The sequence below is a fragment of the Mytilus trossulus genome, unplaced genomic scaffold (genome assembly GCF_036588685.1).
Source record: "Mytilus trossulus isolate FHL-02 unplaced genomic scaffold, PNRI_Mtr1.1.1.hap1 h1tg000050l__unscaffolded, whole genome shotgun sequence".
NCBI classification, from domain to species: Eukaryota; Metazoa; Mollusca; class Bivalvia; order Mytilida; family Mytilidae; genus Mytilus; species Mytilus trossulus.
Genome location: NW_026963292.1, coordinates 2,408,262 through 2,480,350, shown reverse-complemented (window position 1 = coordinate 2,480,350; position 72,089 = coordinate 2,408,262). Strand labels below are relative to the sequence as shown.

The 72,089-nt window shown below is 31.8% G+C and overlaps 2 protein-coding genes and 1 long non-coding RNA gene across 3 annotated transcripts in view; all 3 read left to right on the top strand.

Moving 5' to 3' along the window:
- LOC134699345 (von Willebrand factor D and EGF domain-containing protein-like) overlaps positions 1-252 on the top strand; it is an 11,373-nt gene extending 11,121 nt beyond the window's left edge. The window contains exon 8 of the mRNA XM_063560954.1: positions 19-252. Within this exon, the coding sequence (XP_063417024.1) occupies positions 19-252 (234 nt within the window). The remainder of the gene's footprint in view (positions 1-18) is intronic.
- Positions 253-42,160: 41,908 nt separating this feature from the next.
- Positions 42,161-53,814, top strand: LOC134699225 (uncharacterized). Its single transcript, XM_063560835.1, has 11 exons — positions 42,161-42,318; positions 43,626-43,708; positions 45,196-45,332; positions 46,533-46,608; positions 47,386-47,522; positions 47,786-48,028; positions 48,447-49,052; positions 49,716-49,886; positions 51,268-51,401; positions 51,768-51,919; positions 53,607-53,814. Exons 1-11 carry the CDS (start codon positions 42,211-42,213, stop codon positions 53,692-53,694), a joined length of 1,935 nt encoding a protein of 644 aa, XP_063416905.1. The 5' UTR covers positions 42,161-42,210; the 3' UTR covers positions 53,695-53,814.
- An 11,231-nt stretch (positions 53,815-65,045) lies between these two features.
- Positions 65,046-70,525, top strand: LOC134699286 (uncharacterized). Its single transcript, XR_010103545.1, has 3 exons — positions 65,046-65,282; positions 68,776-68,864; positions 69,424-70,525. It is a non-coding gene; the product is annotated as an uncharacterized LOC134699286 (long non-coding RNA).
- Positions 70,526-72,089: the final 1,564 nt, after the last annotated feature.

Here is a 72,089-nt window from a genome sequence, read left to right as displayed (position 1 = left end):
TATTAATCTGTTATTTAGATCACTTTACCAATCGGAACAGAACTCAAAATCTCAATATCGAGGTGGTCGGGATTTATCGGTACTGTAACAGTAAAACCTTCAATTTATGACATAAATGAAGCAAAAGGGCTGTGTGGTGTTCCGAGTATCACTAAAGATCCTTCAGATGATTATACTCATCGCCATAATGGACCAGTTAGCAATGATCAGGAATTCGCTAAATCATGGAGGTTATATATTTTAAAAAATTAAAAGAAACCTCAAAAACCATGACGAATCAATCTTTCATGTCAAAGGAATAGTTTATTTCACATTTTAAAGCAGAAAAATTCCTGTTTACTGTTGTTTGTTTGTCTTTATATTTAGCCATGGCGTTGTAAGTTCATTTTTGACTTGTGAGTTTGTATTTCATTCCGGTATCATTCACAACTTTTTTTATGAGTATACATGCATAAAACGTAACAGGAAAAATGCCCTCAGTAAGTTCACCATTTTGTACTTTATGAAGCTCTTTCATTTTCGGATTTTACGTTTGTGTCTATCTTTCTAATGAATTAATGAAATTTAAAGTATTGTGTTTTGTCAGTGTATATTTCATAAATAAGTTTCTACTTTATGTTCCAGTTCAGAAGTGCTAGTTTAAAGCTTTTGTCTTTTAAGTCTTAAATAGTTTTAGTAATTCAATGAACTCGGATACTCTTGAAATCATTATTTGCATCGGTGATCTTATATTCTTAAGAGGAAGAAAAATGTAGTGGTCTTTTTCTTTTCGATTTAATCCCAACAGAAGAAAGCATTTTATGACACAATGAAGTAACTGGAACATGTTAAAATGTTGATAGAAGTTAATCTACAGTATATAAAAATGTATAAAGACTTTATATAAATAACAGTTTGTATTACTTATAGAATAACATCATCCATGACGAATGAACAACTGTTTGTTGATGAGCCTGATTTTATCAACAATCCAGCAAATATAAATAACACTACAACATTCTGTACATGTGAGGACCAGGCCGGTAGTACGGAATCACTTAATGATTTCAACACCATACAATGCAACTTGACGGAAAGCACCGAGTTTTGTTCTAGTTCGCAACAGTCCGGAAATCAGATCAACTCGTATTCTACTTCCTGTATCATCTCTAAACGTAAAAGGCGTTCTTTAGATCACTCTAGTGTAGTTCGGCGAAGCACAGCAGATGCTGATGACAGTGATGATGTAACTGAGTCTCAACCTCTTGTTTTTGATGAAGACATCAACAGTACAGATGTGGTAATGCGAAATAATGCTACCGTTTTTTTTGTTTTTTTTTAGCTTATATTCAAACGGACGAATTTGGCTTATCATCAACATGTTGCGTCTTTGGAAGTCATAAGATAACATAGAGTATAGAGAATATCTTCTCTTGTAGCTTGTTAGTTATTTGCACATTTATTGTTGATTATTTGTTGTAAACTAGAGATGAACAATTAACAACGCTGGCTCTTGATGTAAAACCGTACCTGGTATATCCCTTATGATACTTTTATAACAATTTGTTGACCCCAAATAGTGGTAAAATATTATGAATAGATAAGAGGAAATGTGGTATAAGTGCCAATGAGACAACACTCCATCCAAGTCACAATTTGTAAAGGCATTCCATTAACGATCAAATTACGGTCTTCAACACGGAGTAACACCAAACAGCATTAAGGAATATACACCTATGATTTCACAGCTTACATGGCTCCACGATATTGATCTAATCTTGTAAATTATAAGATGAGAAAACACAACAACACACGTAAATTTGAATTTGATATATAAAGGAGATGGGTTTGTTGTTATTTGTTGAACCATGCATACGAATTTAGTATACTTTCATTTGGAAATTAAAAAATATTTACCTTATTATTCCATCACAGTCAACCGAAAATTATGTAAATCTTTGGACCCAATATAATAAACTGTTATCACAGAGATATGTCTCGCTTTTTTGTAATTTCGATAATAATGCAAATGTTGAAATTAAAATAGCAACCCTAGAACATGTAAGTTTTGCAAATATTCAAAGTCAATGAACAATGACTGAAGGCTAAACAAACTCAATAGAAATGAGATGTGCCAATGCTTATACAACTGCATACCAAATATCATTATATCATTGACTTATCATAAGTAGTTCCCTTTAAACACTAACTAATACATTTAAACTAACCAAAATTTCAAAGTCAATAAATAATGACTGAGGGGGCGGGGTCAAATAATCTCCATGGTAATGAGATGTGCCAATGCTAATATCATACCAGATATCATTGACCTTCCACTAGTGGTTCCCCATAAACCGACCTAATAACTTACTTATACATGAAAACAAAGCAAAAGTTTCAAGGTCAATAGACCATGACTGAGGGGGCGGGGCCAAATAATCTCCATAGAATGAGATATGCCAATGCTTATACAACTGCATACCAATAATCATAAATTTACCACTAGTGGTTCCCCATAAACTGACCTAATCACAAACTAATAAATGAAAACTAAGCAAAAATTTCAAAGTCAATAGACCATGACTGAGGGGGCGGGGCCAAATAATCTTCATGGAAATGAGATATGCCAATGCTCATACAACTGCATACCAATTATCATTAATCTCCCACTAGTGGTTCCCCATAAACTGACCTAATCACAAACTAATACACGAAAACTAAGCAAACGTTTTAAGACAATAGACCATAACTGAGGGGGCGAGGCCAAATAATCTCCATGGTAATGAGATATGCCAATACTTATACAACTACATACCAAATATCTTTGACTTACCACTAGTGGTTCACCATAAACTAGACCTAATCACAAGCTAATACATTGTTGACGCCGCCGTCGTCGTCGTCGTCGTCGCAGCCGACGCCGGAAACAGCATACATATGTCTCCGTCAAGCGAGACAAAAATGACACGAATAAGGATATTTGGTATGATTGCCATATAGACAACAATTCACCAAATATTAAATGAAGTGAATGTTAGCATTATAGATGTGTATGGATATTGACAGGTTCGACAGGTAAAGTTTACTGCATCTCTTCTATGTTTAGTTGCGCCATCACGTAATAGTTGACCGTTATAAAAATGTGTGAAATTTGTATTCTCTGAATTATAAAAAATATTAGATGAAATTGTTTAACCCCAAGGTTTTGGTACAATCCATAATGTTCAATTAGTTTGTTATGTATTGATTTATGCTTTTATTTATTCCGTTGATGTCTTTCTTTTTATTTTTACTATGGTCTTGACAATTCCTTGTCGAGTAAATATATGTAATTGCTGTTCCCTGGTATCTTTGAATTTGTTTAACACTGCGAAATGAGATTATTTACAACATATAATGGTGTATAATGTTGTTTATGATAGTGTTTGGGGTTAACACCTTCATGATCTTTGTTAAATCAACTTTTATACTTGTTTTCTGCTCTTTAATTTGTTTTCATAAAATAAATATTAGCTTACGCGAAACAGTGTGTATGATTGATTTAGGAAGGTTGTATGTTGTAATGGTTTACGTGCAGGTTGAACTCTTATACACGGATTAACAACTGTTATATATTATTGGTTACAACTGTCTACTTCAGCAGAAGAAACAGGTAATGACATTTATGGTTTAACTTCTTTTTTTGTAGATTTCTCAAACCTTTAGAAACGGATGGACTGCAGATATAGCTTACCAGACATGCCAAGAAGCATTGACTGCAGCAATTCCGTCTGACCTGTACAGCGATGTTGTGGAGGTGAATGTTGAAAATTTCATACAGTCATGTGTTTCAGATATTGAGGTAGGTTTTATGACATACTTACTTCAAATTAACGTGCAAGTAATTTAAAAACTTTCATAGACCACATAAACCACACAGCAGCAGATGAAAACCGCTTAAATCGAATTTCAACCTAACATTAATGTTTTTGGAATATAACCTCACAATAATTGTATATACATTTGACAGTGCCTTTGTCGACAACGCCTAATTACCAGAAATACACAACAATCTTGTTCGAAGAATGATGTGTTTTGATTAAAGTAAAAAAACGTATCATTAAATTATTGTGTAACGAGTCTTTTTGGTTTAAATACTTTGGAGAGAATTAAAAAAGATGGAAAAGAACTTAAGTATGATTATTGCCTGAATATACATGCAAAATGTTTGGATACAATATTTGTTTCCATCGAAAGTTTAACAGACGCCATCACAAGATTAGTATTCCGAAATTCGGAAGGGTCAATCAGTGTCCGGTTTGAAAATTACCCCTCTCTCTCTCTCTCATATGTTTCTTAACAGTGCAAATATCGTATTTGAACTGCAAACTATTACAAAAGAAAAACAAACTGTTTCATTGGCATAAGCTTTATGTATACATATTAACCGGTCACCTTTTACTGCCTCCTTTTGATGACAGGGTTCATATTGATTGCCCAGTGTTTACATTTCTATGTAATGTGTTTCTAACTAATTTTTGCGTTTATTATTTTCCTTCTTTGTCTTTTTTACTTGTACTTATGAGCTTTCATAGTCTCCTTAATAACATCCATCCTTTTTATGGACAAATGATTATGCACCATTTCAATATATTTGAACGAGAAGCTAAATTAGTCGAATTTAACTTAATGTTTACCAAATGTCAAACATGTTGTGTTTTTTTTAACCGGTCTCTTCCAAAATAGAAAGATGCAACTTGTTTTTAATTCTTACTGCTATTATTATCATGAATAATATTTAAAATTTAATAAGGTTAAATTGTAACATGGGAGAGAGTAGTGTGGAATATTTTGGATAATGAATGTTTTAAAACATTCTATAGTTTAAGCTAAAATTGTAACAAACCCTCAATAGAAAATTGATTTCATTGTATATTTAGTCAATAATTCACGACTATGGCGAGTTGTATATCAATATATTATAGGTTACTGGGGACAAGTCATTTTTGACGGATACTATTAACGCCATGGCAACGAATATCATGACGGAAATCTCCAGAAATGAATCACTTTTCATTATGAACACAACTGATGGATCACAGACAATTCTTGAGCAAATTACAAGCAAATTGTGTATTAACAATTGTACTAATAACGGAATCTGTGTTTCAGGTATATATGTTTCAAATTTGAATAATTACATTAGATGCATGTTTCATTATAATACGTTATTCTCTGATTAACTACACTGCAATGTCGCGTTATTCCTTAATCAACATCATTACACAATAAACCTTGTCATTCAGGATGACACGCGGTCCCACAAAAAAGTGCACAGGTAAATTAAATAAAAACTTGATATAAATCGTGTTTTTATGATCCTAGCTATAAAATGTAATTTTAAGTATTGAATGCTTCTTTTTGTAACTTCATAGGGTTGTAAAAGCGTTGACCGTGCAAACATTTTTAGAATGAAGCGCTTCTGCGCTTCATAAAAAATGTACTTCGGTGAACGCTGTTACACCCCAATGAAGTTACAAAAAGAAGCATTTAATTCTTAATTAAAATCTGTAAATGTTTAACAAAACATTTTGTGTTCTGCTTTTTATTTTTTTGATAAAATTAAATCAGAAGAGTTTCCCATTTCACAATTATACGGTGATAAATTTTGTTTTTAAATGTTTCGTTTATCCAACTACTCTTCTACTAAAACATGAAATTAAAATAGTGAGTTGTTACCATCAGATTTCAGATACATTATGAGAAGGAACATTATAATTCATGGTATTTAATGATCAACGTTTTTTTTTTTTTATATTTCGTAATCAACTAGTCCAATCATAAATGTTCGTCTTTCGTGTGTTGTGTTGATTAAGTCTTTATTAAGTTTAAAATTTCTTTAGGTCAGTGTGAGTGTTCAAATCAATATATTGGTGATGACTGTTCCAAAGACACTTCAACACCACCTGTTAACATAAGTCTGCCATCTGAAGGTTTATGTACTACAACAACACGTTCATGCAAAAAGACCAATATATATGGCGATTTTTTGTCAATGGAAGTTTGGTATAAGATCCGATATTTTAAGGTAATTTGTCGGGTTATATGTATTACAATTAAAAAAAAGAAGCTGGTTGCCAATAATACAACTCTCCATAAAAACAAATGACACAAAAAATATCCGCTACAGGTCACCGTACGGCATTCAACTCTAAACATTCAAAGCTAATACAACATAGTCAGCATGTACACTAATTTAGAGCCATTATGTTCTTAATATTCAAATATTTCAACAGAACCTCCAAGTCCTTTATTTATGGAGAGTCGATTTATACGTTTTGACGTCGAATATACTTAGATGCAATCCCTTCCGATAAGCCATAATTTGAATGCAAAATGGTAATCGTAATTGATATGATATCAAATAAACAGTTCCTGTAAATTTATATGAACAATGATTTATTTTAGTTTTAAAAATAAGTTCAGAATAATGCTCTGAATTTCATAGCTTATACCATTCAAGTAATTACTGAATTGAAGAAAGACAATGAAAGTGTTGACCCGTTCATGCTTTGGCAATTAACAAGTATTCAACGAAGAATTTGTTCCATTTTCATTTAACAGCATTTGCTCTTAAGCTTGTTAAATAAACGTGAATCTACCTTTTTATTAAGCATAGCAACTGTTTTGATTCGAACGCCTCTGATGGGTCTGATGAAATGAAACGCACACCTAGCTACTTAACTTATAATCTTGGTATCTTTGATATATTCTATATAATTATGTGGCAATAATATATGTTATATATTCAATTTTAGGTACTTGATAATTCTAAATTACACTCGTCAAATTGGGAAATTTACAAGGCTCAGTACAGAAATATGTTTATGGTGACAGTCAACCTTGGTGTATCAAGAAAAACTCGTTCGACCTCGGTACCTACGATGGCAGAAGGGTATGAGATCACACTGTCGAACGACGGAACCAATTTCGGGGAAGAAGTTAGCATCCTTATTTATGACGATGGATGTTTTTCGTGCAATAGCTCGATGACATGCGTTTCGTTGGTAACTATGCAACTTTTCTAATATGTAAACAATTATAAATGTCACATATTTATGTAAAAAAAACTCAAAATAAATATTTAACAAATAATGAAGACATTATAATACCAAAATTTGCAACGCAATAATGTTCGTGGATTAAAATGAATAATCGCTATAACATACTGATCAAATGTGTTTATATTTACAGGACTCTTTTTCGTTTTCTTGATTCATACATTTAATATTAATTCCATATTGTTTAATTCATAAAAAAGGCGACATGATCAATTGAATTCTTTTTTGAAGCTTCAGCTATTTTCAAAGTAATTCATCTTGATAAGTAAATCTCGAATTCAGTTTCCCATAAACGAATTATGAAGTTGTCAGTACACTTTTATAAAAAAGGCATGCAAAAAATCAAGCGAATCATTCTGTCATGTACGTTACTTTTTGAGATATATTTAAATATATACATATATATCTAAGAAATTGTAATTCAACTACAGCAGTTTGCATATATGCATCTATATATAAACTACTTGTAACATGAATACTGTAGTGTATATGAACTTTTAATATTTATTGAATATGTATTTCAGGAAGCCTGTGAATCATCAAAAGAGACTCAAGAAAATAATGAAGGTAACATACAGGTTTAAGTTTCAAAGACTAGTAATAGATACTGAAACACTGTTAAAGAAGATGTGAGTCACATTCCAACGAGCTAACAACCAAACAAGGAACACTTAGAACATTTAAACTTGCAGTCGACATCTGTAATACATAGATGTATTTGCAACATTTCAAAGTGTTGATTTACCAAAATAATTCACTCAATGTAACTTTCAGGGTTTATAAAAAAAACTGCCATAAACACCGAAGGGGATCAAAAATAAAAAAAATGTAACTAAACATCTCTATTAACTATTGATTCTTAATCATATCAATAGCTTTTATTCGTATATTTTATCCTTTTAGATAGTAACACGACCATTATAGCAGTAGCATCATCGTGTGGTGTGATTGGTGTGGTTGTTTGTGTTTTAGCTTTACTATTCTACTTAAAGCATAAACACACTGAAGAAAAGTAAGTAATTTTTTTCTCATATTGATATATTTATCTGACATACAATTTGTCCTATGCACTGACAATTCGTACGTATTTGGGTAATTTTTTAATACGCTTTATTCTTTAAACAAATAAGCGGATATGTAACGATTGTTAATGAGACCAAATAGCGGAAATAAAAGTAATATTAGATTAGATAATCATACCCCTTAAGGACATACGATACAGTTAAAGGGGAGGTAATGACGTTGCTAACGTTATTTGTTATTTACGCGACGCCAAACTATGGCTTATCGGGAATAAATTCAGTTTTCGAGTGATATTTACCATTCAAACTTATTTAAATTTAAAACGAGTTCATGGCCCCCTCTTTTTTTTAAATGCAATTTGGTTTGATTACGTTAAAAGATTATGTGTGCCAATTTTCATGAAAACGTCAATAGTGCAATTTTTTTCAATTTGATAATTATACAGCAAAAAATTATGATTTTTTCTACATTCGTGAACATTAGTAAATATGATTTATTTGAAAAATCAAATTGCACACATTTAAATGTCATTTATTTAAAACGGAATTTACGAATAGTTTAACAAAAAACAGCTTGTGTATATCTTTGAAAACAAAAAAGTTATGAACTTGTGTCGAAAGGAAAAATACGTCCACAATTCTAAATTTTGAACGAATGTTTAAAATTTCGACCTCATTTTACTCAAAAAGTACCATATGAAGGTACATATTTTATTACATATTTGATTTAATCAGGCAAAACATAGGCAATATGCAAATGTCAGCAAAATTTCAATATGGGATCAAAACTGTATCGTATGCCCTAAAGATATGGAACAAAACCCACAATGTATAGTCTAACTCTTCATCATCAATAAATCTGAGATAAAAGAAAAGTACTACAACATAATCATGATGTCAAAATATTAAACGACAAACAGATGTAATAGGCAGTCATCAAAGACACAAACAAAACAACAGATATAATCTAAAAAAAAAATATCACATGGTCTGCAAAAAAAAAACCAATGTGTTTATAGTATAGTTGTGTTAAAAGGTTAAAAACCCACTACTGTAGCTTTGGTTCAGTACTTTAAAAGATCCTGTCAGTATGTTATTGTTCTTTATCATATGTTTAGTACAAAATACAGCAATTTTGAATATCTAATAAAGGTTCTTTTTTCCGGTCTGTATCACCTACCCTGTATCGCATACCCCGTATCGCATGGCTAAACCCGTATCGCATACGCCGTATCGCATAGCAAAACCCGTATCGCATACCTGGTATGACGTCACAATTCGAATGACGTCAACGTTTCACCTATGGCGTTCAGTTACTGTATTTCCTGGCAAATAAATGAAAATCATAATAGAATTGAGAATGGTAATGGGGAATGTGCCATAGAGCAGACCACCAATGGGTCTTTGGTAGCTTATAATTTCAGACGATTTAAAACAAAAAATGGATATCCCATAAATCTGATTCTATTAAAATATACGATAAACAGAATAAAACATGGCAAAATCCGTGTCGCATGCTGTATCACCACTCGACCAATATCAGCCCTAGGGACCTTCGGCCCTCGGGACTGATATTGGTTTCTCGTGGTGATACAGCATGCGATACGGATTTTGCCATGTATTATTCTATATATAATATGTCATTATGTTATATTTCTATTATAAATTAGAACATACGTTGAACCACAAACGTCAAAATTATTCAATTGCGTAGTGGAATGAACCATTTGTGGATTCTTATAAATTCTATAGAATTTTGGACTATTTTAAATCTCGGTCTATTTCTGATATTAATTCTTACATACTTTTGATTTTTTTTTAACCCTGTATGTTAACATTGCCCATGTGAAACTTTAATATTGTTTGTATAAACATTGTATAAACATTGAACGACAAAAATACGTGACGTATAAATTTTCTGACGTCAGACACGCGAATCTATGAATGGGTTAAATTTTATATATGCTTTTGTGTTTTGTTAAATTGTTTCTTTTAAAATTGTAACACGATGATGACTGCTGTACCCATATTTTGACTATTATTTATCATATCTGTTTATTTCACGTATCATTGTAAAAATAACGGAATTTGATGAGACTGTCGTACAAAGTGAGAGGTTTGGCGCTATAAAACCAGGTTTAATCCCCCATTTTCTACATTTGAAAATGCCTGTACCAAGTCAGGAATATGATATATATTTGTTGTCCATTCGTTTTCGATGTGTTTTGTCATTCGATGTTGCCATGCATGTGTTTAGGACTTTCCGTTTTGAATTTCCTCTGAGTTCAGTATTTTTGTGATTTTACTTTTTGTTGTACATTGATATTTTCCTTACCGTTCGAAATAATTATTTTAACAGGTCAAAAGTTGGTGTATACTCTGGCTGTCAAAATGAAAGTGGCAAAAATGTGGACGATGGTATATTGTCCGATAGGACCAAACCAAATAGAGAAAATACCATAAGCGATCTTAATGTTTACTTTGAAGACAACAGAGAAACATCAATAAGCAATTTCGAGAATCAGCTACCACCACAAAACCATTTCCAGAACAATTGAGGGTTTTGCAACAACCAAAATAAGACTACAATTTGACTCAATGTCAATGACATGCTGATTTCTTTATGAATTCTTTTTCTTTACAAACGTTAACACACATATCTCGAATCATTTTTAAAACGAAATTTATATATATATATATAATCATGAATAAGTGGATTTCTTTTCACATTTCGTTTATTCGCGTTGTCTTTCATGCTAAATCTACATCTGGATCATCAATGCAAGATAATGTGATTTAAACTTTTGATAAACAAATCAGTATTTTATTCAGTATATAACAAGTTACCATATAATATACTAGACTAAAACCATTTTTCTTCTTCGGTTTTACACTGTAAACTTGTAAACTTTACCGCTTAATGATGCCCCCAATTAAAAAACCCGTTATTCCGTAATTGCAAACAGTTATGAGGAGCTTAATAAATTCTTCCTAGCTTGCCCATCCGAATTTTAAGTATTTCTTTACTCAATTTCTTCGTATAAATAAGACAGAACTTTTTTTTGGTGTAGTTGCTTGCAGTTACTGTTTTTCCTCTGTCAAACAATACTTAATAATATAATTCAATAACAATTTCGCATTTCCTTACGACAAAATCATTCAATACTCATAATACGTAATGAACTTAAACTCAATTATCCGTAATCATAAATAGGACAATTAAAGATAAACTAAAAGTTACTGTGTTCACATTTGATGAACTGACAGCTGAACAATTTTTGTATATAACATAACGGAACCCTTCCCTTAAGACCGCTTACTAATTTCACGTGCATATATAACCAATCTAATTAAATCTATAAAAACCATAACCCGTTTTTTCAGTTTCTCCAACCAATTTTAAATATGTCTAACTATATTTCATCTAACAGAAAATGCTAAAGTCAAACATAAAGAATTGTATTGCTGTTTTTCTATTGAATCTGTTGATACTGTTGTTTTTGTTGTTTCCTGTGTTTAATTAGTTTTATTTTCACTCTTATTAAATATTAATAAGTATTATAGTTTTCACTGTTATTATTATAAGTTAGATAAGTCATACAAATCTTATCTTAAATTTCATCAAAATTCTTTCTTAATTTTCGGAACACGTTATAGAAATTTAAATGTGATGTCACTTTGAGCGTTGCATTGACTATGGCTAATAGAGCTTTGATTTTGTAATGCATTCGTTTTTATTCTATAGCTAGTCACCACTTCAGTTTAATCATGTATATCTATTGTATAGTCATTTTATAAAATTTACTGTTTGCAAAACTATTTATTATTTTTGATAATACTGATGTTTTTGTCCCAGGCGGATAACACTGGCCTCTCAATTTTTTGGAACTTTTGGTCCTCGGCGATTGTCAACTTTGTAGTTGTTATGGCTTTCAAACTTTTTACATCTGAGCATGGTTGTATGTGGACGTAGCGCGCGTCTGGCGTATAAAAATATGTTTAACCTGTTACCTTTTGATGGCAATTATTCGTTTGTTTCTCTGTCCTATATTTTCTCCCATTTATCTGTTAATTTATTGTAACCCCAACGTGTAATGTTGTCATTTTAATGTTATAATTAACACTGCCATTAAAGCGGGAGGATTGGCATGCCACAAAACCAGGTTCAACCCACTATTTTTCATAAAATGCCCTGTACCAAGTCAGGAAAATGGCCATTGTTACATTATAGTTCGTTTCTGTGTGTGTTATATTTCGGTGTTCTCTGTTGTGTCGTAGTTCTCTTATATTTGATACGTTTCCCTCAGTTTTAGTCTGTAACCCGGATTTGTTTTTTCTCTATCGATTTATGAATTTTGAACAGCAGTATACTACTGTTGCCTTCATTTATATTCGAATGCACATATATCTGATTATTCTAATGCCCACCTTACCAAGGCTATGTCAATTATCCTCAATCCTTTTAATTACACGCAAATACTTACCTTGACCGCTGATCTGTCACATGAAATATTTAAACATTTTGATTTTACAACACATGCTGTAAAATGTACTACTCGTGAAAATGATAAAAAGAAATATAAACGGTTGTTTTGCATATATTTAAAATGTACGTTTAACTTCAATCGTAATTTAAATAGAGATGATTTGAAATAATTGTCTATAACATTTTTTTTTCAATTTAAACATCTGTTAAAAGTATATGAATATTATCATTTAAAATTGAGAATAGAAATGGGGAATGTGTCAAAGAGACAACAACCCGACCATAGAGAAGACAACAGCAGAAGGTTACCAACAGGTCTTCAATGCAGCGAGAAATTCCCGCACCCGGAGGCGTCCTTCAGCTGGCCCATAAACAAATATATTTACTAGTTCAGTGATAATGAACGCCATACTAATTTCAAAAATGCGAGTGGAATACCGTGTGTACTATGTGTATAAATGTAATTTGGTTCAGGGACAACATCATGTGAAACAAAACCTGTATAAAATAAAACAAATAAAAGTATGATATGTTTGTGAGTCCACTTTATACACCAAACTATTCCTACAAAAACGGGAAAAAAAATTGATTTTCCCGCTCGCAACCTCTATCAGAAGTACACTATTATATAGTTGTGTCATTAAATTGACCTGGCGCATTCAAATATGTTGTGGTCAACACAAAACAAAGGATACTCCAAGATATCTGCTATTTAAAAAACAAATATACAAATATAATTTTGACGAACGTTTTGTGTTTATTATTTGATTAAACGATGAACACAAAATGATAATGTTTTTAACATCGAGCCGATTTTTGCTCTTATCGCCACAATCTTTTTGCATTTGGAAGATAAAAGTTGCCTCGACAACGTCCAAACACAAATCACTTCAAGAACCACTACAGGAACCTGACTCAACCAATCATTCATGTAGAACTGTATAAACGTATTGGCTGATATGAAAAATTCCCCGCTCGCAACTTCTATCAGAAGTACAATAGTATATATGTGTGTCATTAAATTGACCTGACGCATTAAAATATGTTGTGGTCAACAGAAAACAAAGGATACTCCAAGATTTTTGCTTTTTAAAAAGCAAATAAACAAGTATCATTTTTTTCAAACGTTTTGTGTTTATTATTTGATTTAACGATTAGCACAAAATGAAAATGTTCCTAACGCCGAGACGGTTTGTGTTATTATGGCCGCAATATTTGTGCATCTGTAAAAAAAAAGTAGCCTCGACAACGTCCAAGAACAAATCACTTCAAGAACCAGTACTGGAAACCGACTCAACAAATCAGTCATGTATAAACATATTGTCTGATTTGAAAAAAATACAACAATTATTGCTCAATGTCAATTTATTAACGTTGCATAGCCAGACCAGTTTGTCAAGTCATAAATGGTCAATTACAAATCCTTGTGTCTGTAGTCATTTTGTTTCTGGCATCAATTGTCTAACAACGCCATTTTGACATGTTTTTCCTTGACTTCTAAATCCTTATAACCGGATTCAGATTTCCTTTGCTCTTGCTCAAACAAATGGAAATGCCACTTTTTTTTTATTGATTTACTTGTTGTTTGTTATTCAAACATACACGTATGCTGTAAGTTTCATTAAGAAAAAGAAAACAAAAATCAATTGTGTCTTTTGTTTGCTAGAAGTGTATTATTTCTATATGCCAAATTAGACTAATTTATATCGACAGTAACAAATATCAATAATGAAATGGAGGTAAGAAAGTACATAATTAACATGATTTTCAACAAAATTTAAGATAATTATTCACTCGTGCAATAGAAAGAGTAGTGAAATATAAAAAAAGAACAATCAATGTATTCGCCATCTTTCTTTTGTGTCACGCACATTACTCACTGTCAGATTTCTTAAGATTACATGCATTGATTCAAACTGTCGTCTCTTTTGTTTTTTTCTATTGAAACCAATTTTGATTTTATATTGAGTATTTTGATCTAAGTGACATTTAAAACTATACCATGCGTCATTAAATATATAAAGGTCATATTCGGACAATACGCGTTAAAGTTTTCATTTTGTATACACTGGTCCAACATTATAGTTTTTCTCGTGTGTTCATTGGTTTTAACTGCGTGTGCTTTAGAAATATATATACACGTATATGAAAACTAAAAGTAATTTAAAATTATGCAAAATATATCTCCCAGGTTAGACGATAGTATATAGCTTTCATTTCAACTCATTGTTTTTTTGATAGAGGACTAATGTCCACAAGAAAAATAATTTTAGCAAAATTTTGTAGAGGTTAAAAAAAAATATGATCGCCAACATGATTTGTTTTACCGTTTTGGATATCTGTTTCTAATTAATTGGAGACAGATTATTTCAAATTTAGTAATACAGATTTCCACGGTTTTATAAGTTTATATGATGCTATCTCGTATTCACACAATTATATCCAACCTTTTTGTTATTCATTAATAATTCATAATTAGTGCAGATAAGTAACGGTCATATTTATTGAAAAAATACACCCATAGGCAAACGACTTAGGATTTACATCTTGATATTAACATTATGTTAAATCATGTGTTGGTAAGTGATGGCCAGCTTCAGTATATGTCATCAAACTAATGGGCCATGCTCTGATATATTTGTCAGTAGATTGTATTCACATTCAGTATGATTTTAGCAGCACACAGAAAGGGTCAACGGTTTTGGCGGGTAATGATTGATCTTTAAGTTTTGTAAATATTTTAAATCAAACCAATGTATGGGGTCATATTTAAAAACAATACTTCTTTCATATATCCTATTCTATAATTTAAATGCCGTACATTTAATAACCAGTTTTGACTACGAATACAGACGAACTTCATATTGTTCATACAATCAGCACAATGCACATAAACATGAATTGTTTTGTTTATTCCTTTGGATTCATATTGAAAATTTACATAGTTTTAGCCGAAGGTAAGCTTAATTGAAGTTAAACGTCAAATCACAATAAATAAGTATATATACATTATAAATCTTATATGTTGTAAAAAGAAACTGCATACAAATCATTGTCCATTGTTGACACAGGTATTATTAAGATTCTGAGAGGACAACAAAAAACGAATAAGAAGAATAGCCACCAATCCTCTTATCCTGAACACGTGATTAGACTAATTAAAGAAAAGAGAATATCTGATACTTTCAAAACTATTGTATATACATATATTTAAAGCAATTCAAACCTTGCTATATCAGTAAAGATTGATTTAAAAACTAGAACACCTAATATGTACTGAATATATTGACAAGTCTTACTGCAATTATAACTGAACTGAAAAGTAGAATATAACATTTAAAATAATAAAAGTTATGAAGTTACACTACAATTGACACGGTCTCTATTCAAAGTTTGTCGAACCAAAATTATAATAAATTTATAGAGATATAAGTAGTATGTATGCTTCTTGCTATACAGTCAATTAAAATTAATATACACAAACGGGGCCTATAAATGTATGATATATACGTAATAAGCGGCACAAACCAAACATATTGGAATCCTACCATACAATTTTATAACTTTTTTACGTTAAAGATATAAATTTCCTTTTTTTACTATGTACACACACATAAATGACAGTCAGCTGCTTCAATATTCCATATATTTGTATGTTTTATCTAATACTTTGAAATTAGTTAAATTTTGATATGCATGAATAAGAGTAAAGAAAAAATATATGTTTTGTTTTTTCTCTTTTAAGTGAATTAAATAAGCGGATGTCATGATATAAGGTAACAGTCTTTGTAATATTAGAATAGTTAATCCCCCCTTTTCCCATAACAATAGCGACCTGGCATGAAAATGTTGAAATATATCGTTGAATAATTAAAAAAAAATACCTTCTTACGTCCTTTCTATAGTTTCTCCATTGTAGAGTAACAGTTGGAATATTGTATAATTTCGAAGGGAAACATATTGTTATTCATTTGAGATAATTTGAAATGACAATCACTGCCACAGACGACTTATTGGAGATTATGTACATTAGGGATCAGTAACCGGCTTCCAACTGTCAAAATGATATGTCGTACAACTATTCGAAACAATAATTCTAAGCCCACATCCCCCTACGCTACAACTACTTAGGTCAGAACTAATATAGTCAATAGTCAGATAGAAATCTCCAACACTTTATATGGTAGAACTCCGTACAATATAGAACTTCTTTGTTATAGCTTAGCACTGGACATATCAGTTGAACTTTCCCTGTAAGACATATTCTGAATACAGTTTTAATAGCAAAAATTGTTTGATGTCAGTTGCAGTTTTGTTAGTACATTTATCATGCAAGTTTATCTTTAGGAAAACAATTGTTTGTGCTAAGGAAATTTTTCAGGATGCTTATTACCAAGCAATACATATTTGCATTACACAACAGCCATAGCTTTTTCAGGTAGTTATGTTGTACCAGTGTAAACAATATCATGTTATGATTTATGTGTTGTTTGTAAATTTGCGTATACGCTGATATTTTCAACAGCATAGCAAACGTTAACGGAACACAATCATAAGAACAAAAATTCAAAACAGTTAACAGTATTTAAAAAGTTGAACTTAAAATTGAATAACCTTTTGAAGACCAGTGAGAATCTAAATTTCGAAAGGTGTTTACCAACTACAGTTTAACATGTTTAAATTTGTGAAAAAGACATGGATTTTTGGCAGAATTTATTCAGATGTCGTTGTGTTTTGTTTTTTTTGGCTGATTGTCACAAAAGAGCAATTCTAGGTCTGTTTTAATTCCCTTTCACACCTTTCTGTATATATTTTAGTTTTCGTTAAATTTTCTATATTCTCAAACATATCATATGAGTTAAATACGATATTAAAATGTAAGTAATCCATCGGCTGTTGACGCTTTCAAAAAAATCTATATTTGTAAATACCAACAAGGACAAAATTCTAATTTCTAACGTTTAATATACACCGATACTGAGACAAGTGAACCTTAAACTCAAACCGGTATACATTGTAACTTAGGTACAATTTTTTTTCTCCGGGTAAAAGGTCCTCTTAATCGATGATATATTCAAACATTCCTTTCGGTTGCTGCCACAATACTGCTTACTCCGTACTGTTTAATTCAAATTTAGTATCATAAACAGTGTTTGTTGTGTACACAAAGGAATGTAAACAAATTATGTCTTTACTTTGCACATGTTGTTCATAATACTTATATGTGTAACCAATTTCATTTTTCGTAATACTGTTTACCTTAATCGTGAACAGTCGAGACCTTAGTTTTTGAAGAAAAAATGATATGTTTGCAATGTCTGGAGATAAAGATATCTTCGTTTTTTTAAATTTTTCGTTAACCATATATTTGTATTTTATGTCAGCATCACATAACTATCAAACGAATCTTGATTAAACATTCCTAAAGTACAAAATGTCTGAATTTTTAGATATAAGACTTTTCGCAGCACAATCGGACAGATTAATCTTGATGGACGTAAATTGCACAAACTTTGAAGTGATTACAAAGGCATACGACATAAATGACATGCATACCATAACCCATGTTGCCTTCCACGAAACAAAGAACTACATTTACTTGTCGACTTGGTCTAATGGAAACATAACAAGGTTTGTAAGCAATTTTTTAACGAATGATGAAAAAAACCATACTTCTTGGTATCCAAAAAGAACGCGTTTGGATTGAAAGATCAATGACTCTTTTATTTTCAGCGTCACACATATCTGTTTTTGTTTATGCAGCATATTTTGAGCAAACTAATAGAAAATGTTACGCACCATCTGTGACTTTGCAGTTTTCACAAATTTCACTCGGACTTTTCCGTATTTTGTAAAGAATATTAATGGACATTAATCGAGTCTGATCTTAATCTGAAAATTTTTCGTCATTTGCTTTATTCATTTGTTAAATAGTAAACGTAAAAGTATATTAGTTTATATCCAATATGTAGTACTTGTAATTCTCCGTATTGTCTTACCACTGTTTTCGCCAAATTTGTTTTATGATGATTTTTGGTAAACATATTATTTCATCCTTATTTGGGGAAATATGATACTTTGGCTGTCTGTTATGCACGGGTGTTGCATAATAATTCCCCTATTTTAGACAGCAGTTCATTTAAACCATATATTGATTAAATCAGTACGAATAAATCTATAAATGGCCATCGAAAGCATGAATAGTAACCTCAAGATCTTATCAAGACGTTCAAATATGTTCTCTGAACAATTGGTTTTTAATTCACGTTTTGTTTTTTTTTGCAATAGAAGAGGGAAAGAAATGCATCATGACAATCAATAATAGTATTATATTTAAAGATAACTTTTACATTTAGCATTTCAAGTTCCAGACTATGATGACAGTCTGCATGTTTTGATTTCTTAAGTTTATGGAGCTATACGTTTGATCGGATAAGTAAAATACTTCATATTTGGGGTGTAGAGACAATCTTTATTTTGGTCAAATAGCTATAGGTTTCTATATTATTCTATGGGAGTTTCATAATGATAAGAACATCCTATCTTTATTAACTCTTTGAAAATGGTTACCTCTCTTTTAATTTTGCATGAAAATAACTAAATGAAGAATACACATTTTTGAAAGGTCAGCTACTTCAGTAATGAGATCGACATGTGTAAATATTGACAAGAGAGTGCTATTATTATCTTACTGATACGTTGTTTTGTCTATTGCATTCAGACTCAACTATCCATCGGTTGATAATGCCACAGAAGTTATTGTTCATCGAAATGCAGGCACTCAACCATCTGGTATTGCAGTTGATTCTATCAACGATTATCTATACTGGTCGAACCACACTGAGTTAGTGAGATCGAACCTTGAAGGATTAGAAATAACACTAATTCTTAATTTCACTACTGGTTCTTTGAGAACGTTAGAAATAGATTCGGAAATGGGGTAAATATCAGTTTATTTATAGATCGAATTCAAAAGTTGTTTATTTACCGCTTTCGAACTTTGAACCTATCGAATGGTATCCTTCCTGAGGTTTTTTTATAGCCTCCACTTTTATTTTTTAAATTTCGTATGTACATGTAGTTGTAAGTCTCTAGTGCAAGCTGATACCAGCCTTGTATTACCAATTGAGAGCAGTCGTTAAAATCGTTTTTGTGATAAATCAACCAATGACATAAAATACAATCTTTTGTGATTAATATTTTGTAACATTGATAAAACACAGCTTAAATGTACCGGCATTTCAATTCTATACGACATCTAATTTTATGAGATTTTTACCTAACATGACTGTTTGTTTTGTTCACATATCGTTGTATATATAATCTAATTTGGTGTTACTGTCATACAAGTGAGAGGTCTAGCTAGTTATAAAAGCAGGCTTAATTCACCGGTTTTTTTACAAACTGTAGACTGTACCAGTTAGGAATGTTACAGTCGTTATCCATTCGTTTGGTGTGTTTGAGTTTTATATATTGTCATTTGATTTGAGGAGTTTCTATAACATTTCATTATATTGACAACGACGTGTCATAAAACAAGACTTAATATTAGATAAAAATATCAAAAATAGGGGCACAGCAGTCATCACTGTTTTTTTTTTATCTAAATCTGTAAACATATTATAAATAGAAATGCTATCTAACTTAAAGTAATACGATACAAGACGGTATATTAACTCATTATACATATTATGGTAATAGAGCTTTAAATTGTGCTATAATTTTGTATCCTTTCAGGTTGATATTTTTCACTAATTACGATAAAAGGTCAATTGTGAGATGCACGGTTAATGGCTCGGACGTCCGGTCGGTATTTGTATTTGGATGGATACAAGACTTTGCTCTTGGTATGTTAATATACTAAAGTTTCTTTTAGCATAATAGGGTAATACTCGATTATTTATTTATAAGTATAATGTATTATGTAGAATATAGAGTGAACGTCAGTACAATTCCTAACATCAATGATATTTAGGGGGAAAATATCAAGATATACTATAGTTATGACCCTTTGTCACTGTTATCGTGTTTATCCCGATTGTGTGAGAGTCGCCGGCTTGTCAGCAATTATCAGTTAGAATGTTATGTTAAAATACAGGTATATTAATTTTAATAAAGTTACTTAGTTACTTTATTAAATCACTGTCTCTGTTTATAAGACCAGTTTTTTTCTAACAGTTTTGTTTCTGTCACAAATTTAAAACGAAACGGCATTTATCATCCGAATCAAACCTAGATAAATAATAAAAAAAAAACATATTACAGAAGAGGGGCGAAAGACACCAGAGGGACAGTCAAACTCATGGACCAAAAATAAACTTACAACGCCATGGTTATTAAATAAAGAGACAAACAGACAAATATTAGTACAAAAGACACAACATAGAAAACTCAAGACTAAGCAACACGAACTCCATCAAATACTGGATGTGATCTGAAGTGCTCCGGAAGGGTGAGCAGATCCTGCTACACAAGTGGCGTCCGTCGTGTTGTTCGTGTTCTTACAAACCCGGTAAAAAGTCTAATACGATAGGTTATATTCTTGGTGAAAAGGAAAGTTGATTGTAGTACCGACATAAGGATCATATCCGATGTTAAATCTCTTGGTTTAATAGTTTACAAGCCCGGAAATATCGTATCTATTGAGATAAAAAGGTAACCAACTCAACACTGTATTTAAATCTTGTGATAATGTGTTTAATGTTATTTATCATGATTTTGTTATGAGTAAATTATAACTATGTTAAATATTACACGTACGTACTTCCGCGGTACTGCAACCTGTCAGTACCTATATATATTGCACACGGTCATTTTTTTCTCCAACTGTTAATGACGTTTTTACACTTAATTCATCGGATGTAAAGACATTTTTATTTAAGTTTTAGAAACAAGATGTTTTTATCAGATTTGAAGAAACTGTAAGTATCTACGAGTACTCTCATATATCTACTGAGTATTTGGTTTGTTCTTAGAGTTGAGTGATGGACTTTTACCGAGTACTGTCTGTGTATGGTGTTTGTTTTTTTGTATCGGTTTGATTAAATAAACAATTTTTGAACTAATTTTTTATGTTATAGTTTGTTCTGATGGTGTGCTATCCCATGTTTGGAAAAGGTTGCGCGATTACAAATATGTTCAAACCGGTCTCATTCTGTGTGTTCTTTTTCTAAACCAGAAACCTCTAGTGAAGTGGTAGTGTCATGTCTGTCATTTTTTTCTTATTTTTGTATAGTAATCAATTTAGAAGCCGTTAGTTTTCTCGCTTGAATTATTTCCGATCTTTATTAGCTGACTATAAGGTATGTGTTGACTCCACTGTTGAAGGCTGTAAGGATGCCAAAATTATTTACATCCACTTAATTTGAATATGAATGTATAGTTGTCTCTTTAACAGCATACCATATCTCCTTATTGTTTTATACAGGTAATCAAGAATGGCAATGATGTTAAGCATGTTTTGCCAAATAGAAAGCGTTAAACGAAATCTATTTTTTTTCAAATACATTAATTTCTTTTAATTTTTCAGATAAGAAAGACCAAATGATATATTTCATTTCTGGTTACATGTATGACCAAATTGGATCATTAACCTACGATGGTAATGATTTGGAGATGAAAAATATAGATTTCGTGATGTTCATTACGAAATGACAATAGATCTTTCTGATATGACTATATTTTCACATCAGATTCGTTTTACGTGTTTCAAGTCACCAAGCTTAACAACTATTCTGTTCAAAGTATGTGGGATGCAGATTATTATACATCATATTTAAAAGTTTATGATGAAACTGGTAAGTTTCATAACAAATCAATCTATTTTTATTTGTAATTTGTTCAAGGCTTGCTTTCAACCTCTGGTTCCTTGAGGGGATTAAAACCCGGGAAGGGATTGTCTGTCTATTTTTTTTAATTGCGCGTCTGATTGCATGACGGAGCAGTTTTTATCCTTTCAGATAAGTGTCAAGTTTTTGGTTTATTTGGCTCCTGCTTCACATATTGTCTGGCCGAGTCATCAACTGCATCTATCATTTACCTAATCATGTACACTCTATTTATTAACTAGGGTTTGAACATTTGGTAACAATCTTACTTGGATGTTCATTGTTTTCCATTCAAAGTTATCAAGTATTTACATTATCACGGAACTATACTTGTATGAGGACTATAACATCGAAAAGTTAACAAAGTTCGTATAGGTTAAACACGTATTAAGATTTTTGTCTTATCGAGAATGAACAAGCCCTATTGGGTCATTATATTTATATTATGCCTGTTTATTCGAAATATCGTCTGTTTGTTTTTAAAATATTTTGTAGACGGAAACTATTTGAACCAGGTCGCGAATGTCATTGAACGCAGTTAACGTACATAATTCGGAAATATGCTTTATTTTTTGTTGTTTTCATAATTGTCTTTTTATTACATTCTGATAAAAAAAAAAGATGCATTGTGAAAAACTACTGTGCGTACAGTGATTGAAATTGTACTGATTCATAAAACTGTTATAATAAGATATTGTAAGTTGACTTACAAAAAAACGGTCGGCACGGGTTTAAATTGTCTGCAGAAAGACATGTGTATATCTAGTTTAAAGAATTATTTTTTTACACGGCAAAATCCCAATTTATATACTTCTGTCAAAATTAAGTAATACAAAAATTTATTTCTATATTGAATATGTATTGAGTTGCATTGTTTGCATCAGTATCATTTACTTGTGTGCCGGACAAAGTACAATTGTTATGATATTTCAGGGTTTGCATTTCCTATCACGAATTCTTAGAGGGCTGCTGCACACAAGGAAGCTATCAAATCTAAAGTTCCAAATGGTGAACATGTAATCATCCCTTTTAAAATTTGAAGCAATCATGAAGCTAGACGATCGGTTAAGAATGTCTGTTTCACAGGTGACGACGGACATGTTTCAATATTTGTTTTAGACTTTCGAAAATGCATTGAGAATCACTAACATGTTTCTTCAAATGTTATAAAACCATCTCCAACACTTTTGTATAAGAGCTGACGATGAACGATGCCTACCTTATATAATCATCAAACAACTGTCATGTTCTTGACTTGGTACATGCAATTTCTTATCTAAAACAAATGTGGATTAAACTTGGTTTGAAAGCTAGCTAAACCTTTGAAGCAGCTTTTACATGTTTTAGTCAAAAGTATAGGCAAGTTATTTTAATAACTTATTTTATGCAAACGACGAAAACCATTAATTCATTCTTTATGATTATTTTCATAATCCTTTGGGGAACCCCTGCATTACGCTCTTTTGACTGGATGCCCATTGGTTAGTTTCTTCACTATGTATCTTATTACACTTTCTTGCTTATCTACAGATCGATAGTTTTGTATACAAGATTTTTATTTTGGAATTTTATAAACTTTCCCACCCTCCTTCCCCTTTCAACACCTTAAGCTTTTTATTAAGATATTGGTTAGATATTCATATATTTTTTTGGTCGATTACAAATGTATTTTGGTAATAACGCCAGTTTATCAAGTTTGTTGGCTGCCACCTTTATTTTTGTATGCTAATGTAGCATGTATTACATTTATCATTTTATATCTGTATATGGCTTAGTTAACCCCTTCCTAGGCCAAGCTATTGTATTCTGTATTATTTTATTATCGTTTTATGTTTTGCATTCATTATTATCAGAGACATATAATACATTATATGTCTCTGTTATTATCTTGTTGGAAAATGTATATGTATATATTATATATTATTTATTTTTGTATGAGAAACATTTTTACTCTGAATAAGTAAAAATATTGAAAGAAAAAAAAAGAAAAAGTTCACGAATTTGAGTTTATTAGTGGATTGATTGATTTTTCTTCTTTTTTTTCTTTTTATTTTACTGTGATTTTTTTCTTATTTGTATTCATTAAGTACCAATTTTTGTGGTTTGAGGAAAACGTTAAGTTTTGTTGTTTGGCAAAGTTTGCATGCCTTCCTTTAACTTTAATAATTCGTTTAACATCTAAGTTCGTGGTTCCTCTGTACCCACGAAATCCACGAGATCTGGTATCCAACGTACGAATATTAATGAATCTAAAGTATAATGAAAACTCAATTTATCCTATTGAATCAACAGAGAAAAAATGTTTGCTATGTGTATTACGCAATGCCAATCATACATGTTATTATTTTATCAGAATAACTCCGACAATGGCTAACGAACATATGGTTGTGCATGAACCCGGTGTTATCAATGAGGAATTAAACTTTGACCCTGAAAAAAGCATTCCCTCAAACAAAAACATCTCAACTGCGAAGATGTTTTGCTCATGTGATGAGCAAGCCAGTAGTACAGAATCACTCGATGATTTCAACATCATACAATGTAACTTGACGGAAAGCACGGAATTTTGCTCAACATGCTCAAGTTCGCAACAATCTGGAAATCAAATCAACTCTTATTCTACTTCCTGTACCATCTATGAACGAAATAAGCGTTCTGTAGGTTACCGTAGGCTACTTCGCCGAAGTGCAGCTGATATTGAAGATAGTGATGATATTACTGATTATGAACCTCTTGTTTATGATGAAGACTTCAACAGTATAGATGTGGTATGTCTTGTTTCTTACTTTAAATTTGTAAACAAATTATCTGAAATTGTATATTAATATAATTGATTTAATAGTTTGAAGTTTTATATTTTGTTAGTTTCATAACGTATACACTAGTACTTACGTATATACATGTAGAAGTAAAGACTTCAAAAAATTCAAAAAACTAAATAGAGTTGTAATCGCGCCATTTAAAACAAGTGTTCCCTTTTCTTTAAACATATCAAACATGGACCTGAACCCTAAAATAACTTGATAGTTCTTATTAATTCGTGCATGTAGCATGTGTAGTGATTGTTATTACAAATGACAAGATCATTATACATATTACCTAATTTGGGCGCAATTATGTGACCCATTTCGTTGTCAATTGTGTGATTCCAACTTTTGGCAATATGGCAAAAATGCGTATTGTTAATTATCTATTTCTGTAACCAACATATTTTCAAACTGATTTTATGTTGAATCAATTAACGAAAGCTTATATTTACTGGCTTAACGTAAGAGGGAAAACCTGATATGGTGTACAAATTCATCACATTAAGTTCATTTAGACCCATTAGGCAAATGTACCTCAGAAAGCAATTTAAAAAGTGTACATTAAAATATTATCTTTTTATAATTGTTGGCATAAAGCAAAAAGGATGCTCCTATTTCGAAAAATTCGTATTTTTAACAAAATCAACATCGGAATCTGTATTTATACATATTATATAAAAAAATGTTAATGTCATCTTTATGATATTTACTTTTGCAGTCAATTATTGGCCATGAATAGACAAAACTTCTCCTCTAAACACAATTGTAGTAATGGTTGTATCTATCGTATAATAGAAAAATGTATATTGCGCAACGCGCAATATAAAAATGAAGATGTGGTATGATTGCCAATGAGACAACTATCCACAAAAGACCAAATGAGACAGAAATTAACAATTTTAGATTACCGTAAAAAATGATCAAAGCCCATACCGCAAAGTCAGCTATAAACGGCCCCGGAATGACCAATGTAAAACAATTCAAACGAGAAAACTAAAGGCCTAATTTATTAACGAAAAACAAATATGCAACACATCAGCGAACGTCAAACACCGAATACAGACTTCTGACTTGAGACTTGAGACAGGCACATACATACAGAATGTGGCGGGATTAAACATATTAGCGGGATCCCATTCCACCCCATAACCTGGGACTGTGGTGTACCAGTACAACATAAGATCGAAATTGAAAAAATCAGTTGAAAAAGGCTTAAATCATAAGATTGATACAAACAGAAATACTACACAGAGTGGACGTGGCCTGGTACTTGAATATCTCAACACTAAAAAGACACTAAGTACAGTCAGACCTGAGTGTTCCTGCATTTACCGGCAGCTTATTTAAAGGCATTAACAACTAATAAAAACATCATGCATCAAAGATTATGTTTGTTGCAATTTTGATTTATGTACAGTATTATCATGATTATGTGGAATTGATTATATGTTCTACATCTTATACATGTTGTAAATATATCTTCGTTTTGATGTTTTTCTTCTTCTGTTATATGTTTCAATTTGAAAAGGAAAAATGCAACGATAAGAAAACGTATAGTGTTATGCAGAATGGTGTATGGTCTCAAACACAATGGTATAAGACGGACGTTCCACTGATTAGGAACAGATACTTATATCGGTATGGGATGATTTTGTAAGGAACAATTAAAAGAAAAAAAGATGTAGCTACACTTGTCAATTTTGTAGATCACCAAGACATTTTGCAACGGATGGACTGCAGATCATGTCAAAAAGCGTTAACGACGGCAATTCCATCTGAGGTTTACAGCGATTTTGTTGAGATAGAGGTGGAGAATTTTATATAGTCATGCGTAACGGATATTGAGGTAGGGCAGGTGGCATATTTTCTGAAATTAATAAAAATTCATTAGAAATTCACAGGTCTTTTATATCACATAAACAAAATAAACGATAATTTGTCATCTAATAAACTATCAACTAGATACCAAAAAAACACGACAAATTATCTATTCTGTTGAAAATATAAATTACTGAAAGAAGTTTAAATGTGTCATAACTAGCTAGTACTCATAGATATGTAACATGATTTGTATTGCTAAAGATAAAGGATGGATATATAATACCCTGCCACGTATCTGTTTTTATCTTTTGTTCTTATTTTTTGCTGTAACACCACTTTCACCGGTTGATGGGGGGGGGGGGGGGGGGTTGTACGCAAGGAACCTGTAATACAGTGGTTGACGTTGTTTCATGCGTGTCTGTCATAGCTGTCATATTTGAACAATTGAAAACAGGAACCGAACGACTAGATTTATTCTAGAAATCATGAACAACGAACAAATAGGCGCATACCAACCAAGGGCAGTAACTGCACTACAGATTCATGGCTTTTTACAATCATACAAGACTAACAAAGGCCAGAGGGTCCTGACTTGGGAAATGCGAAAAAATACGGCGAGGTTACACATATGCATGTTTTGCGATATCTCAACCCTCCCCTTAGCAAATGTAGAAGAAAACACAGCAATACACACAGTAAAGCTCAGTTAAATAATATATATTCTATGTCTGTTAACTGTTAAAAAAAATATAACAATACTTTAGTATTTAAAGCAACCTTATCATGCTTATATTAACATTAAAATTGAATTAAAACAAATATTTCTAAATAAGAGAAAACATAACATTTGTTTTTAATAAGCGTATAAACGTAACAGAATGCCTTACATTATGTTCTGTTGTATGTTTGCTAATTAGTACATTCCCTCGAAGATAACTGCATGTTTTTCTATTTTCATTAAAAACATGTTTATGCTTTTCATTATAAACACAACTGATGGATCACAGACAATTCTTGAGCAAATTACAAGCAAACTGTGTATTAATAACTGTAGTAATAACGGCATATGTGTTTCAGGTACATTAGAAAAATAACCAATCCGTTGTTTAATGGAGTCTAACTGTATACTGAATACTACATTGTACTATATTCTTAAACTAAAGTATACTCTATTTCTGAGTAAGAACGATGGTACAGACAAGTCCACTTTCAGATGTATTTTTTATATGTCATTTGGTAAGGATTTTCTTATCCCATGAATAGATAACCTTAGCCGTATTTGACACAACTTGTAGGAATCTTGAGTCATCAATGCTCTTCAACTTTGTACTTGTTTGACATTCTAACTTTTTTGAACCGAGCGTCACTGATGAATCTTATGTAGACGAATCGCGTGTCTGTCGTATTGAATTATAAACCTCTTACCTAAGTTAACTATATGCACCACTGGGTCAATGCCAATGTTGATGGACATTCCGTCGCCAAGGGTATTACCAGCCTAGTAGTCAGCACTTTGGTGTTTACATTGATATCAATTATATGGTCAATTTTATAAATTTACTGTTTGCAAAAGTATTATTCGGAATACTAAGGATTTTCTTATCCCAAACATAGCTAACATGCGCTGTATTTGGCACAACTATTGGATTTTTGGGTCACCAATAATCTTCAACTGTGTACATATTGACTTTTTAACTATTTCAATCTGAGCGTCACTGATAATTCTCATGTAGAAGAAACGCGCGTCTGTCGTATTAAATTATAAGCCTAATACCTTTGATACCTATTCACATATGGGATGATCTAAAATGAGACGAATAAACAGATTTGGTGGTTTTAGAAGTTTGTCTTATATTCAAGTTGTGCAAGGCATAATTTAAAATACAGTTTGAATAATGTAAATGTACGTGTATCACAAATACCTGATGGATTATTACAGAATGTGTAAAACAAGTAACAAACTTTTTTTAATTTTGGAAATCACGGTTCGAATGTTTCGTCATCATATGATGCATTTTATGTCTATTAAATTCATGAAATGTGAGGTAAAATTTTAAAAAAAAATGTATCATGGACATCTTAACGATTCTTTCAAAATATTTTTAAAAAATCGAGATTTTGAAAATCACAATCTAAAAAAATGGTAATATCACCCAACCTTGTATATTCTGTTGTTGAACTTGCTTCATCTTTTATTTACTATAGGTGGTTGCGAATGTTCAAATGGATATATTGGAGATGATTGTTCTAAAGATATTGCAACGCCACCTGTTAACATAAGTTTGCCGGCTGATGGTTTATGTACCACATCAACTCGTGCATGCAGGAAGAGGAAGACTAACATCTATGGAGATTTTCTATCAACCAACATATGGTTCATGATCAGATATTTCAAGGTAAGAATAAACAGATTTTCACAAACAAAATGTACCGGTCGGGAAAAATATAAATTGTCTAGAAATTAGAGAAGCGTGTTGGTGTATCCTTGACAATGACACATATCTCCACAAAAGACCAAATGACACAGAAACAACCCCATATATGTCACTTTGAACAATGAAAAAGCTCGAACCTTATAGTAAGCTATGAGAGGACCCAAAATGACAAATGTAAAACTATAAAAACGAGAAATTACGTACAGACTAATGAACGATAAATAAATATTTAACACAGCAACTACCACTGTACATTACAGGCTTCATGCTTGGGATAGGCACATACAGAATGTGGTGGCATTAAACATGTGTGTGGGCGCTAATGTTACGTATATATAATGATTTTTATTTTTTGTTATTATTAATTTTTATTTTTAACATGTTTAATTAGATTTCACTGCTTTTGACCTCGCATCTGATACCTTTCCAGTACCAATCACGATGGCGGACTGCAATTTCAGCGATGTTTCTTTCCTATTTGACAAGTCACTAGTATGCAATTGAACGATAATTCACTCATCATTATTTCTTTTTTATTCATATCGTAGCTATCTTTGAACTGATTTGACCTTTAAATTGTTTTGTTTCGAGCAACACTGATGAGGTTGATGTAGACGGCATGCGCGTTTAGCATAGTAAATTATAAGCCTGGTATCGTTGATGAGTTTTAAGTAAGGATGCTATTGTAATAAATGTATATTCTTTAATTTAGGTAGTTGACAATTCTAAATCGTATTCATCGAATTGAGATATTAACAAGGCTGAGTACAGGAATATGTTTATGGTGACCGTGGAACTCAGTGTTGCAAGAAAAACTCGTTCAGCTTCTGGACTTTATATGGCAGAAGGTTATGAGATCACACTCTCGAACGACGGAACCAATTTTAGGGATGAAGTTACCATCCTAATTTATGACGACGGATGTTTTTCATGCAATAGATCTATGACTTGTGTTTCATTTTCATTGGTAACTATTTATTTTTTCTATTCATGTATGTGAAACCAAGACAGATGATGCATATTTATGGAAAAAATATAAATTTATTACTCAAAATAAATATCCAACAGATAATGATAGCATCATACCAGAATGTTCAACTCAATCATATTCAATGATTATAATATAATGTTTAATCTCTGTATAATAGTATTTACAATATGCTGTTATTCAGTTTAAAAACTCATTGTGTTCCTTCATGCCCATTTCTATTGATACTAAACCCCTAACGGGAGTGAAGGGTCATCATTTTTAACCCTGTCGGTATTTTTGCCTGTCCCAAGTCAGAAGCCTCTGGTCTAGCCTCTGGCCTAAGTTAGTCTTGTTACTATTTTCATTTGTAGGGTTTGGATTTAATATGGCGTCCTTTTTACTTAAATAGTACACATTTTAGTCTAGTGGCCGGCTGAAGCTCGCTCTCGTGTGCCGGATTTTATCGCTGGCATATATGTATATTAATGAAAATACATTTGTTGAAATGGGCCCCAACGAATGATTTCAAAACCTAGTGTGATGCATTATAAGCATTTGGTATGAATAATGCATTGTTTATGATAAAATTGCAGGAAGTATGTGAATCATCAATACAAAGTCAAGAAAAAGACAAAGGTAACCAATTTATTTGGTAAATAATGCATATAACTCGACTAAAAGTAGGTCTGGGTTACATGCCAATAAGACAGCAATCAAAAAGAATAGAATAAAAAAATACACGAACTCAAATCGGAAAGTCCCTTATCAAATGCTCATACACATCAAACGAATGAAAAACAACTGTCATATTCTTGATACAGGCATTTGTTAATGTAGAAATGGATTAAACCTTGTTTATAACTGGCTAAACATCTCACTAGTATCACAGTCACATTAAATTCTAGACCATTGGATACTGTGTGTGAACAAAACAAACAGACAGACATACATAATAGGTTAACATGTCAAAATTAAGGGTATAGCAGCCAACAATCTGTTATAATCTTACATGTCTTAATCTCTATAAAATCAGACAAATATGTCACTGAAGAAAATCAAAATGGCATATAAACAATGACAATGACACAAAAAAGTGACTGCTAAACAACACATTGGCGGGATGCATAAGTACAGAGCCACGTCAAACGACAGAAATACATAACATGGAATAATTTTTAACAGTCGACATTAAGGTCTGTATACAGTATGTTAAGCTTTTATTTCCCATAAAAATGCTTTCAATCATTTTATGAATTTTCCAGGGTTTATATAGAATTAATATAAAGACCGAAATGTATAAACTTTATAAAAGATATTACTAAACAACTATTACAATTTTAACTGATTATAGATTCTAAATATAAACCAATAACTTTCATCTGGTATACATTTTTTTCCTCCTTTAAGATAGTAACACGACCATTACAGCACTAGCTTCATCTTTTGGTGTGATTGGTGTGATTGCTATCCTATTCTACTTGAAGCACAAAAACAGTGATGAAAAGTAAGCAGGTTTTTAGATATTTTCTAATTAATAATTTGACCTTTGTACTGACTGTTCGTACGCTGTTAATGGTTGTTGTTATTACGCTGTACTCAAATGATAAGTAAGGAGATGTAGTATGCTTGCTAATGAGACCAAATAACAGATATAGGAAATTTTTGTCACCCTACCTCTATCAACAGTGAGAAAAAAAAATCGTATAGTCTGGTATTATGACTCATCGTCAAAACCCTATCCTTAATAATTATAAATCCTTTTAAAAAAAAGCTGATCATAATTTATGTCAACATATTAAACGACAAACAGATGTAACAGATAGCAACCAAGACAACCACTGTGTAACAGGCTTCTGACTTGGGACAAGCAAATTAAGAATGTGGTGAGGTTTAATATGGGTGCGTATAAAGGGACGAAAGATACCAGAGAGACAGTCAAACTCCTAGATCGAAAGCAAACTGACAACGCCATGGCCAACAAAGAAAACGACACAGACAAACAATTATAGTACACAAGACACAACATACTAGAAAACAAAAGACTAAGCAACACGAATCCAACCAAAAACTTGGGGTGATCTCTGGTGATTTGGAAGGATAAGCAGGTCCTACTCCACATGTGGCACCCGTCTTGTGATAAAGTACATTGTAACTGTCACGTATATCCTTGGGCACTGGTATAACATCATGCAGAAAAAAATTGTAAAATCTACGTTAAAATGGCTTACAAATGCACAACTGAAAACGGTCAGAAGCACCAAAACACAACTTACTAAATAAAAATACAAAATATACAAAGTACCGATATAAGAGTACATTGAAAGCGGGACAAAGCCTCTTTCGTTCACTTAGAACTGCTTATAATATTATTATTGTTGATGTCGTAAAAAAAGAAATTGTCGTACTTTTTTTTATGTTTACGTCATTATTGCCCCTCTTAATCATCACTATTTGGCATACTCTCTTTAACTAAAACGAATAGTTTGCCATTGGGTTTAAAGATTATTAAATATCTTCGGACCTGCATATTAAATCTAACATGTTTATAGTATGACGAAACAATCATTTTATTTTTGAAATTTATAAATTCTGTTCGAGTGTTGAATAGCAAATAATGAAAGTTGTTTCTTGATAGTTACATAACATTTTTCTGATCTTTTGTTTTCATCTTTTTTACAGGACAAAAGTTGGTGTTTACTGTGGCTGCAAACATGAAAGTGAAAAAAATGTTGACAATAATATGTTGTCAGATCGGACCAAAACATTTAGAGAATATTCAATTAGCGATCTTGACCTTCACATTGAAGACGGCGGAGACGCATCAGTTGGCAATTTCGAAAAACAACATCCTCCACAAACCCATTACAAGAACAATTTATAATTTTGCAGAAAACAAAATCAGCTTGTCTTAATGTAACCGACATCTTGATTTTCGTATGATTTATTTTTCTTTTGTGACTCTGAAACCAGCATCTAGATCTATACACGTTTTATATATATATACTCAATATATTTGTTTTCTCAATTCAAAATGTTATCGCTAAATATGATGCATGCCCTCAATTGTAAACTCGTAATTTTGTAATTCAAAAGAAATGTATAGAGCTTTATATTTTTTCATTGCTATTAGTGCATAACCGGTGCAATTTATAATTTTAAAGTGAAACAAATAGCATCATATAGTACGTTTGATGTATATCTGAACATCAAGTTTTCCTTCTCACTTGAAAAACTTGAAATATGTCAGGTACGTATGCAAATCTATCAATTCGTTGTTGTTGTTGTTTTTGTTTTGTGTATTTCTTGTGGAATTAAGTTAAATGTAACTATTAATGAACTATAATGCAAAGGTTCTTAGGCATTTTTTGGTTTGCTATTGTTTTGTTTTGTGTAACACTTCCGAACTACTTAAAACTACAACATGGTGTTTTCATTCTTGTGAACAGACAGTAAAGTTGGGTCTGTGATGCTATACATCAACGAGACATCAACGAGACATCAACGAGACATCAACGCAACAACCAAGCAAACAACATAATGATGAACGAGAATCAACATGCGATGAAAAGACTAATGACGAGGTTCCTGATTTGGGACATTAGCATGTAGCATGTTTGACTTAATTCTTAATCGAATTAAAGATTTTTATTATCAATCAGTAGGTACATAAAACAATACATTATATAACCTGAAATAAAATTTTAATACAAGACAAGCATTTTAACGAGTAAGATATTAGGATGATCAGGGGTCATTTATGTCAGACCCCAAAATTGTACATCCCAGAGCGTGTCTCACCTGCACCTTTTTTGTGTTTGACAACCAATGGCCTGTCATCTGTATGCACCACGTACAGATATGAGATTTGAAGTAGACATTTGTTTAAAGAATGAGATTTAGGTCTTTAGAAGGAGGTCTCTAATGTAAAACCCCGCTTTGTAATTAACACTGTAAATAACCATGATTGTAAATATTTGACGTTTGATATTTATTATTATATTATATCGGTTTAAGGTAGAATGTTATTATGATTAAGTTTTATGCTGCTTATTTATGTATTCGTGTATTCTATTCTAAGTTTCCATTTCATAGTATCATCAGTACTGTTAGTGCCAACATCGACATTGCGGGAGACCTATGATTTCACATTTTTCGTCCCTATATATATGTCTGTGTGTTCGTCAATGGTTTTTGCAAACGAAGAAACTTAACATAAAATTGCATTACCCGGAATATTTGGACAATGTCTTTTACAACGTTAACAAGAAAACGCTTTGAAATAAATAAAAAAAGTGCTGCCATTAAATAAAGGCTTTCCATTTTTACTCAGTCTGTTACACCACTGTTATGCGTTAGGGGATAGATAGTGACTTTAGTCAGTTTTAACCCTGCCTCGTTATGTATGTGACTGTCAAAAATTAAGTCAGAAGCCTGTAATTCAGTGGTTGTCGTTTGTAGCTGTATATGATATTTGTTTTTATTCATTCTATTTTAACATTAATCAGGCCATTTGTTTTCTTGTTATTTTGTTTTTAATTTTTCATTTCGTGGCCTTTACTAACTGACTATGCGGTATGGGTTTTACTCGTGTGTTGATCTATTATTACGTACATGGGGGGTATATACTTGCCTCCCCATGCCGTTAAAGTTATATTTGCTTAAGAGCAACAAAAACACATTTGTTTCCATAGCACGTTTATTTCAAAGAGACAGACAACATCAAATGACAAATATGCATCATCATCATACAAAGACCCACAACTCTCGTGACTTAACTACAAAACACATACGACAATACAATACATATATACATGTACATAACACTATATATATAGTTGTTAATGTCTGCGTCATTTGGTCTCTATTTGATCTAGTTGTGTCATATTGTCTCTAGTTGAGAGTTGTTTTATTGGCAATCATACCACATCTACTTATTTTTTTATATATTTACACCACAAAAATCGAACAGCCTTCAACGATGATCAAAACGCATATCGAATAGATAGCAATGAAAGGCCCCAACATGACAAAATATTAACCCATTCATATGAGAAAATCAAAGACAAATCAACACACGAAACAAAATGTAATATACAAAATCAAAAAACAAAGATAAACGATGAATTACAGAGATCTAGATGAATGTTTTGTCTGATATGTATGTGGTGGTTGTCCCTGCGATGTTTATCTCGTAAATCTTTTATTCGTACCATTTGTTTGAAACGTACTGGTAAGGATTGACCACATGTCAAAACATTACTTTGCTCGATATTTATGACACCAAACTAGTACACAGTAATTGGGTCCGTGTAACACTTATTAATTCAAAGTTTTAAAAAGTTTTGAAATTTTCGATTTTTGGAATTTTGATCAAAGTTTTAAAATATCAAAATTTCAAATTGTGTTAAAGTTTTGAAATTTTGAAATTTTAACCAAATTATTAAAATATCAAAATTCTAAATATCGTTTATAAATTTGATATTTTAAAAACTTGATCAAAATACTAAACCTAATGTGCAATTTTGATTATTTCACTTTTTGAAAGTTTAATTTTTTTTAAATGTTTGCTTAAAATATCAAAAATATAAAGGGGCGACAAGAGGGGTACCTGACAGTACTAGTGTAATCACTGATGTAAACACGGCTCTGATAAGAACTTAGTTATAAATAAATAGCATGAAATATATGAAATCATTCTTAATAACAAAATAAATAATGAAAAGAAGAAGTCGGGGTTTTTTTTTATGAAACATATTAGACATCACATGGGATAACAGTATCCTGAAATTTTAAGGTTGTGCATCTAGCAAAAAAAAATATAATTAAACCTATTTAAACCGGAATCTCTTATATAAGGTTAGCGTTTGAGATAAATAATTCAAAGCTATTTTGTGTTCCCAGTGCCCAACATTTAGAAGTATCAGTGAAAAATTACCAACTCGCAGTAAACCATATAGTATTATTCGCCTTTTTGACGTTCCTGATGAAGGTAGATCCAGAAAAAGCGCCTCGGTGGGCTGGCATACAACTTAAAACGTTTTCCTTTCTTGTTTATCGATTGCATGATGATAATATATTGCCTTTTATGATGTATTTCAGTTCCAAGAAATGATACGAAAGGAATACTTAAATATAGCGTCGCAATAAAAGTTGTTCTAGGCGTATTGCAGCTGGCCCCTAGACAAAAAAGTGTACTGGTTCAGCGATTATAGACGTAATACTAAACTCCGAAACATAACAATGAACTCAAATCAAAATCATACAAGACTTAGAAGGACAGAGGCTCCTGGATTGTGACAGGCGCACAAATGCGGCGGGGTTTAACATGTTTCGTGAGATCACAACCCTCCCCTATACCTCTAGCCAATAAAGAATGAAAAACACACAGTGATACCTACAGTAAAACGCACTTCAATAGGAAATACAAGTCCTATGTCAGAATAGGAAACAAACTAAGAAACTAATTAACATGCATGACAATGATAATAAAATAACAAAGAACTACTATACATAAGGCTAGCAGTTACTGTCATACGCCAGCTCCAGACCTCAATTAAACTAATTGAAAGGTTTTATATGTCCTCTCTCCCTGTTGCATTTATTGCTAATTTGTTCCAGAACATTCATGAAATATTTGTCACTGGCAACAACAAAAAAACGATAATTTAAAATAGGTTGTTTACATACAAATTACGAAGAAACGTAAGATTCAACTTCCGAGGACAAAGTTGCCCTTTGGATGGAGAGTTGTCTCATTGGCACTCACACCACATCTTCCTATATCTACTTATAGATGGATTTAAATATGTTTTAACTTCACTTTGGTCAAACACCTCTTTAATTGTTTCGTTCTTATTTGCTTGAATTTCAAATTTCAGTTTCAGCGTTCCGTATGTGATTTCTTTACTTCAAATTCTGCGTTTAACACTGTACTGGTTTTTCGAGAGTGACATTGGTGTACGGCCAAAAATGGAAAAAATCCATCATGCAGCTGACAATGTGGCTTCTCTTTGCACGCCCCATTCCGACTGGGTGTACATGTGAACTTTTAGTTTGCTAAAAGTCGATTGTCGTACGATAACTTCAAATATAAATACCCAAATAACAAAATGCAAATACGTGACAGTAATATCCTTTAATACAAAAAAAACTATTCCTTTTGTTTACTATAATAAAACAGTGGTTGATTTAGAACCTATAATGGAGCTACGTGTATGATAACCAGTCCAAAAGTTGTCTTCAAGGTAGCAACCATGTAACTTTAAAAGTGGGGTGAGGTTGTTTTGTCGAAGCGCTAACAATTTTATTAAGTTTTTCATCGCCATTAATCAACTTGTCTGGTTCAAAATTCAACACTAAAAGGCATGGATAATTTTTCTTTTGTCCTCGTCTGGCACAGAATATTATACCATCAAATTAGGGATCAGAATATTTTAATGTACCATTATCGAAGCCCCTAGTGGTAGTATCAAGTAAAAAACAGGGACTATCTAAATATTGGTTTCCCAGACGATTACCATTTATCGCTGATAAAAACTTTTGAACACAATTTTCAACTTCCAAAATGCCGACACCTACAAATGGATAGATGAGTGCTTAAAGTAGTACAGCGGCAACTACTACATAAACATGAATGCAAGTTGGGTGCTTACTGTAGTACAGCGGTAATTATTACATAAATATGAATGCTCGTGAAAATAATGTTTATGGTATACGTTTATATATGATATGAAAGGTTTTAACTTTTACAAAACCAGAGCTATACGTTGGATTTAAAAGTGTACTTTATTTGGCCTTTTCAATTTCATTTGACTTTATTTGCCTTTTTAACTTAATTTGGTTCGAGTGTCAGTGATAAGTCTTTTGTAAACGAAACGCGCGTCTGGCGCAAAAACCGGCAAAATTTATATTCCGGTATCCATCTATGATGAGTTTTTGTAGATACCTTGTAACAGTATCTTGGCTCCAATTTGCTGATATTGGATCCTATTACCGTCTTAATTTCAGCGTAAAAAAGATTATATTAAAAACCTCCCATACTGTGGACTAGCACAACCTTAAACCATGCATTCAGTATCATGAAGCGCTTTTCTTGATCGACCTCCTTACGGAACGCTTAAAGCTGAATATTTAGGGCAAACAACTTACAGAGAACAGATAAAAACGTTTAAGATGATCTTTCATTCTGTACATGAAATGATATATTCTTTAACCAACATGATTGCAGAAAGTAAGAACTCGTAAAGCAAAACAGAAAAAAAAATGAAATCGTAAGAGATAATACATCGTGTATTGGGCCTTTTTATGGCTTAGAGTTTAGTAGAAAATGTATATATATACATGCTCAACATAACCATACTATTTGACCTACTGCGAGTTGTTCAGTTTTTACTGTTACTCCTGTTTCTCCTAAAATATGGGTGCTAGAAAAACCAGCAGGTAAAATGGTCAATATCAGAGCCGTACGTCTGGTTTTTAAATGAATTATCTTCTTTTAAGAAATATTAATTTTGTCATCAAATGTTTCACCGCTTTCAACTGTCCGTTTTATTTCATACATAAACTTTTAAGTATCAGTATGTTTTTAATTCATATTGTTTCGTTTCGTTCCGCTTTTATTTCGTTTCGCTTTTTCGGGTATCCCTCTTATTGCCCCTTTTCTATTTTGATATTTTAAGCAAACATTTAAAAAATCAAACTTTCAAAAAGTGAAATAATCAAAATTGCGCGTTAGGTTTAGTATTTTAAAAGTTTGGTCAAATTTCTAAACTATCAAATTTATAAACGATATTTAGAATTTTGATATTTTAATAATTTGGTTAAAATTTCAAAATTTCAAAACTTTAACACAATTTGAAATTTTGATATTTTAAAACTTTGATCAAAATTCCAAAAACTAAAATTTCAAAACTTTTTAAAACTTTGAATTGATAAGTGTTACACGGATCTAATTGGCTTTATGATTTATTGCATATTGAATTTAATATTAAATCGTCTGGTTGTTAGGTCCGTCTGAGAACCGAAAGAATATATATAACAGAATATTACAAAAAAGCCAAATGTCATACTAGTATTTGGTCAGTCTGAGAGTGCATTCACTTTTTTTTTTCTCGATTAACATACTACTTAAATGTATGTGTATGTCCTGTTTTGACAACTTATATCTTCTTAGTTCAAATCCTGTTAGAAAACTAACCATATGTATACATGTATATATATGGTTTTGTTAAATCGAATAAATAATTTTAAATAATACTAACAAGTAAATCTTTAACTTAATAACCTCAATGTGTTTTGAAACGAGGATCGATATGATTATCATGCTTACACTTGGCGCATGTCCAAAGCTACATGAAATATGTTATAGTCAAATTTATTTATTTTATTTTTAATCATATCTCTTTATTCAAATAATGTCATAGTTTTCTTAAAATTGATAAGTTCTTTAAAGATTCTGTGGTGATCTACATTTACGCACGATAGTAGTTTTTTAATAGGGATACTTTCATTACGAATACGATTAAAAAACCAATTGTTTGCATCTGTCCTGCGTCAGGAGTCTGATATTCAGTAGTTGTGGTTTGTTGATGTTGTTCATAAGCGTTTTTCGTTTCTCATTTGTATAATAGATTGGAGCGTTGGTTTTCCCGTTTGAATGGTTTTACACTAGTCATTTTGGGGGCCCTTTATAGCGTGCTGTTCAGTGTGACCCAAGGTTCCGTGTTGAAGACCGTACTTTGACCTATAATGGTCTACTTCCACAAATTGTGAATTGGATGAACAGTTGTCTCATAAGCACTCATACCACATCTTATTCTATCTATGGTCAAATACATTTAACAATAAAATTTTGGGAACAACGAATTTGAACATTATTGGGAGTTATTTCAAAGGAAGTCTCACATCAAAAAAATTATGTTCATAAAATCATCTTATCATATTTTACCACATCTTCTTTTTTATACAATATAGAAAACTAAAGACTGAGGAACACGAATCACGAATCGCACATTAAGCAGGGTTGATCTCAGGTGCACCGATAGGGTAAGCAGATAATGTTGCACATGTGTCATTCGATCGTCGTGTTATTCATTTTAGTACAAATCAGGTGATAAGTTTATTTAGTGTATGTTTTTATAAGTTGGATAGCTATAAACATACCACACAGTATTTTTACAATATAGAACTTATATTTATACGAACAATGACTTTGGTATGGTGCATACATTATGCAGAGTGTTACATGTTTGCAGGAAAACACCAGTTCTCTCACCAAGGGACAGTGGATTAACAGCAGACCACACAAAACAAACTTTTACAATCAGTGGAAAGGGTTTGACTTATCACATCGACACAAAGCACAACAACAAAAAACTGACACTAATTTTAAAATCCCTTTCGGGACTTTCTCGTACGAAAATTATAACTTTTTGTCGTTACTGTTTATAATAGTGTATATGTCTTGGTTACAAATGTAGTTATGAAAACAAGCGGATAAGGGATTAAAAATAAAAAAATGTAAATAAATATGTTATGTTCAGGTATTAATAGACATATAGGCAGTGGAATAAAACCTGCATTTCCATTTCCTTCGGAAGATATAAAGATGTGTTCACCCTCAAAAAGACAGATTTCTCTCGGTCAAAGCCTTCGAGAAAATATGTTGCTTTTTGCTCTTTTTCTTGTTTTTTGTGGGTTTTTTTTTTTGTGGGGGGGATCTTCAAAAAGAGTCGGGGAAATAAAGGTATGACATTTATCGTTGAATAAAGGAATAAGAACGTAACACAGTGAAAAGAATCAGAATGTTCTACTTAGGAAAGTAAATTTCTTGTGCGGAAATTTAAGGATGTGCACAGACAAAAGTGAACGCAATGAATTTTGAAGACAATTTAAATATTTAATAAATAATGTGGCCTTGATATCAAACAAGCATACCACCTCTTCTGCTTTATATGTAAAGTGTATTCCAGGGGACCTCTTTTATTGAATCAATTAAGGTGTTAGAAAGGACTCTGGTAACATAATTATATTTTAAACCAATAACTTTCCAAATCGTCTTTTGATTATGTTGAACCATACTTGAAGTACATGCCAATGAACGTCAAGCAACTTTCAATCACTCATCTGTTGGTATACGTAAAATTGTATAAATGTCTGTTCATTTATATTTTTTACTTATTTGAAACTCAAGCGTGTTTACATCATATTTTTTATACAAGTGAGAAGTTTACTTAGCTATTAAACCAGGTTCAATCCACCATTTTTTATACTTCAGAAAATGCTTGTACCATGTCAGGAATATAACAGTTGTTATCTTTTCGTTCGTTGTGTTGAAGCTTTTGCTTTTGCCATTTGATAAGGGACTTTCCGTTTTGAATTTTCCACGGTATTTTTTCTATTTTACAATGTACATGGATATTTTTGAAAAAAGTTTGCCCGTTGGAGTTACCTAATATGTTCAATTATAAATCTACACCAGTATAACGTAGTATATCTAATAAGTTTATCTAACATAAATCCTGACAATCTTTTATCACTATTTAATCCCTTTCTGTGCGATATTTTTACTCTGTACGTAATTACATTCGTACAATGATGGTCAAAATGGCAATAACAGGATATTTATTTATGATTTAGCCTCTGAATCTTCGTAAAATGATAATCTGATGACCAAAGACGGATCTTAATTAATCCGTTTTTGTTAATATAAAACGATACACATCAATAATGTGTCATTAATGAAAATAATTATAAACAAAAAACATGAGATTGATACTTTTTATTGGACTTGTTGTGTCCTGTACATGTCATGGAATATACAAACACAGACAAGTTCGTGCCGTAATAAATGGCGACAATAGTGTTGTGGATGTAAGTATAATATCTCTTTTTCCAAAATATAGGGGGGTCGAATAAGTATTTTTTTATAATAATAATAATAAATTAATGTAATTATTTAGCATTTGATAATTGTAAAAAGCAACGATAAATAACAGCCTCAGGTCCATTGAATTCCATTTAGAGGCCATGCTATAGATAGCTTGCGACCGAGCGGAGACGAGTAAAAAGTCACACTATCCAACTATTGTATCTTTCTAATTTATAGGAAGGATCAAGAATAATCGAACTAACTATCTCAATAATCCACAATCGCAGCAACATGGAAACAGTTTGTGGATAACAAAGAATTAATTTAAAAGGTTATGATTTTTTTTAAGGTTGTCAACGAGTTGATCGTACTCACATTTTTAATCTAAAGCGCTTGCGCTCTTTATATAAAATGTAATTTCGGTCAACGCCGTTACACCCATTAAGTTGTAATGCAATAAATCAGAAAGATCATCTCAATTTCGTTGCTTCAACAAGAATTTTTGTCTTGCATTTAGAACATGCACATCCTTCATACAGGCTGATATTGATTTATTGTTTGTTGTTTGTTGTTAATTTTTTTTGTCCAGTGGCAAATATTTCATACACAAGCAGCTCGAAATGATATAGGAAACTCGTATACGTATGGACTTATATGCAAGAAAAAAACAATCTCTAATCGGTTTCATTAGTTTGAAATATATATTCGTTAACATTTATGTATTATAGGTTTCGTGGATGTATTTTTTTGTTTAATAATTACACATTTTTTTTGTTTAATTACACATTTTTTTAATTTTTTTTTTAATTAAGAAATATTGAATTTAAAACGATATATTTTATAAAAGCAATTTATAAATGTGAGCGTTTTTTTTTTTTAGATATCGCTGTAAAAATCATATTTTAAGATTTTGAAAATATATGAACTTCTTATATTGATATTGATTTCAAATAATTGTTCTCACTTTTTTTTTATTCGTTTTGTTATTTTTATCATAAGAATCTTTACTGGTTTAAAGATTTAAAAGAAAAATAGTAGAGTACACGTACATTGTGTACTAAATGGGGAAATCTTCAACTGATACATCTGTACAATTGAATGTACTAGTGGGGGAGCTTCTTTGACGATCATTTAAATGGGGACATATATTTGGAACTCCCTTTATCCTGAATTAGAACACCCCTCCCCTATTTTTATAAACAGCTGGATCCGCCGCTGTATACTTAAAAAATGTTAGTTTCTACTCAATTGTCAGTAAGTCTTAAAAAGTTATTTTACCACTGAAACTTATCGTTCTATTCTTTTTCAGAGTTACTTGGAAAAATTCGGTTACATGGCACCTGCTAAATCATTAAAACTACATTCAACCTCTGAGAGGACAGAATCTCTAAAGTAAGATATTGGAGATATATTAAGATGCTAATTCAATAATGATTCTTTCCTGGTTCTGAGTCGAGACCATATCTATTAAAGAAGAGAAGACTATAAAATACTTTTCGACGCTATAGTTCAATTTATAGTTATGGAAAATAGTCATGCAATCGGTATCAGCTCTGTAATTCATTTCTTATTATTGATATTTTTTCGTAGTTTTTTTTTAATTATATATAAGAACTTATATCATGTTGATCCTCTTATTGTTTTACATTTACCTTTATCATTCAATTTGTATCTCGTCGGGTACAGTAAATGTATGTGTGTGGGTTTTTTTTCCTATTTAATTTTTTCTTGTTGGATGGGAAGGGGTACATGTATATTTAAGAAATAATTCCTTCATGTCATGCTCTGCTATAATTTTTACATGGTTAACCATTAAATTTGTCGATATTTGCACTAAGTGTAATTTATATTGTAAAAAAAACCACTTTCGTATATTTCAGAAAGTTAAATTTTAAAGTCAGAACGGAAACGCAAAATGTTTGCATAATATTTTATTAATCATGTCTTATTAAAACAATATTCAGGGAACGAAATCGGATTATAATCTTTCTGTTATAACGAATCTAAAGTTACAAATACACATATTACTTATTACAAATGTACGTATCCGTGTAATAAAAACTTTAATTTTCCATTTGCCTACTTTTATGTTACAAAATTGGATTTGTTGATAAGTTTATCTAAATACTAGTTCAACTAAACATACTTGTATATACATCTGTTTTGTAATTTACAATTTACAATTTGATCTATCTGATGAAATTTCAGTTCCGGTGTCCTCGCTCTGATTACAAGGATCTGAAAAACTTTAGATGATCTGGAAAGGTCTTTTGGACAGAAATTATAACGGACCGTTGTTAGTCACAGCAGTTTGACATAAAAAATTGCAAATTCAATGTAATGAAATGAATTGTTTTTCATTTTTTTTTAATATTTTGATTTTTCTTCGATTCACATTTTTCTTCGATTCACATCTCTGCTAACTCTTTAAATTGAATCCATTTTTACCTCCTATATTATAAATGTGATAGAACGTGAAACAGATTAAAAGAAAACATTGATGCAATCATTTCATCTTTTTCTTTAACAACAATAATGGGCAGGTAGGTACCATGCCATACCCTTTTTAAAGGTATGCCTGGAATTATCAAGTTATCAGAGTAATCAATAAACTGGTCCGCCATCATATCTAAATCTCCGCACCGAGTGTAGCGATAAGTGTACACAATGAGGGTCCAGTAATGGTAAATACTCAAGGAGTGTTTATTGCTACGCATTACCAGTATTATACATTATATGTCATGAGACTTATTATAATAAATTAGAGTAGTATGTTCTCTTAACTCATAGAAATGTTCGATTCAAAATAAATATATTTATAAAAAATATTAACAGGCACAATCAAAGACAATTATAATTTTGACTAATATGAATTATAGAGCCTTCCAGACGTTTAACAAACTCCCAGTAACAGGACAGTTAGACGAAGCTACAATGGAAAAAATGAACCAGCCGAGATGTGGTCTTCCAGATATGAAGGTCGGGACAGACGGTTTACCCAAACCATTTGTAACCGGTAATTATATACCGTATAGCGGGTTATTTTCTCGGGGTGTAAATTTTCGCTTATTTTCGCGGATAGAACTAAATCGCCAAAATAAATTACGCCAATTTAAAAGTGCACATGCAAAGGTATTGATAAAAACTTTGAATCCGACAATTAAAAACCGCCAAAATATTTGTATACCTTATTCAATGAAAATCGCGAAATTTTACACCCGCGAAAATAACCCGCTATACGATATACAAGATTTATATATATATATATATAGTTTTAATATAATTAAGGGATTCTAGATGCTGGGTTTTATCTAGGGGCTATTTGAAAAAAGGGTGGAGGATATATAGGAAAGGAAGAATTAAAGCTCATATCTCGAAGACTGACCTACAAAACCATAAAGAAATTAGACTAAAAGACCAAGCAAAACTAATCCTAACAAAACTCGGGTTAATTAAAATAAAACTACCGGTTTTTATCTTCCTTTGGGATTTTCTGAAATTAAAGTTATTTTTCAACAAATACATTGTATAGTTTGGGTGCCCGTTTTATTTATATTTTGGTCTGCATTCTAATCTTTTTTGCTTCTTTAGCATCTTTATCAAAACAAATGCTAAAATGATTAGAGATAAATTATAGATACATGTATCATACATTAACGAAAATAAAATGAAATATTATGAAAAATCTAACAGTGTGTGTGCCTTAACAAATAGAAGCAATATTTACTTAATGTTTTTGAGAAAACATTTAAATGCTTGAAAGGTAATGAATATCCTTTTTGGAGTAAGATCCGATCATTTGTGTGGATAATATCAGGAACAAAAATATCATCAGAAATTGTGTTAAGATTACCAATGAAACAACTATCCATCAAAGACCAAATGGAGTTGAGGTTAACTTACTCCCTTCAATTATATGCAAACTAATTATCTTAAAGTAAGCTATATATTAAGTAACTTGCTGTTCGGTATGAGGCAAGGCTCAGTGTTGAAGGCCTTACTTTGACCTATGATGGTTTACTTTTTACATATTATGACTTGGATGGAGAGTTGTCTCATTGGCACTCATACCGTATCATCTTACATGTATATACATAAGACACTGCCAAGACAATTCAAATTAGAAAAACAACGGTACTCTTTATGCAAAAACAAAAAAAGAAAACCAATATGACCTTATCAAAATATGTTTAAATATTTTTATTTATATTACCAGGTCCAAAGTGGAGAAAAAAGAACTTATCCTGGAGAATTACTAAGTATACTAGCGATTTGACAAATTCAGTAGCAAGGTAAATATCGGTTACTTCGCTGTATTTACAAATTTATACATACAATGTATAAATTGTATAATTAATAAAAAAAAAAATCCACAAAACAAAAATAAATAGAAAATAACAATTATGATTGAAAGTGCATGATCAAACACTCTTTCCAAATAATCTTCCCTTTATGTTTAAGTGTCCGATCAAGTTGTCCTTCGTTTTAATCACGTTCTATTGTGGGGGAAATATAAAGCTTCTCAATGATCAAAATAAGTGCCCAAGTGTCAAACTGCTCTATATATTTAATACACATTTTCGATTAAGTGGTGGTTCAATTTTTTATATATTTGTGAAAGGGTCAAAGTAAATATTTTGTAAAATTCAAAATCTAAAGATTGAAGCCAAATCAATTTTATTCCAGTGTTTTGTACCACCTTGTTAATTCTGACAAACATACATGTACAAATGTACATTTATCTACTGTCAAATGCAAATTCATGACAGTGGTTGATCCAGGGTTCCGAGGGTTGTAACCCTACTTTTTCACGATCAATGCATTTGAATGGGGAAATATGGTGGTTCACCCTCCCCTCTTTATCCTAGGTTGCCACCCCCTCTTTTGAAAATGTCAGAATCCACCCATTTTAGTAGCCTATTCGCATCCTCTCCTCATTTCCTCGACAATAACATTGATTTATGAACTGTATACTGGACATTATCATGCTAGTAAAAGTGTTATTTATATAGATTATTAAATAATAACATAATATAAAGTTCGTAGAATATTTCATTTCTGCTTCCTAGGTCTGAAATAGAGAGATCGATGCTAGCTTGGTCTGATGTGGCAGATTTGACCTTCACAGAGGTCACATCTGGACAGGATCTTAATATTAGATTTGAAACTGGAAGTCACGGTGATGGTGGCGCTTTTGACGGTAGAGGTGAGAGAAGTTTTTGATTCTGTTATTACTTAGTCGTTTTTTAATGTGATTATTTGATTACCAGACAACATATCTCATGATTAATTGATTATTTCATTATCTTTTTTAAAACAAATGATTAATGTGGTTGTATTGGCAAAACATTTAAGATCATGTGATTACTTGCCAATGGACACCCCAACGAGGGGCCTCAGAGGTATTTACAACTTACATTTACTGCTCTCTTATTATAAATATTTATTAACTGATTTATACTTGTATAGGTGGAGTTCTTGCTCATGCATTTTTCCCTCAGGACGGCAGAGTCCATTTTGACGATGGTGAAACATGGGTTGTAAACAGAACCGGTATTGACCTATTTATCGTTAGTGCACATGAATTCGGACATGCTCTTGGACTTGATCATTCTGACAATAACGATGCTTTAATGGCACCATTTTACACCGGGTATATAGCAGACTACAAACTCCGACCTGATGATATAGCTGGAATAAGATCTTTATATGGTATGAGTTTTATTTAAGATGTAACGCGTCTTCTGATTGGCTGGCAGTATTTTGTCTATCAAACTTATATACATAATTTTGTCACGTGACCTTCTGTGTTTTTTCATGATTTACTCTGGTTTTAATTGGAATTGATGCAGAAAATTGTTAATGAAAAGAATACTAGAAACAATAGTTCCTTTCAAAGCAATCGTGATACTCTTAACTAACCGTTGCTGTCAGACGACTTATATGTTTGGTTCTGTTGACATGTTTAATACAGTAACAGCATTTCAGGTTGATTTTATTCTGCCTTCTTCTATTTTGGATGTTTTCTGTCTATTGATAATAAACTCATATTATATTTGTATTGTACTTTTATAGTCTCGCCATATATCTAAGAAAAGAACATTCTTATACTAATTTACTTATATTACAGGTGCGCAACAGACGCCTGCAACAACTAAAGCACCAACTCAACCACCAACTCAACCACCAACTCAACCACCAACTCAGCCACCAACCCAACCACCAACTCAACCACCAACGCAACCACCAACTCAACCACCAACTCAGCCACCAACTCAGCCACCAACTCAGCCACCAACCCAGCCACCAACTCAGCCACCAACCCAACCACCAACTCAACCACCAACTCAACCACCAACTCAACCACCAACTCAGCCACCAACCCAACCACCAACTCAACCACCAACTCAACCACCAACGCAACCACCAACTCAACCACCAACTCAGCCACCAACTCAGCCACCAACTCAGCCACCAACTCAGCCACCAACCCAACCACCAACTCAACCACCAACTCAGCCACCAACTCAACAGCCAAACCAACCACCAACTCAGCCACCAACTCAGCCACCAACCCAACCACCAACTCAACCACCAACCCAGCAACCAAGTCAACCAACTCCACGACCAACTCAACCTCCTACCCAGCAACCAAGTCAACCAACACCTGCACCAACGCCAGCAGTGGATACTAGACCTAGACTGTGTAAACTTCGATATGATTCCACAGTCAGAGGTATGTTTTTTTCGATATGGCTATAACATGTATAAATCGTTTATTTGAGATATGATAAAAATGTCAAAAAAGAGGACTTTTCTTGAGTAACTTTATGTAATTAAATCATTCTGTAGTGGACATGCGAAAAGGTCGAACATTTTACTTTCGATCTTATTTTCTAAGTTGAAAGAAAATTCGCTGTACATGTATATTTCACATATTATTTTTTTTTATCTTGACGAATAATCTTAAATTGCAATATATTAGATGATTTGATGCATCGTGAACAAAAAGATAGTATCTAAGGTTAAACTAAGCTTAATTACTAAAAAAACAACATTTATGACTATGAATAACAAAACTAATGATCATCAACCCCCAACCCAACCACCGACTCAATCTCTAATCCAACCACCAAGTTGAACTCAACCGCTAACTCAACCTCAAAACCAGCAACCAAGAAAACAAACATCTGCACCTACACACGCAGTGGATAAAATTGAGAATGGAAAAGGGGAATGTGTCAAAGAGACAACAACCCGACCATAGAGCAACCCGAAAACAGCCGAAGGCCACCAATAGGTCTTCAATGCAGCGAGAATTTCCCGCACCCCATATACGTATTGACTTGGAAAAGAAAACCTTAAAATAATGTTTAACAATTATTTTTTTCTATTTTAGACGCAGATGGCAACTATTTATTCTTTTTGTTACGTCGTTTTGTATTGGTATTGGACGAGGAAGATGGATTGAAGCGCAGCACATTAACATCGTTAATGTTTAGAGGAGCTCCACGACGACATAGTTGTGTATTTAGGATATCACAGACTGATCAAACATACTTTTTACGAGGTACGTTCACATCTGTATGTCTATTATAATAATAGTTCGTTATTTGTTAGATGTATTATATAAAAGTGAATTGTCAAACAATAAGGGAGCTACCATTTGATTTTTATGGGCTAGGATGAAATTTGAAAAAAATAGGCAGGACAGGAGTTTTGAGTAAAAAAAAAGGCAGGATGAGACACTTGCAAAAAAAGGCAGGATGAGACACTTGCAAAAAAAATAGTCAGGATAAACTAAAAAAAAAAGCAGGACCGAATAGAGTGAAAAATAAAAAGGCAGGACAGAGATTACAACTAAAAAAAAATGCAGGACAAAATTTTTCATCCTAGCCCCCCCCCCCTAAAAATCAAATGGTAGCTCCCTAAACAACTGCAATATCCTCAATCGATCATGAATTCCCTCCAACTGGTCAATTACACGTGTTTAATTGACCAGTAAACTTATTCAGATGAAAAGGGAATATAAAAATGTATTTGAAGTGAATTTTTCTATTAAACAATCAAATGTGATTAAAATACAAACGATACATTATGCGTACACACAGGTAACGAGTACTGTCATAAGTATCCGAGATGACATTAAGCGAATAAGAAATCTACGTTGAAGTCTCATATTGCGAGTGATAGTTTCATTTTAATTGCAAAAACACATATATGTTATTTTTAGAAATATAGCAAAATTTCATGAATGTAAGGAGGATGCAAAATCCATTATTTCTTTTTTGTATAACACGTTTACGTGTTGTAGCAAGAGCAGAACACATACTTTGTAACTTTACATCACATGTGTGTGTGTACGCGGTGGGAGGGGGGCGATATTGATTTAGTACCTTATTTTCCACAAACATGTCAGGTGCAGTAGTTTGGGGAGAAATGAATCCCTAATTGGGCTAAGCAAAAGGCTTTAAAACTGGTAGTTTCTGATCTTTACAAAACATGAAGTAAACTGTATTGATACGAACCAAGATTAGTCAGCTCAGTGTTAGGGACAATATGTACTGGTATATTGATATTTCTTCTTGCGCAGCCGCATTAACATTGAGAGTAAACAAGCACGTTACAAAATCAATTAAGCGTTTCGTCTTAGTAAATAAACACATCATTGTTTTACATTTGCAAGCAACATAGTTTTTACCGTTTCTAAACGATACGAAGCTACAAACAAACCATATTTGCCAGGCCAAGGGTTACGATCCACTCCCCTCCTCTCTGACTTCATCCTCTCTGTAGAGTAGGGCAGTGGATCATAACCCTTGGCTTGCAAAGATACAAACAAAATATCAACGTAGACTGCCAAACTTGAAATTATTTTATTGCTACCGTCGTTTTTGAGATAACGATTGAAAATTAGTGTTTTTTTATGTGTTTTTTATATTTACGAACAGGACGAAGAGTGTATGAATTTAACTCTGAGGGAAGACGTACAAGGATGTTTTGGATCAGGGGAGGACGAGGAAGTATGCCAGAGAGACCACGTGCTGCATTCGCTATGAACGAGAATCAAGTTTATATCCTTGGAGTAAGTACAAAATTATCACATTGAAACACCATTAATGGTAAATCTTGATTACAACTATGGCAGTATGACATCATGCATGTACATTTACTTTTCTTTGTTACGACTCGAGACATACCAATTCCGGAACTTTTGGCGACAGCATATAATAATTCATGTTTAAAAATGATTTTTTACTAGATTCGGTAAGGAAGCTACAATTTGATTTTTAAGGGGTAGGTGATACGATGAAAAAGATGTGGTGTAATGGTAAACGAGATAGCTCTACACACGAGACCAAATGACACATACATTAACAGATCTAGGTTCACCGTTAGGTCACAGTGAGCAAAATCAAGTACATTTGATATGTTTTCGTTATATTTTCAGACAACTAAAGTGTGGCAAATAGATTTATCAACAAGACGTGTGATTGCTGATTCAGAGAAGTTGATTACAGAAGAGTTTCCAGGATTAACAGAAAGATGTGATTCAGCTATGCTTTACGATGATGCTACAGTTTATTTCTTCCGAGAAAATATGTAAGTGTTAAAACATATCTCAGAAATTAAAAAAAAAAAAGAGAAAGGCTTAATTTATTTGAAGGACATATCTTTTACATTTATATGACACATTTTTAATACCATTGAATTCCTTAGGGGAACAGTTTATTTCATCCGAAGAAATATGTAAGTTTAAAAATATGTTTAAAATTTTTTAAAGTTATTTAAAGGGCATATTTGTTTCATTTTGTGGACGGATTTCTTTTTTTCTGTCTCTTTAACAATGTACAAAACACTACACCGGGTTCTACACCCGATAATTACCGAGTGCGCACATATACACGACCCCGAACATACATGGTTGTTGTATTTTCTCTTCGTTGCAAAAAGGGTGCATGGATAGGGTAAATACATGGACAGACTTATGTGGTTGTGTCATTTATGTATTTATGTTGTCTTTTTACGTGAAAGAGAAAACTTCCGGATTCAGCGAAGGTTTTTACTTATTTTACTCTAATCTATAAAGATCTCTTTCCGTTCAAATATGTTATTACAATATAACTGACCATCGTATCTACAAACGAAAAAAAATAGCTGTCAATAATTAACGTTTCATCAGCTATTTCATTCGGATAGTTTTTATTACAGCTAGTGGACGTAAAATTTCAAGTTTTGAGAATATATTATCATTACATTTTTCAAATATATATATCATAATTATATACAAATATGATTTTACAAATATAGGAAAATAACGTTTTTTAAAAGATAACTGAAAATGTTTTCAACTTGTCATCATAAAATTGAGAATGGAAATGGGGAATGTGTCAAAGAGACAACAACCCGACCAAATAAAAAAACAACAGCAGAAGGTCACCAACAGGTCTTCAATGTAACGAGAAATTCCCGCACCCGGAGGCGTCCTTCAGCTGGCCCCTCAACAAATAAATACTAGTTCAGTGATAATGAACGCCATACTAATTTCCAAATTGTACACAAGAAACTAAAATTTAAATAATACAAGACTAACAAAGGCCAGAGGCTCCTGACTTGGGACAGGCGCAAACATGCGGCGGGGTTAAACATGTTTGTGAGATCTCAACCCTCCCCTACACCTTTAACCAATGTAGAAAAGTAAAAGCATAACAATACGCACATTAAAATTCAGTTCAAGAGAAGTCCGAGTCTGATGTCAGAAGATATAACCAAAGAAAATAAACAAAATGACAATAATACATAAATAACAACAGACTACTTGCAGTTAACTGACATGCCAGCTCCAGACTTCAATTAAACTGACTGAAAGATTATAATTTCATTATATGAACATCAGACACAATCCTTCCCGTTAGGGGTTTCGTATCATACCATCATAACATACATGTATATGAGAAGAACATAACCCGTGTCATGCCAACAACTGTTTTTAGAATAAATGTGTTTAGTTCCGACGCAAAGACCTTATCAGTGACTCAATATTAACGCCAAAATATGCAATCTTTAATGACCTGACAACAGTATCGTAATTATATCCCTTCTTAATAAGTCTATTCAAAGGTTTTGTAAGTTTATGAGGTGAATACTGACACCTTTGTGCTTTATAAAGAATATTTCCATAAAAAATTGGATGTGAAATACCTGAACGTACAATAAGAAGTCTGCATGTTGAGCTATATTTACGAATGATATATATATATTTTAAAGTTTCTGTGTTTTTTCCATTCAGGTACTATACTTTTGACATGCAACAAAAAACTCTTACTGGACCAAACGACGCCGCTTCAAAATTCATTAAGGACCAATGTACATTGTAGACGATGTATAACACGAGGAGAGTGACAATTACACAATTACATGACTGTTTTATGACCTGTTCTTACTAAAAACTACAAGTACTGAAAATCAATCATTGTAATTCTTCATATCATATGCAATATTGTGTTTTGTTATATTTAACTAGTTCACGAATGTTGTAATTACATTAAAATCATTAAAAATATGTCATGTGTAAAGATTTATATAAAACAAATGTAAAATGACATCTGTTTCTGTTAAAAGTTTAGTGGAATATAGAATTGTTATTCTGCTTAAATACTTTATTAGTCACCTCGCTCCCTCCGTCCAACATCATTGCACACGATAAAGCTTTGCCTTACCAACACATGAACATTTTAATCTTTATGTTAACTGAAAAATAATATGTTACAATGTCTACCACCAAACAATCTAACATGTAAAACATTTTTTTTTCAATATTCAGCTTTTATTATTATTTTGTTTAGTTTCTTCTGTTACACAAACAACCTCGCCACATATTTTATCGAGCCTGTTCCAAGTAAAAAACATCCTTCATTGTGTGTTGCGTCCATTTCACCAAACTAAAATGAATGCGTTGTTGTGTACATATGTACATGTACCCGCTGAAGACTCTTTATTGGGCTTTGGTCTTGTGTCTTATGCTAAGTCCGTTTCTGTATGTGTTACTTTTTAATGTTGTGTTGTTGTTCTCCTGTTATACTTAATGCTTTCCCCTCAGTTTTAGTTTGTTACCACGATTTTGTTTTTAGTCCATGGATTCATGAGTTTTGAACAGCGGTATACTACTGTTGCCGTCTGCTCGTTTTTAGATTGTCAAATATGAATTTTCGAAAAATGTCTATTTTAAGGAGAATCGCGATTTCCAGAAATTGCACTATAATAGATATGTAAAGGGCGTCTCCATTGCTTGTCCACATAAGAATGCTGCATAGCGTTGTGTATTGATGATCTATCAAAATACAAAAATAAATAATATGAAACATAAGTGGTTTAATCGCCATGCAAGTTGGTTACCCTATGCGAAATTTTTCTTTGGATGTATGCCGGATTTCCTCTCTACTCCAAAGTTTCAAGTTCCTCTACATATAGACTCATTTTCCAAAACTGCATAGAAATAAATGACTCATTCACACAAAATATCCTAACGCAATTTACACATTTGTGTATCGGGAAAGTGGATGACAGTTGTGTTTAAGTTTTATATCCTTAGCTGCCCATGATTATGTTCTGTACACTGATCAATATTGTACATGTTATATATATTGTTATTGAAAATAAACTCAGAGAGCACTCCTAGTCAACAACACAAACATAGATGAAAAAAGACCAGATTGTATTTGATGCGTGAATAAAAATGTTTATTCAGAAATGTGTATCAGAGATTAAAAAAAAGACGAAATATACTGCTGAAGTCGTGTTATTTTTCATTTTGTTGGCATCAACATTGCGAGGCATATAGCACGTGTTTCCTCTGTCTTTAAAGAAATAACATAAAAAATGTGATGCTCATAATACGCGGGTTATTTTAAAGTGTGCACCACATTTTATATGTTATTCCGAATAGACAGAAAAAATATTACAGTTATTTCTTTTAGTTCTAAATTTCATTTTATACCTGAGTAAACCATGAAAAACGTTGATGCCTTTACGGTCATACTATGACAAAATTATTTCTTTGAGCTGATAAACAAAACAACGCCAGCCAATCAGAAGACGAGTTACATCCATAATTAAAATATATAATACCTTTATCACAATATTTCTAGTTCTATCAGACTTCTGTAGTTGTTTTGACACCAAAAACATACCAGTCTTATAAGCGCATAAAAATGTCTTCTCAAGAATTTTGTATTTTCACATTTTGCTCGTGACCTGACTTGAAATGAAAAAAAAAATGTTTTGCTTGAAGTGCTTGAAATAGCACTTGTCGCTTGATTTTCTAAACATAACCAAAAATAAACGTCACTTTACTTATCTGAATTTTGTACGTCTACATAAATCGAATACGAGTCACGAGAAGGTGTCTTCAACCTATGCCAACATTTGATAAAAATATATTCAACCTATGCCTACAAACAAAATACAATAGGTGTTGTTATAACAATTATTAATTAATAAAAGGTAAAATACAGTCAGCATATTTAAGCATTAAATAATACTCTTTAAAAATTCACAAACAAAAATATTTAGTATACATTTGCAAAATTGTGTTGCAGTAAAAAATGGAGTTACATGTATAAAAAATTCTAAATAGACAAAAATTATTAAAAAAAACCTTGATACTAGCAAAATTAAGTTGAAATAAATATTAAATTATTGTAAAAATGAAAGACTATTTTTTTTAAAATTAATCACATAACAATACTTGGGAAAAAAGTGACAAAAAAATGTTTCAATTGTACAATATTTTTTTCCATTTTTTCCCCATTATTTTGTTGTTTTAAATATGAAACATACTTTTAACAAGCAATAGAATATACAACTATAACATACTTCAACAGAAACTTTTTTTTAATCAAATTAATTTTGCAATATAAAATTAAAAAAAAAATATTAAAAAAAAAGATTTTTTGGTTCATTTACAGGCGGCAACTTTCCAGTTGGCACTATTTATCAACTTTGTTTTACAGATAGTTTAGAAAATTCAAGTACTATGTGTTTTTTTTTATTCATTACATATTGATTTGTGAGCTTCTGTCCAAGTTTGGTACAAATCCAGGATAGTGTAAGAAATTTGTTAAAATTTTAAAAACTTTGACAATAGAGTGAATGTAATGTTTCCTGACAGAAAAACTAAGTCCTTTTATAAGTAAAAACTTTCACCACAGAATGAATATTTGTGGACACCGCCACCGCCGCCGCCGACAGAATGTAGGATCGTTATGTCTTGTTTTTTTACTAAAAACAGAGAGCAGAATAAAAAAGGAAAAAACCAATTTTCCTCTTTTTTCACTCTAATTTCTGACAAGTGCAATTAGAGGCCAAAATAGGATCAGAACGTTATAAATTTATTCTATAACCCTTGTATTTGAGAAAAAATCATGAAAAACAAAGACAATTTTGTAAAATTAGTATTTATTTGATACATTTCAAAATAAATTTATACTGTATCCTACACTTTACTGTCCATTTTCATTCAACTCTCCGTAAATGATGCAACTTAGAATACATTTATTCTAAATGCATGATGCTTTCTGTATATAATCATTTATAAAATAAATTTATTATAAAGAGCCTTGATATCTATTATCAGTTCGAGAAAATCATAGAATAAATTTATTCTACATTTAATGTCATTTATGATTATAACAATATTTAAAATAGATTTATTTTAAAAGTTGTGTTATATTAAGGTATATAGGAAAAATTTTTTTTGAGACAAGTGCCTGTGATAATAATATATAAAATAAATTTATTTTAAAAGTAAAGTAATCTGTATGGTGAGGTTGAGACACAGAATAAATTTATTCTATGTTCAATGTGATTTTTGTCTTGTATAATAATATATAAAATAAATTTATTCTGAAAGTAAAGTAAGAAAGTAATCTGTAAGGTGAGATTGAGACACAGAATAAATTTATTCTATGTTCAATGTGATTTTTGTCTTGTATAATGATATATAAAATAAAATTGTTTTGAAAGAAAGTAATCTGTATGGTGAGGCTGTGACACAGAATAAATTTATTCTATGTTCAATGTGATTTTTGTCTTGTATAATAATATATAAAATAAATCTATTTCGAAGTAAAGTTATCTGTATGGTGAGGCTGAGACACAGAACAAATTTATTCTACATCCATATGAATTTTGTTCTATATAAAAATAATCTTAAAAGTATTACATGATACAAAATTAAAATAATTTAAAAGAAAATTCCAACGGTCTTATTTATTACAGACAAACTGATACAATAAATTGCTTTGCCAAACGAAACTGGATACGACTGCAGAGGTCAACTCTTTTAAAGACGGTGTGCACAAAGTTGATGGCAACTGTAAAATGCGCTTTTTTAAAAGCTTTAAGCATATTATATGTATATGTAATTTTAATATTTTTTTAAGAAGATTTGTTTTTCATGATTAAATGATGAATGCATGTCATAAGAATCCACATTACTAGTAAGGCAAATTAATATTTAATCTATAAAGCATGAAACGGACATATAGAAAACGTAAAAAAATCGGTATAACTTGTAACATTAAATTAGCATAAAATAGAGTTTTTGACCTAAAACTTATACAAATTTAACATTGTATCCCACATTTTCGTAAAATAGAATTGTATAGATTCAGACTGACATTATATGAAATTTACCGCAAAAAAATCAAAAACGACCATAGTAGATATGCTTGGAATGATTTGTAAGAAGTAGTAATTTGAAAGGACGAATAATCAAAATGGAAGAATCGGTAAGAAAAATATGTAATTGCTATCTTTTAATTTTCAAAATAACTTGGTATTAGAAATGTGGAAAACCAGAGGTTTAATAAAATCTGCAACATTTGAATGATATGATGGTCCAGACTGAACACCTGAATTTTTTAAATGTCCAGCTATTATGTTACAATCTAAAAGGGATCCACGACATCCATTTCTGAACAGGATCCACGACATCGTAGCTAATTATTTCCATTATACTGCGTTTGTGGACTCAGCTTTTTGCACGCCGTCTAAGCAGTTGGGACAAAAATGAACACAATTTTCGTGCATGATACAGGTCTGAATTTGGATTGCAATTAATTATTTGATGCAATATAGGTTTCTGACACAGATTAACGGTAGCCAAAGAACTTAGAATCTTTTATATCATTTGAATAATATTTAATTTTTGGCTTTTGTGCAAAACACTATGCTGTTGCGAATTGCCCCCCCCCCCCCCCCCCCAAAAAAATTAAAATAAATAAATTTACCTCTTTTTTATGCATTTGTGCAGAACACTATGCTGTTGCTATTTGAACCCTCACTCCAGAAAAAATATACCCTTGCCCCTCTTTTTTTTGGCAAAATGATTTTTGAAATTTCATTTTCAATTTCTGAAATCTGTAATGAGTGAAAATTACCCCCCCCCCCCCCTCAAAAATAATCTTTTCACCTACCCCCTCTTTTTAAAAAAAATCCTTTACGATATCATAATGGTCAAAATCTCAATTTAAATGACCTATTGAATTTGCAACCATCACTACCCATTTAAAAACAATATAAAAGTCTTAAAATAGAAAATGACATACATAATCACGGCTAACATCAATATTCCTTAATCATAGTAACTTCAAAAAATAAATTGACAGCCAATCACCACAGCATTTCTTTATACATAATGTAAAAACAGTGTACGATGGAAATCCGAACTTAACCTTGTAATTGTCCATTAACCAGGAAACCTTCTTTTGTTATCATGTGACGGCATACAAACAGTTCAAAAATACATCTAAGTCGTTTTTGTTTGCTTATAATATAATCCTGAACATTTTTGTTCAATGTTTTGTCACTGGTCATCTGTTAGAATAATTTGGGGTTGTTTTCTTTTCACACGAGAGACAACTTGAAGCTTCGTTATAATTCAGCTGGTACTAATCGTTAAGTAATCTGATCTTTTAGTGACATACAGATCTGTAGTTGGAATTATTCATCTTCAAACTCTTCTGAACTTTTCGAACAATCATCTTTGTAAATGTTAAATTCCCAAATACATGTTTCCATTATTCCGTTCAACCAAAGCTATCTGAAAGATCAAATATAAAAATGCAGTTCATACAAAACAAAATGGAAAATGTGTCTATGGGCTACAAATGATCCTGCTCGTAAATATGCACGTGTCAACTTCCACATTGAGATACATGTACAGGATTCAAGTAATTAAGACTGTTATGTGATTTAAACATTCGGTTGAGGCAAACTAATTAAAAGTTAATGGACGGAAACGAAAAATTCAGCATTTTGTATGTTTATAAATGGCCTTAACTCAAGAACGGTAGAAGTTAGGCCACTCTATTTAAATCTTGATCTGTGTTTTATGGTAATATGCATTGTATATACGATTTTTTACATTTGCTTGAGGCAAACTTAAGTTACAGAACAGAAGCAAAACATCCAGCTATTTTTATGTTTATAAATGGGCATAACTCAGGATGGTTAAGTCTTTAAAGTTAAAGTCAGGATGGTTACGAACTGTAACTTGTAAAGTAAGCAAATGTTCCAGAGAGATGTACAAGGACTGAAGGAGCAGCCAGATCTCATCGCCGTATAAATAAGATGTGCAAATGATTGTACAACTGCACATCACATATCAGGCCCTCGCTATAAAATTCATAATATATTCCTTTTCATAGAGTAACCGATTCTTTGCACGCATTCTTAAAATAATGACTTTTAATTCACTAATAACTATTCCGACCGAACTTCAATTGTCATAATAAGAATTATATTTAAAACAGCACTTTCAAAACCTTTTGCAATGAGATAAGAAAGAACACTTTTCAAAAACAATTATGATTCTTAATTTCAGCATTCTGAGATACTTCTTTCTAGCCAGTTAAAAGTTTAATCTTTTAAATTACCTCTAAATATTTTCCTCAAAATATATCCGTCCCTAATGTTCTCTGTGGTTGTAGTAACTTCTGCCATTTTATCTGTCTTTTAAACTTTTGTGTTTCTTTAAACAAATTCATTTTGATAGAAGTGTCTGGTGACTTATAAAGAACAGCGTATTATATTTTGACTGAAATGGTCATGTTATCCATGAAGATGCAGACTTTTTGTCAATTATTCTGTGTGCCAAACAAGAGTGTGAGTACAGTTCTTTAGGTACTTATGAAAATGTTCAAAACTGTTTTTTTTACATAAAATAATCTCTTGCTCGTTTATTCGTTTTTCGCAATGGTGTGTTATTTTTTTCATAGACTTATGAGTATAAATATCCTTTGGATTCAGTGGCGGATCCAGTTAGGGTTCTGTGCTTTGAACACCTTTTTTTTACGATCATTGGTTTTAAATTGGAACAAATGTTTAGAACCCTCTTTTAAAAATGATTGGTCCCGCCCATGGGTATCTTCCACTTTTTGCTAAAATAATAGGTACATTTTCCATCTTTCTATGCAACAATTTCATAGCTAGTGTGTCCAAACAGTTATTCTAAGACTAAGCGTAAAGAAAGTTAACTTTTTAATTTTTTAAATGTTTAAAGATTACTTCAACTTTCACCAGTAGGAAATAATAATGAGATTACCAATTAGAAATATTATTAATATCATAATAATTAAACTTAAGATAATAAATAATATTTATCTAATAATTTTACGTTCAAACTTATGTTCGCATGTTTTCAGATACCATCTCCAATATAAAAAAAAACACATCATGAAAAAATTAACTTGTTATGTGTTCCTCTTCTACTAGCTTCAAAATGTATCCAAAATCAAGAATGTGGAACATACTCTATCTGACATAATCATTTGGTAACTGATGCAATTAGTGTCTCGAGCTCTTTGATGCCCGTCTTGAAAATAAAAAAAACTAAATATAAAATAAACAACTCTGCTAATGCTCAGGTTAGTTGTCATATTATGCAACATACTTAATAATATAGAAACCAATGGAGATAACAAAGAATTTCTTTTGTCATACAAAACACTGTCAAAAACCCAAACATACTATCCACACTGATCTGTGTCCACACTTGTAGTATATAAATTTATCTTTGTGATAAAACAAATTGTCAGAGTAATATAGTCAAATTTAGTTATAGCATTAAGCTTTGCTTCATGATACACCTCTTTCTTTAATGATATGGTTATCGTTATCATAATCAGTTTTGGAGTTCCATAAATGTTTTATTCCAAATTGTACTTGTTTATATTGTCTAGTATGCATTGAGCATATATGTCCGGTATACATGACGGGACCCTAGTATCCTTGACCCCCACCCCTCAACCCACCTCTAGTAAATTGAGCAAAACTAACCTCCAATTTCTTGAACTGTGATGAATGTTTCATAAACGAAACTGGAAAACTATCCCGTCTATGTTTAACTTGTCTTTCCTCCTGTTGATGTCCACTGTCTGTCATCTTCGTTGCACGTACATAGAGAGAAATACCAAGTGATCATATTATACAAAATTACAGATCAGTGTCATATAAACTGGTCCGCCGTTCAATCTATAGCTTCGCACCGTCAGTGTAGCGATAAGTGAACACAACAGGGGTCCAGTTTAAGTGTCCTACGTCTTGTCATTAATTAGCTTGTGTTTCCATTTGAAGACTTCTCGGCATGTGGTAACACTAGGGTGCCTACAGTCAACGTACGCGTGCATTTATTTACATAAAATTGATAAGGCTTTTAAGCCGCGTTTGTTGTAATTAGTAATAATTATTTTACAACTTCTGATAGATATGCGGCACTTGTTTGCTAACATAAATTAAACAAATCGAAGGTTGCAAATTATTTGAATCTGTGTCATTTCATAGAGGTTATTAATGTATGGTCATTTTATATCTTTCAAATAAAATAATATGTTAAAAATGGACAACTACAAAATTATAATGGTCTGGATGGATGGTCCATCGATTTTGTATTCTTTTAATTTTTAAAACATTTTTTCTATTATAATATTATAATTTTGCTCATTATTCTCTATTTGATCATCCTTTTATTTTCTATTCTTTATATTTTTTTTGGATATGCTATATTTTTTGTCCTTTATTCCGCGTTTCCCAATCGCGTTATTTGATATTCTGTCAACTCCAACAAGACCCTCAAGTATTATTACCGATAAAATAGTCGTTTGAGAATGTGTATCATTTTGTCTTATCCTTTCTTTTATTTGTTTTAAAAGATTGGAAAGAAGGTATATATGTATGGGTGCTGCTGATTTTATGGACACTTAAGGGTGACTTGGGAATAGAATTGTCTTCATCCGCCAAAATAGAAAAAATGTAAAACCCGTATAAAAAGTTTACCGAAATTCATCCTGGTCTCGAGATCCTGGTGTACCCTTTATTACAGGTATTCCCCATGGTATGTATTGTTTTAAAATAGCTTTTCGTTCCGTGCATGTATGCATGAACTATTTGACACTACACGTTCTGCAACCACCAATCTGTCAATCAATCGATTTTATAGAAAAGATGTATCATATGTTACATCAAAACAATGTATAACGCCACCCGTTCATCTTTTTCTACAAAATGATATATGTGCAGATCACACTGCTGACATTACTAGACCAGGCCACATGTATATGACACTTCATCTATACCTGAGGCTGTGGATGGGGGTTTACAGAATAGAGAATAATGAACAAAAAATAGAAAGAATAGTATCGGAAGTATTGGAACAGAATATAAACAAACAGGAACATAAATTGTACGGCTCTAATTAGAAATGATTACAGTTCAAACACAGCTGCATCATACATTAAAGTTAACGGTCAATCAGACAGTCTTCTAAAGTTTACGAAAACAATAAATCTACAAATACTTAACACGCTTGGCCAAAGCAAATCAATCTAGGCAATTAAATACCGATCTTAGATAAGAAATAAATGTGCAAGTTTCACCCTATGACAGTTTTCAGATAAAAAAAAAAAGACGATTTTTAAGTTTGCTGAACATGTTGTGGCTAAAATTATGTGCATATTCAGGACTTGAACAAAATAACAATAAATACAGTAGATATAGGTTCGTAATGGAAAGTCTTTATTGACTTTGTCTTGTGTAAAAAGCTCTCTTGAAATCCCAGCGGGTTTAAGCAACTTTAAAGTAAGTGCTTTGGTACTTTTGTAGTTTATATAATTTTTTTTACTTAATTCGCCATTTATTATTTTATAATTTACATATGAAACAATAACCCGGATAAATCATTCCAGAAACATGATAGTGCTTACATTTTATAAGAGGATAACAAAATTAGAGAATTACATTTATTTAGATTGATATCCATGATGGAGCAAAGTTTCAACCACTTTTTTATGTCCCTTTTTATCATAAGATATTCGCGTCATTATTTATATAAAGAATGATGAGGATGACGATAAAAACGATGTCTGATGTCCAGTGGTAACTATTACAACATACATACACCCAGAATAACAACATGATTTATGTTATTAACACGTTTTGTACTAGACAAACTGAGTCAGATGTTTTGACGCATTTTTCAGCAGATACAAATAACTTTGTAAGAAGCTTAAGACGTGCCAAGACGCATTATTCTAACTTCAATCGTACCTGTATTCAAATGCTTTCATTACTTATAAACGAATGTTTTCTTAACCTTCATTATTTGTTTGATAAGAGCAATGTTACATGTAATATCATGGAAAAAAACATTGTTTTTTACGGAAAGCTGGAACAAGAAGCTAAGTCAACAGTGTTATATTCCGGACGTCAACACAAACAAAACAGCATGCAAATATATATATGGGGGATAAGTATACCATTATTTACACATCAGACTGTACTAGTTATATCATAACTTTGGATACACCAAACAAGGTACTTTATATATGAGTAACAGGCAATGTACGCCCTCTATTTTTTAGAACTAATTCATAACTATTTGTTTCATTTGTATTCATCCGTCAAATGTGTGTGTTCTGCAAGGTTCAGCAGTTCTTACCCTTTCATTTGATACATGTATTTATATAACTTACCAAAAATTATTCTGCATATAATATAGTTTGATTTAAATACGTAAGAACTACTATTTTTTTAAAATACGTACTTCTTTCCTTTTTGAACGCGCCCAAAATGGTTGGTGTAACATCTTACGAAGTCTATTCAATTTTTTGGGCAAACTTTTTCGCTCTGGCTGTTGCTAGTGGTCGTCTTACACGTGCAGTGTTGTGAGATACTTTTCGTTCCACGTTGAAGGTTTAATGTGACTTACAGCAATTACAGCGCTTAATTTTTTAATGTGTTTTTTTTTTAATGTGGTTATATATTCATTTTCTGTCACGGATTGATACCCAATATTCTTTTGTTTTTCTATGGAAAAAATGTTCCTTTACAAAAAAAAAATATTAGTAAATTCCAAACTTCGATTTTTTTATAATAATATTAATGATTTTTAATTTTAACAAGGAGGTTTTTATGAGATATTCTAACCTAACTAAACGAAAAAGAGAATTGTAATATAAAATCTTACGATTCTAAAGTTTCTTCGAACAAGATCTGTTATCATATGCTAATTACCCATATCATATTTTAATGACCACATACTGTGGCCATCGTGATCATATAAACCCTAATAAATTATAAACATTCGAATGTAAAATTTCGCACGATAGATAATGACAAACAAACGACGGAAATTACTTAATAAATCCACAGCGTGTATCTTAATATATTTGTCAGTACATGGATAATTTAACCCGAATAATCCAGTCGTTATATTACGATCACTTCGATCACTCCATTAACCATTTCATCGAGAAAAGTAGTGGATAGGGGCTCTGAATTATTCGATTTAGTACATGGAGGAAAGATATTCAAAGATTAGGAGCGACGATTCAATTTCCATTTGTGTATTGTATTTGTCGTGGTTGAAACGGCACCAGGAACATATCAGGATAGACAACAAAAGTCTGTAAGTATCTAGTTTATGTCTTTATAAATATTAACATAGATATTATAATAGATATAGGAAGGTGTGGTGTGAGTGCCAATGAGACAACTCTCCATCCAAATAACAATTTAAAAAGTAAACCATTATAGGTTAAAGTACGGCCTTCAACACGGAGCCTTGGCTCACACCGAACAACAAGCTATAAAGGGCCCCAAAATTACTAGTGTAAAACCATTCAAACGGGAAAACCAACGGTCTAATCTATATAAACAAAATGAGAAACACGTATATATTACATAAACAAACGACAACTACTGTACATCAGATTCCTGACTTAGGACAGGTGCAAACATTTGCAGCGGGATTAAACGTTTTAATGGATCCAAATCTTATAAGCCTTTCATGCCTTCTGTTGACAAATTTTCTTAACTATGCACTATTTTAGTAGACCACCGATGTCCTTTTTGAACTAAAAGAACCTCTTTGAAAAGACACACCTCAGTCGAATCTTTCTTCTCAAATGAATGCCTGAATGGTCATCAAATTTATACTTGTTATGGGCAGGCATTTTCGAATAATTTAAAAAAAAATGTATTAATTCTGACTGCAAAATTAAGGAATTTTAAATGGTAAAAAATATACATTGTATCTCGAGGGAAATGTACACACTTAGACAACAGTGAATTTTTCATAAATATTATATAATGGTAAAAGTGTAGCATACACAATCATGATATATATCATGTGTACTAACGATTAAACTCTGGAAGAAATATAGTCAAGCATGAATACAAATTAATGGGTCCTATTTGGAAAAAATAAATTTTCTCAGAAAGGTATCTCTTTCTTCAGAGGTTTATATGAAACGTTCATGTCTGTTGTGCAGTCCGGATGTTTTTTTCTTTCTCCGACGCCTGTATGCGAGACATAGTAGGTATTGCAACCCAGCGGCACCGGCGACGATGGTGTACACTCTTTGTTTGAAGCATTATATTTCATAGGTTAGACAATCTAAATGTTTCATACGATATGTTACGAAATTTCCGTCTGTCATATATCAATGTCCCGGCAACCTCATTTTCATGGTTCAGTAACTGCTTGATACATTTTGTTTTGTTAAATAAAAAACTCACTTATTATGAGTAATATGATAACTATGTTTGGTATATGGGTTCCTAGCAACATTTACATGTTCGTCAGCTAGGTACATGTAGGGTGAACCTGACCTGGACCTTATTCCATGGATCATTTATCAAAGATAAAGTAACTTAAGCAAGACTGTATCTAGATACTATAACTAGTCAGTCATCTATATTTGCTGTATTGATTATTGAAATGATTGTAAGCTGTAAATATCCACCCGATAGGTTCCGTCTGATCTTGGCCTCAATTTCATAGTTCATTGGCCGATGTATGGTGTTGTGTTTTGGTCTATTTCTCAGATGCCTTAAGCAGTAGGGTACCAATATAATGTGTATCATGTATGGAATCATTGTCAGCTGGAAATGTCCGTCTGACAGGTCTCAATTGACTTCGACCTCATTTTTATGGTTCATTGGACAATTTTTAGTTGTGTGGTTGGGTCAATTTTTCGGGCATTATAAGCAATAGGTCAATAATATGTAGTGCTTGGTATATAAAGACACCGATTCATTGTGCAAGTTTGTCATTTGTTATCTGGCTGTCGACGGATAATAATCGCTCCTGAAGGAATACCAGAAATTGAAGAATTGTTATTTGAAGCTGGAAAGTAAGTTTATAAACCTAGTTGAGTTGAAAACGTTGTGGTTTTGAAGCAGGCGGTTTTTAAAGTCTTTACGATTGTTGCAAGCTACCGGGTTGTTCCGATACTGTAATTTCTCTCGAGAATGGTCGCAGTCCCTCGAACAGGTGGTTTGTAATAGTCTGGTGACTTTTGTACTTCGGAGACTAGGTATTACAATTATTTCAAGCTACCGCGTTGTTCCGAAACTGTAATTTCCCTTGGGAATGGTCGCAGTCCCTCGAACAGATAGCTTGTAATAATCTGGTGACTTAGGTGCTCCGGAGACTAGGTGCTTCAAAACAAGTTGTCTCAGGGACTAGGTGCTTCAGAGACTAGTCATTTAAGGACTAGGTGTTTAAGGGACTGGGTGTCTCAGAACTGGGTGTTTGTGAAACCTATGATTTTTGAAGAGTGTTCTTAATCAAGTTTAATATAATTGTTTGTCAAATCGGTTGGGACCTCAGAGTCAGTGAAAGGATCAAGGATAAATTGAGGTTATAGTTTTCAGGCTACTTTTTGATATACAGTTATTTGTGTGAATATTATTATTTCTTTATTAAGTTTCGAAGTTTAAAAACTGGTCTTGTAGTTTTTAAGGAAAGCTTCAAAGTTGTATAGTTAGGTTTTCGAGTTAATTAAAACATTGATATTGGAGTATCTCAGATTCTGTGAAAACGGATACGAACATATAGTTCATAAGCCAAACACGTTACAGAGGCATGATGAATAATTTATCGTGGTGGAAGGAAGAGAAGCGACACACAAAATGAGGTCTTCTCGTTTAATAGTATACATGACAACAATCATACATTGTAGTTGTGCATTGCTAATGTTAAGTATACGTGATATTTGTAGTAAAACCTCCATACTAAAGACTTTCAACATGATTTGAATGATAAGTAAGAAAAAGGCGAGACATTTGCACTCATATTTGGGTAATAAAATGTGTAAAATGTTGACAAAAGTACATGTACCTAAATTTCAATATATTTTTGTATCAGAGTGCCGAAGGAGCATCTTTAATATTTTGACAGGAAAATGGACATTTTGTTGAATGGGGGAATGTGTTGGGTACATTACTCATACTTTTGCCTGAGGAAGCTGCTGTTCTTTTTGAAACATGTCTTACTTTTTTCTGGTATGTTGAATGGGGTAGGTAAAAGTATTGTCAACACAAGTCCTGTGTGTTGTTTAAAACTTAATGAACCCTGTTTTTTAATTGTAATGTGTGTCCTCAGTTCGCTGTCTCCTAGGCATGAACCATTCATCTGTTTTAAGACTTTATGATTGATTGATTGATTGATTGATCATGACTGGCTGAATGTCCAATGGCAAATATTACATGCATATTCAGGAAGTTGGGAACGATTCATGCCAATCCTGATAAAAAATAAAGAAATATGCCTGAAGAAAATTAATAACAGAGTAAAAGAGGGACGAAAGATACCTAAGGGACAGTCAAACTCGTAAATCTAAAACAAACTGACAACGTCATGGCTAAAAATGAAAAAGACAAACAGAAAAACAATAGGACACATGACACAACATAGAAAACTAAAGAATAAACAACACGAACCCCACCAAAAACTAGGGGTGATCTCAGGTGCTCCGGAAGGGTAAGCAGATCCTGCTCCACATGCGGCACCCGTCGTGTTGCTTATGTGATTACAAATCCGGTAAATAGTCTAATTCGGTAGGTCAAATTCATCGTAAGTGTTCCTGCATTTTAACTTCAAATATTTCTTGTAGAGTGAGAAAAATGTTATGCAACACCAGCAAAAAAGGTTAGATTGTTATTCAGTCCTGACTTATACAGTGTTTCTGAAGATGGAGATTAGGTATGTAATAATGAGTTTTTAATTTGATAGTGTTGACTTTTAAATTGTAGAAGTTTAATGAGTTACTGTACGTTAATCCCTTTATTGTATAAAAATTCAACAACTGCTGTTCAAGTGTAGCTCGAATAATTCAAGCCCTTTCTGTGTCCGATTTTCTCCAACACGAGGTTAATGTAGCCTTCGTAGATCAGCGGAATATAACTGAATTATTCGGGTTAGTTCAAGTGCATAGCATAGCCATCTTTATCTTGCTGTATCCAGAGGCAATATATATATATATATATATATATATATAAGAAGATGTGGTATGGGTGCCAATGAGACAACTCTCCATCCAAGTCACAATTTATAAAAGTAAATCATCAAAGGTCAAAGTACGGACTTCAACAGTGAGCAAGACTCTAATTAATGACAATTAAAAGAGTGAATAATATTATATAAACAAAATAGACACCATAAATAAAAGAAAGACAGACAGTTTCTTCATCAAATATAATAAATTTTGGTATGATAATTAAAATGTTTGAAATTGTTTTGAATTTGTCGTTACTTCTTTCAGATCAGGCCTATCCAGAAGCAAGAAAAAGAACAATTCATAGCACGTTCATCTACAGAGAAAGACATGTTTAAAAAAACAGATTTATTTTCAATTTTAGAAAAACCTGTTGAACTTTTACTATTTCTTATCTGTTTATTTTACATTTATATGTTGATATTTTTTTTTTAAATTGCTGCACAGTTTTTCTATTCAGTCCCATATAACAAAAATAGTCAGATCGCAACTTCAAATAAAATACATTTTTATGAATGTTATATGTCATTAAATAGACATGAAAGATGGAAAATTATATAGTAACACATTTTTTATGACCTAAATGTATTGTCAAGGTAAATTTATTATGTGAACATATCAAATATTATAAAAAATACTGCTGGTTTAAAATAAAATTATTCTATGTAGCCTAATGTATTCATACAGATCAGTGTATTTTTTCCTAAACAAATTTTACATATTTTTATAACCAGAATAAATTTATTCTGTGTCTCAACCTTTTAAGTTAACACAACTACTGTACTATCAAAATAGATTTATTTTATATATCATAATACTTTTAATCCACATTGAATGTAGAATAAATTTATTCTGTGTCGCCTCCTTAATATGATAACTGTACTTTCAGAATAAATTTATTTTATATATTATTATACAAGACAAAAATCACATTGAACATAGAATAAATTTATTCTGTGTCTCAACCTCACCATACAGATTACTTTACTTTCAAAATAAATTTATTTTACATATTATTATAATCATAAATGACATTAAATGTAGAATAAATTTATTCTGTATCACAGCCTCAGCATACAGATTACTGGACTTTCAAAATAAATTTATTTTAAATATTGTTATAATCATAAATTACATTAAATGTAGAATAAATTTATTTTATGATTTTCTCGAACTGATAATAGATATCAAGGCTCTTTATAATAAATTTATTTTATAAATGATTATATACAGAAAGCACCATGCATTTAGAATAAATTTATTCTAAGTTGCATCATTTACGGAGAGTTGAATGAAAATGGACAGTAAAGTGTAGAATTCAGTATAAATTTATTTTGAAATGTATCAAATAAATACTAATAAAACATAATTGTCTTTGTTTTTCATGATTTTTTCTCAAATACATGGGTTATAGAATAAATTTATTACGTTCTGGTCTTATTTTGGCCTCTAATTGCACTTGTCAGAAATTAGAGTGAAAAAAGAGGAAAATTGGTTTTTTCCTTTTTTATTCTGCTCTCTGTTTAAAGGAAAACAACATGACACCAGTTGCTTGTGCAGACGCAGCATCAATACATATATCTTAAAGTATGACTTTTGAGGCAATCATATTAGTGAAATTTGTCTAATTCTCAAAATGTGTTGGAATTAATAGTGAACATTTAAAATAAATATTTTACATGAGTCAGTATCTATGAAATTCATGAGTTTCAATAGTGGTGTATGCCATTTTATTTTAAGGAATCTATTTAACATAAAATTGAATATTTTTATCATATATTTCTATATTATTCATGAAAATGGCACTCATAGATATTCAATATGACTGGATGATTGTTTCTTAAATAAAAATTCATAAAATCCCTTTTCCCCCATTATTTCATTATACTAATTTTAAACTTATTCCTTTATGAAATAGAGATCATCAATACAAACAATTACCTACATTTTCACTAGTACTTGTAAAAAATAATTATATTGAGTAGACATCAATGCTAGGTTTAAACTGGTTGTAGATTGATTAGTCCCTAATAATTTATGTTTTTATAACACTTAATCTGTAACAAATTATTCAACCTATGCCAACATTTTTTCACACAATATTATACCTAAATTTTAAAATGTTGGCATAGGTTGAATGAACCCACGAGAATTATTTAGAAATGATATGTAAATTTGAAATGGCTTTAACTTTTATTTAGACAGGTTGCCCTGACAGAAAATAAATATACACACCAAAATACACCATTTAAACGAAACATAATGACTGTCGTTGCAAAAATCAAGGTTCCTGAGCTATTTTAAAAGTCGAAGCGAGACACTTCATGTTGAAAATTGGCTAACAAGGTCATTACAAAAACAGCTTGCCGGGATAAAACTTTAAAACGTATATGTCCAGAGAATAAGCCAGTCCAAACCTTGTGTAGTCGTTGGACTTTTATTTAGGTTCCTTCGTAAAGTTAAAATGTCCCTATTTCAAGAAGAATAACCTCACGAAAAACACGACGGGCAACTTATGATATCCTTGCTATAAAGATTTTAATGATACCAAGGCAGTCCATTTCAAACTATTATCACGTGGTACAATTCTCAAACATATATTATTTATTAATAAGCAAAAGTACTACTGATTTCGGTCTATGAGGAAAAAATGATGTTTTTTCACTCTTCCTTCGTTAATGGTAGATTTCGATAATTTGAATTGGTATTTCAGTGGTCCAGTATAAAGCTATAATACTTTCCCACAGCAGGAAGATTGCAAGATTGAATCTCAAAGCCGGAGGTGATCAAGCAATATCCTAAATCAAAGAGGGACGAAAAATACCAAAGGGACAGTCAAATTCATAAATCTAAAACAAACTGACAACGCCATGGCTAAAAATGAAAAAGACAAACATACAAACAATAGTACACATGACACAACATAGAAAACC

What these genes read in the sequence shown, in the direction of transcription:
- LOC134699225 (XM_063560835.1), top strand. Translation starts at nt 42,211, where the DNA reads ATGAGATTGATACTTTTTATTGGACTTGTTGTGTCCTGTACATGTCAT. An exon ending in GAGAGGACAGAATCTCTAAA is followed by an intron (nt 43,709 to 45,195) that starts GTAAGATATTGG and finishes TATGAATTATAG; the next exon opens with AGCCTTCCAGACGTTTAACA. An exon ending in ATCAAGTTTATATCCTTGGA is followed by an intron (nt 51,402 to 51,767) that starts GTAAGTACAAAA and finishes TTATATTTTCAG; the next exon opens with ACAACTAAAGTGTGGCAAAT.